Source organism: Puntigrus tetrazona, chromosome 5 (genome assembly GCF_018831695.1).
Source record: "Puntigrus tetrazona isolate hp1 chromosome 5, ASM1883169v1, whole genome shotgun sequence".
In the NCBI taxonomy this organism is placed as follows: Eukaryota; Metazoa; Chordata; class Actinopteri; order Cypriniformes; family Cyprinidae; genus Puntigrus; species Puntigrus tetrazona.
In genome coordinates, this window is record NC_056703.1 from 13,252,692 (window position 1) to 13,323,404 (window position 70,713).

General features: G+C 37.9%; 1 protein-coding gene and 1 long non-coding RNA gene across 2 annotated transcripts; one reads left to right on the forward strand and one right to left on the reverse strand.

Annotated features, from left to right (window-relative positions):
- Positions 1–17,710: 17,710 nt before the first annotated feature.
- efnb1 (ephrin-B1) lies at positions 17,711–51,005 on the reverse strand. Its single transcript, XM_043239540.1, has 5 exons — positions 49,957–51,005; positions 34,644–34,921; positions 23,609–23,701; positions 23,095–23,238; positions 17,711–21,639 (listed from the first exon to the last, which is right to left on the reverse strand). The coding sequence occupies exons 1-5, from the start codon at positions 50,073–50,075 to the stop codon at positions 21,254–21,256; spliced, it is 1,020 nt and encodes a 339-aa protein (XP_043095475.1). The 5' UTR covers positions 50,076–51,005; the 3' UTR covers positions 17,711–21,253.
- Positions 47,064–59,961, forward strand: LOC122345423. Its single transcript, XR_006251001.1, has 3 exons — positions 47,064–47,142; positions 57,269–57,384; positions 58,919–59,961. It is a non-coding gene; the product is annotated as an uncharacterized LOC122345423 (long non-coding RNA).
- The last annotated feature ends 10,752 nt before the right edge of the window (positions 59,962–70,713 follow it).

Sequence of the window (70,713 nt, forward strand, 5' to 3'; positions counted from 1 at the left end):
CCTCCGAGCCACTTTTAAGAACAGGTGCAAAGACTCAGTCAATTACTTTCTCACTGTGTATGTGTGCGATGGTAATCTTCGGATACGGAAGCAGGATTTCTGTCATTTTTCCAAACAGCTGAAATCATTAAATCTGTCGATGTCCTTTTTCATTTAGCTAAAAAGTTTTTTAGATTTAAAACAGATCTGATCAATACGCTTTTTCTAGTATTTATTTAGTTGGCTAAATTGATTTAGAGTTAGTGCAAACAGATCCGCAGACAGAATGACAGCACAACCGCACTTGCTCCTCCGAATAGAGAAAAGAACAAAAGACAAATAAAAGTGAACAAAAACAGACAGACTTAAAAGAAAAATAGGAAAAAGAAAGAAATGTTCTTTCAGAGAACAAAGTTCCTGTAATAAAAGCCTGCTTCACATATTCCGAAAGAGAGAAAGTGTGTGTGTGTGTGTGTGTGTGTGTGTTTGACTGCCACGTTCATAAAAGAAAAAGCAATGGTTCGTGAATAACTCGCTGCACACACAGGTTTTTCATTCAGGAGGTGTCTCCATGTCATTAACGCTGCTTAAACATGAAACCCCATTAGCAAAATAAAGCATTAAAATAAAAGGTAAAATTACAGCTGAACCATAATCTCTGAGAGCTAAATTTCATCCACCTACGTGCGTACACACACACACAGACACACACACACACACATGCGTACCTCTACTCGTTTCCAGAGGTTTATGAGGTGCCAACCTGACCTGGCACAATGCCACTCTAACAGTTTAAACTCGCCTCACCGCAGACCTGAAAGGCTTTCCGCGATCCTGATCTGCGTTCACCGAATCCCATCCAAAAAAACAAAGGAGATAAACAGCATGTGTGTGTTCTCTTATCTAAGTGCAGGATGTGTTTTGTTATATAAATAGGGTAACAATACTCTTAGTGATGTGCTGCCCTCTGGATCCATTTAACTGTTAATCAGACCAATCATCCCACACTTCCCCCCTCGTTCTCCTGTAGCTGAGCCCAGATTTTACCCTGCAGAGGTGTATGTGTGAGTGTTCATTTTTGAAGTTGGATTACGGCCCGTGAGAAAGACACGGTGACTGCGTGTTCCCTTTAGATATGATCCAGATTTTCTCCCCCAAAATCACCCCCACCCTACCACCCCCCCCAAAAAAAAAGCACAGCGAGCTAAAGCAGTTCAACAGTTTTAACAGTAGAGTAACAATAACCTCAACACGCGGTGCACGACCCAAAGCAATATCGCTTGTACATCTGCATATTTGTCGGAAATTGCAAACGTCTGCGGGATGACATATGTTATCACCTTTTTTTCATTCCGCTTTGAGAAAGTGTGTAATGAGAGGTGTGTGTGTGTGTGTGTGTGTGTGTGTGTGTGTGTATATCCACTTATGAAGCAAGGGGAAGCCAAAGGAGCGTCGTTGTGGGGTTGCGGCAGGAGGTCAGCGTAATGGGAGTGATCTGTTTCTGAGCTTAAAGTATTTTCCGAGCGGAACGTCCTTTATCGTCTATACACTGTGAACGCGTATGGCAGAGCGATCTAGCATAAAGCACGCACGCTATCTCTGCTGCCGCTGCCGCTGAGACGTTGTGCTGTCTCAAGCGTTTTTCCCTCCCTCTCATCGTCCCAAAGCAGGCCGTAGATAGAGATGTACCAGAACAAACTCCAGTAGGCTCCTCTCCATCATAAAGCCCCACTTCCGTCTAACCATCACATCTCTGTGATCATTTCCATATGCGCTTTCTTTCTTTCTCTCTCTCTCGCTCTACTGTGAATTCATTTTTTCACATGATAGCTTTACAGAAGCAAACATAAATCTGTGACATTTAGCATAGTTAGCATGATTGATTTGAGAGAGGGGGGGAAGACGTGCAAATTAATAATCGATTTTTAAAAAAATAATACTTACTTGGCTCAAGTAAATTAAATTAGGAATTTCATTACTTTCCACATGGAAGTATTTTGTTTAAAAGTGAACATAAAAATACAAATTAAAGTCATTTATTTTTACATCAAATTAGCTAATTTTATTATAGCATATATATGGCATACTGTGGATTTTGGATCAGTCAGTCAACTTGATTTTCATCAAAACTACTTTTGTGAAATGTTTACATTGTTATGGAAAGAAATGGTTTTGACCGAACACATATATTTGAATAATTTGATCGTAAACACTACATCCTTATTTATTAAGTTTGCCTCATGAGTTATTCATATTTAAAATTAGGGATGCAACAGTATTAAGGGCAGATACCTAATTACTATTTAATTTAAATGAACAAAAATTTAAAAATCTTTAACCAGGACCAACAGAATTTTTACTGATGACCATTTTTAAGTTACTGTGTCGCAAAAACATGATTTCAAATATTTTGAATTAAAAAAAAAAAAAAAAAAAAGGTTTATTGCTCACAATTTCTGTGCTGCGTGGCTTGATGTGGTTTAACAGTTACAGTTGTTCAAAAATCCCAAAAAACTGACTGAAAGCTTGTTTGTAAATTGCGGTCGCAGAACCGACAGATTTTTTTTTTGATGATTTATCGTCCATGTTGGCAGTTGTTCTACTCAGTTTAAAGGATTGTGAAAGATACACTCCTCAGATTACAGGTTAGAACAGGAACAACCAGAGAAACATTTCACACCACACACACAAAGTTCTTCAGTTTTAAGTTAAAGGTGTTTCCCATTTTTAATTACTGAGACTAGACTATGCTCCGGGGCTTTGTGTGTGTGTGTGTGTGTGTGTGTGTGTGTGTGTGTGGTGGGGATGTGTGTTAGTTACAGAAGTAAGAGAAAATGTCCTCTGGGCTGAAATACTGATGAGAACTTAAGATTTTTTTTTTTTTTTTTGGAAAGCGCACAGAAGCAAACTTTTAATGCATACTTTGCTAATTAGCAGCTAAGCGTTACGCTCTTTAAATGTTTTGAAAAGTCACCTCTGAATGTCCTACTGTATATTGAGCTCGGGACTGATGCTCTAAACTGCTATGAGTTCAGAGTTTTTCCATTTGTATACAAGATGGTGACCTAAAACTGTACGTTTGAATTAATGTAATATCTGGAGGCTCACATGAGTTTGTGTTAGCGTCTTTGTTACGCACGGAGCCGCAGTCTAACTGTTCCAAATGGAAACTCGTATTTCACAAGTGTGTCAGCTTAAAAATAACATCAATAATTCTGACACAGGAATACTTTAAAAATTAATCGGAAACTGACAGCTGACACATTGTTTTTAATTATTTACATCTTCATTTAGATCCCCATGAAATTGCTCTTGTTTGTTTGATTGATTTTTTTTTTTTTTTGGTTTGTTTATTGTATTCATGTTTTTGTCTTTGTGTCTTTTGTCTGTGTACAGTGTTTATGAACAGCTCTGTTTACCTGGTCTCTCTTTAGTTGTGTGTTTATTCGAGTGTTAACAAGGTTTCTGGCATATGGTTTGTGAGTGTGAGATATACGGCTGCACACACGTGGGCTGGGTGAAGTTTCAGCAAATTTCCCCTGAAGAGTAGAAACCTGTGTGTTTGTGTGTGTGTGCACACACGCACGCACACGAGCAGCTTTTTTGTCCTTGGGGACAAAATTTCTGAAAATATATACCCAGAAGAGTAGCAGAATCTGACCTAACCACCTTGTGAGGCTGGCCCTGAGAGGGAAAAGAGTAAATCATGTCTTAATTAAAAATTTAAAATGCTAAAAATTACTGTTAGGGTTAGTCTGTAATAACTATAATTAGATTATAATTAATGACAGTAGATGTAATAGGAAGTCCATATGCGGATATACTGTAGAAGGATGTGTTACTTGTGTTTGTGTGTGCAGATACTTTTATGTGTGTGTCCAAAATAATAGTGATGTAATGCGTTATGTTTGCACTGTGATATCCGACTTCCATCTGTTACAAATATAGACCTTTAATTAAAGATACGCAGGCATTCATACGCATAAACAAACACATTGTGCACACACTCAGTCAAGAGTTCTTTTTCTTTTTCTATTTCCTCCACATGTACTTGCAAACTATTCATTTTGAATTGTAGGAAATCTTGAGTGAATTAAACTGAAAATTGGATAGCATGAGTATCTTTCTGCATTGATTGGCTGGGAAAATCCCTGTAACGTGTGTTTGTGTGTGTGTGTGTGTGTGTGTGTGTGTGATATCTGTACTGTCATGCCTGCTACTAATGTGAGTTCTGGTAAAGTCATCACTGCTGATACATGATATCACTTAATCTTAGCCACATGTGTGTGTGTGTGTGTGTGTGTGTGTGTGTGTGTGTGTGTGTCAGCAGACTCCATAAACTCGAGTCTAACGTGTGTATGTGTTTGTGTGTGTGTGTATATGTGTGTTTGAATGGACCACAGAGATTTATTAAAGTGTTCTTCCTTCTGTCTGAGCCTTAGATGCTCTTCTCTGGCGTTTGTGCTTTAGATTGTCCTGCAGAGAGGAACTACCTCTAATGAGGACACTCTGCCAGTGGGAAAAAAATACGGAATGGACCTGTGGTGCACATCCGCGAGACTATTCAAGGTTATGACTGAGGACTGCGAAAATAAATAAATGACCATAGATAGATACATGATACTTTTGATGAGGATTGTATAATCTTTAAATTATATAGGGCGGTATGACCAAATATTTATATCACAGTATTTTTCTAAATTCATCCGGTTTCACAGTATACAATGGTATTTTTATTTATTTTATTTTTTTTACGCATGACTGGGTGTTAACCACATTTTTTATTGATTAATAGACATACGTTAAAGAGCTATGGTTTTGGCTAAAACCATACTTTTTTTGTGTCATGCAGCGCACAGCCTGTGCCTGAGTAACAAAAAAAAGAAAAAAGTTCATAATATTAAAGAACGAATTAAGCTCATATGTTCATAATTCAAACAGTCAGTAAGCAACAGGTGCTTGGAAACGCTGTACTCATTTACTGACGAACCTGCAGCGGTACGGCTGCTTCTCTGGCGCTCGCTGCACAGAACAGACCCAGAGAGACAGAGTCATGACATCTTCCGACTGAACCATAGCTAAGGTTTGGGTTTTTTTCGTCGCTAGGTTTGTTAGTATGTATATGCTCTGAAAAAAGCCACTAAAAGGGTCTGAAAGTTGCTAAATCTGATGCTAAAGTGGCTCTCGTGTGTGTGAGAGACGCGGGAGCTGAAGAAAGGAGGCGGGGGATATTTGTGGCTGAGTTCACGTTATACTAGTTCTAGAGCTTCAGTTTCAAAACTTTCACGCTTAGTAATAGAGACCCCACCTCAAACGGTATGTTTCGCACTCCAAACATTGTTTAAATGACATACACCGGTATCACAGTATTTTAAAAATTCATATCATAAGGAAAATGATTGGCATTGTTATTGAAAATATATATCTTTAGTTGTACATCATCTATGCACAATTAAAATGTATTAAGCACAAAATTAGTTCTTCCAATTTACCAGACTTGAATTATACCAGATTGTAGGCTACTAAAAGTGCAATTGCAGGACATAAGTACATGAAGTACATAAACATGAAAATGTATTTGTAGTACATTGAGCATGGGAAATACTTTTAAGTATATGTAGTTTTCACTAGGGATGACCTCTCATGAAACATTAAATACATTATAAGGTCACACACACAACCTTGATACACGATAGCCTATTATCAGCCAGTCATTAGTCAGGTGACCTAGTCACACCGCTGATTTTCATTGCATTGACAAAAACATTCTTCAAAAGCATAATTTTTTATGTTCCATAGCAGAAAGAAAGTGACAGGTTTGAAGTGACTTGAGAGCGTGTAAAGGACTACAGAATTTTGAAGTAAATCAAAAAGAAAATACAGTAAAAATACAGTACGGGAAAATAATTACTTATATTTTCAGTTTATTTTTCCCAGTGTGGAGAAATGTTGTATGATCTTTAAAAAGATTATACAATATTATAGAAAAGATTGTTTTTTCTAAAAAAAACACAATTGAAATTTTTTATGAATTGAATAATCTAAATGAATAACATTATTCATAACGAAACCTACCTCAAAGTCCTTTGCCTTGTTTTGTAGCCCTCTCTTTATCCTTTGTAACTGTCCTATCCAGTAAAGGCAAAAATGAAACTTGAAAATATGCTAGGATGAACATAAATGAACACATTTAACAGATCGATCAGGTAGAAAAGTCTCCTTGAGATAATAATTGCAGGCTATCACTTTTTCCAGTATAGAAACATTGTGCGAGTTTGCAGCTACTGTAGCTAAAGAATGTGATGAAGTCAGTAAAGATGAAAATGTGGCTGGAAAAAATGAAATGGGTTAAGCTATAAATCAGATCCTACGTTTCATATCTCTGCGTCTCTCTGTCTTCCTTTCCATTCACAAACTTAATCTTGTTCTTTCTCTTTTGAAGCCTGTGAAGTCTGGACATCATCCATGCACCCATTCCCTCGCGCTCCCTACACATGTTCCCTTTTGGTTCTGATCTCTCGTATGTGTGCGTGTTTGTGTGTGCATGTGTTTGTAATTCATAAGGTCAGAGGGTAACCCATAAATTCGCAGTGTGACTTTGAAAGTGGATTAAGGCAGACTAGTTAAACCACTGTGAACTTTAAAACAGGACGACTGATTCATTTTAAAATTCCACACGTTCAGCTGCTGCAGATAAAAGATAAAGTCATAATGATCAACTTCTAACAATCTGAACTCTCGTAAAACTGTTGGTGTGTATAAATAACACCTGTTTATTACCAATTAGTTGCTGTATTGATGTGTTGATCTCTGCTACTCGGTTTTATTATTACTATTCAAGTGTATTGGTCATTGAACAGCTTCAACAACTGGTTAAAAATGATTCATTGGTTCTTGCATGTCATTGCATGTTCTCAGACATTTTTAGCACGTTTTTTAATTTCAATTCATTATTTCACTTGAGCTCGGAGTTGCCGGTTTCTAGTTAATTTAAAATCAGACATGACTCAAATATATATACAGCATGTTGATTTAGTAAGCTGACTCAAGATCTGCTTTGGCAAATTAGTCTAAAACTGTCCAAAAGGAGCCAAAAAGATGTTTATATTTAATGAACGAATGCACTGCACCGATGCTTAATAGGAACGTTTGATGGAAAGTAGTGTCTTATTTAGCAAGGGTACTCATCCTTATTTCAGGAATCAAGTTGATAAACTTTTTTGTTAGCCATTTTCAGCATGCCCTCTGAACCTGCTCTAAATGTTAGGTTCTTTGTTTCTTGGTTTTGATTTGAGTTTAATATTTTAAGTTGTGACATCACACCGCCACGCTTTATGAATGCTTGGTATCCATCCTCATATGTGCGCTTCATTTTCTTTTCTGCATGTTGACAAGCATTACCTAGATTAAATAAGGTTGCGTGTCAAACTGAAGTGATTTTCACCGAAAGGTGATATTAAAACAAACAAACAAACGTTTCTTGTGAAGAAATGAAACTCTGAGCTGCAGTCAACGAACACTGTCATTAAACCGCTATTAGTCTTACTCTGTATTGTCTAGTTCTTTTCTTTTATAGAGAAATAAACAAATTATTGAATGAAACTAATTAATCCCAATATCCACTAAAGACACATGCATAGCTCGGTTTTAAGAATATCAAAGCTCACGAACAGTTTATTTAAAAAAAAAAAACAGTTGAGGCAAAAACACTCAGCAGCAGTGCTTTTCTCTCCCATGGTGTTCGTGGACAGTTTAATTAAAGATGTCATTGTGATCAAATGCTCTGATGTCACATTTTCATGCCTGTTTGTCAACAAAATATTTATGCCTCTCTGCTCTCAGCAGGATTTGGGTTCCTCGGAGAGCATTTATCTTACCAGTGTTCCAGTGTTTATATTGTGCAATATTCTCCCTCACTGACTCATTTCTTTTAGTTTAAGTTTAGGTTTATACATCATCATTTCCAGATCATTTTTGTTGGCTAAATAAATAAGGCAGATGTTTATTTACACCAGCAGTAGTTTAGGGTCAGTGATTTTAGGACACGTATAAACCTCGACTGTCTCAGCTACATGGAAAATAAACCCTGCTCTTTAGACAGCAGCTGCCCATAGGAAAGGACAGATGGAGGGGAAATAGAAGGTGTTTGTGATTGATGCAAAAGGATGAGACACAAGTGACATTTCAGTCTCACAGCCATTCATGTCCTAGCCTGTGTGTGTGTGTGTGTGTGTGTGTGTGTGTGTGTCTGAGTGCACAAGGGTAAGGTATAATAAAAAGGACGAAACATACCGTACAGTAAGGTTCAAAAGTCCACATAAAAATATGGTATTTAGAATCTAATCAACTAAGTAAATAAGGTTTTAGAATGATTTAGGAATGATTTTCGAAGATAAAATGCTATGATGCATTCCGGCTTCTGCACTATTTCTAGGTCACTAATCAAATAAATATATTTGTGATGTGAACCATGTGACTAGAGACCACTGAAGCACAATAATCTCCTTCTCAAAACATGCTGGAGAACATGAACTAAAGGTTTAACTTCGTGCATTAAAGCAAAGGGGAAACATTTAACATTGACATTTCTAATTACGTTTTTCGTTTTGCTTTATAGAATTGTCATACTAGCAGTATAGTTTGTAATTAAATAATACAAATTTCCTTAAGTAGACTGTACATAAAGAGTGCTTTCATCTCTCTTATGCATTTTTTTTTCTTTTTCTGCGTTTGTTTTGGGGGCCAATTTGTCCTTTGTCGGGGCTATTTGGTTCTCATCAACAGCTTCAGCGGTATCAGAACTGACAACCCCAAATTTAACACCATATTCATGAGCAGGATATATATATTTGTATGTGCGAGGGGTGAGAAAGAGTCGTCTCTAGCTGTCATTGATATTATGTGACTGAGGGTGCTTAACAGAATAGAAAACAGGCTTTATCAGACCTCTCTGTGACCGCTTCGCATACAAGCAGCTAGCTCGCTAAAAGGCACAACATCCGTTCCAGTTCATTGCATGTGTCCTGGAAAGAAAAGTGGCAGAAGCGAGCATGTGTAAAGCCATCTACTATTCCTGTTTCTCCTTTCCAAATAACTATAAATTAAGGATGTCTATAATGCAGTAGCCTTCCCGTTCATCTCAATACCGAAATATGTCATGGACACAATTGTTGGACATTTACCTCAGTCGTTAATGCCATGTGACTGATCACAGTAACTGCAGGAAAACGCTGTCCCAGATCCATCACCAGAGCTTATTACTCTCTTAATTCATCTTAATGTGTGAAAAAGTTGTATTTTCTTGATGAAATTCTTTTTGCAATACAGCCCCAAATAATTATCCCGAGCTGTGGAAAAATTCAAGACCATTTCATGCTTAAGAAAAAAAAAAAAAAAGATTTTACTATAATAAAGTATTGGTGATAAACAAGCGAAAAAAACATTACTGTAAGTCTCTCTGTGTCCTTTTGTTTCCAGCAATCTCTTGCTCAGGTTTTACAGCCTGAAGGACTATGGCTGTTCCTAGATGCTGCTTTATAATTAGATCTTCTGTGTTCCTTACAGTCAGACTATTTTATAGATTTAAAGGCTTTATTTGTGATGCTCAGATTATTCCATGACATATAACAGACTTGTACTCTTGCAGTCTTATGTGATTCTACCCCTGGAGTTCATCAGGTCGCTGTGCTGTTAGTCACTAGACGTTTCGGTTGCTTGATGCCTTAACTTTATTAGTGAGCCGCTTCACTGGCCATAGCGTCTGAAATACTGAACATTAATGAGAAGTAATGCTGGGAAAAATAATATGTCATACTAATTAGATCAGGAAACAGTTTTCTTGCTGCTAAAAATGAACTGAGGAAAGTATAAAATTGCAGCAGCGCATAATATGTCATATCACGAACGACATGAATCAATGCATGACTCAAACTAACTCAGAATGTTGACAATTTATGACAGGTTTCCAGGCATAATTTTAATACCCTGCATATGATGTTTCTTTTTTTCCACAAAGATTCAAAGGTTTCTTTCTTTCTTTCTTTCTTCCTGTATATGGCAAATTGCTCTGATGCACAAATAAGAATTCAGGGCAAATGTCCTCTCAAAAACCAATTTTGTAACGTAAGTGATATTAATTACTATTATTATAAAAAAAAAAAATTACTTTTTTGTTGTTGTTTTCTTTTCCAAGTTTTGTTTACATTTTTAGTTTTTTTTAGTTTTTAAAGTGTATTTTACTAGTTTAACTAATTTATCCCATTTTTTTTATTCATGTTAATGTTTATTTAATGCCACATAATTGTTCTATTTTTAGCTTTAGTCGAGGATAACTCTGGACTATCTTCATGTGTCTTGCGTGTTGGGTTGAAATGCCACGTGTTTCCCGTAGCTTCACTGTAGGGCTGAGCAGCATGAGTACTCCGTGCTGTCTGAGGACACGCTAAAGATTAAATGTTAACGGTCAGATCAAAGTGGCCGAGCTGTATGGAACATGTACCGAGTCTAAATTACATGAAACAAAAGGATAAAAGGATCAGTCCAGGATTTCTAAATAAACGCTCATAACATGTGAGCAGCATTACGAGAGAGAAAGCATCATCTTTCTCGTGAGCAGCGGTTGTTTTACATTGCAGCCCATCAGGTCTCATGTTGTTTTCACAGCAGAGATGATTATAATGAGCAGAACTGCTTCGGTGTAGCAGATGACTATAGACTGAATTTCTATCAAACCCATCAAGAAGAGTGTCATACTTTTTTGTTCAGTCTCAGATCAGACACCTCAAGTTGAAATAACATGTGATTAGATTACCTCATTTTTTTTTATAAATAACATAACTATTTCTTCTTTTTTTTCATGAAAAGTGTTTTGTTTTGTTTCTCTGAGTTATTTATTTTTTCTTCTTGTTTAATTATTCTATTGTGTCTTAAAAGGAGTACGCTGCTTTAAAAAATTTTGGTAACACTTCAGCGACAAATTTGCACTATTAACTAGTTGCTTATAAGCATGCATCTTATCTAAACAATACCTACCTTATAAGTCATAAGAAAATATCTTTTTGTTATTTTAGCACTCTCCGTTAATGTCTCAAAAGAAAAAGATCTACTTTTACTTCTAATAACAAAAAAGTAACAATATTAAAATGGGAGGATAGAACAAAAATATCTATTACGCATATGGTTTATCTTTTAATATATAAATTAACACTTGAAAAAATGAAGTTACTTTTTGTGGAGGATTGTTTAGTTTTGTTGGTAACATTTTGGAATAGTTAACACTTGTTGATTGTTAACTACGACTTTTCCCTCAATAACTTCTTAATTTGCTGCTTATTAATAGTAAGTTAAGGTAGTTGTTAAGTTTAGATATTGGGTAGGATTAAGGATGTAGAATAAGGTAATGTGAAACAAGGCATTAATATGTGCTTAATTTGCACAAAAAATAGCTAATATTCTAGTAATAGGTCTAACTGTAAAATAAAGTGTTACCATTTTGTTTTTTTTCATTTTTTATTGTAAATTAACTTTTAACCTTGTGTCTTTTTTTATGTGTAAATTTAGGCCCATAACTCATGAAAAGTAGAGTGGAGAAAAATTGTGTATACCCAAAAAAAAACATATCAGAACAGAAAAATTGGCAGCGCTTTAGTAAACTTATCTCATTTGCTCCAGCAGTTTCCCTGGTTTTAAAGCACGTGTTAACAGCCGCCTAATATGAGAAACATAACATGTACCTCCTCACCCAATATATTCTGTTGGTAATACCTAAAAGTTACAGGCCAGAAAGCCGGTCAGTTAATGTCCTAGCGCCTTGACCTCTTATTACTGTTTTAAAGTTTATTGGCAGCCACTCCACCGCTGTACAACCTCTTACGACCTCCCATAACGTTCATGAGTGTTCTGAATTGAGCTCAAAAAATCATCTGCAGGACAGATGAGTACCTGAGTCCGACGATACAGCAACACATCAGCCAAGTTAGCATTAGCAGCACCCTGGCGAATTTGCCTTATCCTGAAACACAACTTTAATATGCTTGGCACATGCTAATGCTATTTATCTCCACAGATAGGACTAGCACACACGTACCATTCATCATCTTAATTGTGATTAATATTCAAATATCCTGCAGTGCTAAATGAGCTCCTTGGTGCTGCGTTTTCTCTTTAAATAAATTTCACAAGTTTGCCAATTAATATAATGCATAGGACGAAAATAGGGATAGAGGAAATGGATGAGGTTTGTTCTTGTCTGCAAGGAACTAAATTAGAACCTGACACAGAAGCAAAAGTAGAATTTCTGAAATATACAGTACGGCAAAAATCACCAAAGCCAAGATTGTGTATGCCATTTTTTTGCATTTGATGAGTTTTACTTAATGCATATTTTAATGCAGTAAACAGATGTGTGACGATTCAAACATGTTGCTTTCCATGTTGTCTTGTATTTACAGGAGAAAACGTACTTACGGTGGTTGTTTGGGCAAATGTAATTTCATATATCATCATTAGTTGCGCATATTCTTGGCGGATGCCTTCTAGACAAAACATCTTTCAAGAAAGGCCAAATGTTGTATTGCGATGATTTCATCAGCCGGTAGGAACGGATGAAATGGAAAGACTAAACCATAATGTGCTGATGAAAACCAATATGATTACTGTGCTCTCAGTGCATTAAGTGTCTGTTTCTTCTTGGCCAACTAGTCTGTTGTGGACAAAATCCCTCATGTTTTCTATCCTTCAGCGACTTTTGGCTGCATTCAGATACATGCAAAAAGGCCCTTTCTATCTGTCGAGTTCAACAATGGGGGAACGACGTGCTTAACTGTACGTTTCTTGTTTTATATATGAAGTAAATAATCAAATATTTGTTATTTGGGCTGATGAGTGTTCTGACATCAGTTTGTTGTTTTCACTTTCTCTTTATCTTTTGACGGGTGCATGGAAAAAGAGAAGTAGAGATTGTTTTAGTCAGAACAGATCAGTGTGGCAGTCCTAAGCTATTCCAGGAAAGCAAGAAATGCGATCAACTCGAACACAAACACATAGAAGTCAGGGAATGGCAAGAGATGTGTATTTTAAGAATATAATATCAGGTTTTTATAAACAAGATCAGGCATTGTCCAAATGAAATTTGCTGAAACAGTGATTCCACCCTGCTTGGTTCAGTTTTACACGCCAAGCCTGGCAGTCTGTGTGTGTGTGTGTGTGTGTGTGTGTGTTACACATGGACGTAACGTCGAGTTGGTTTATACAGTCATATAAATGATCTTATCTAACTTCATACACACACCTCATCAAAACTCTAAACACTCACGGTCTCCCAAGATGATACCAAGATGAGCTTATAAGTCTGGCTGTCAGCAGTGCCGCCTGGGTCTCGTATACAATGTATAACAGCATTAACATAAATGGACTGATGATTGGTGAATTTCTGCTGAGAATTTGGTCCTTGGGTGCTGATTTGTCAAAAGGTTTCCACAGAAAACAGGATGCAGTGGCGGTTCATGAACTCATCTGTTTTAGGGCACAATTTCAGAAATGAAATCTAAATGACTACAGTTCATCTGCCTTTGCTAATTTGAAGAAGTCCACTTCACAACATGGCAATAACAATAAAAGCCTTGACCCGTAGAGCACCTCTCTGTGAGATAGAGGGAGAAAAAAAAAATGATTCATATGGGTCAGGGCTCATTTGGAACAGGGTTTGGTCGTGTTTCACATCCTGAATAAATCTTGGGTTTTCCCAATAAGTTGCACAAATCTTGTTGATTTATAAGAAGCTCTTTCTTGCTTGTTTTCAGGTCTCTCTGAGTTTTTCCAGTTGCCTTGAACTTAAAAAAATGCACAACAACTCAATCTTTAGTCATAAAACCCTCGTTTATATATTCTTAATGTAATGTGAATTCCTGCTGCAGTGCATTTGCAAAGTAATCCCTGAATTAGAGTTTCTAGTTTGTTCACCACCATTATGAAATGCAGTGAGCAGAACGGCAGAGTCCAGCCAAGACTTTAGTCAGCCAGGCTCAGAGAAAATTACAAGTCATTTTGTTTCGGTCTTTTATTTTTGGATTATAAATGATAATATTTATGTGTGTTTATGCACATGCGCTTTTTAAGTATAAATGCTCTAATTATCAGGCACACCTTATTTTAACCTCAACAAATCCTTTTTGGAAGACATTCGAAATATGAACGCAGTCCATTCAGTTGTTGTTTCAATAAGACACACACATAAACTCTGTCATTAGAGAGATGCACTGGACGGTCTGTGACCTCTCATCTATTTTATATGCTGTTGGATATGTTGTGTGTGTCGGCCGAGGGGCGAGCAGGCAGTATTTGCTGTGGACGTGTGTGTGTGTGTGTGTGTGTGTGTGTGAGAGAGAGAGAGAGACTCTGTGAGCATGTGGTGTGGTATTTAGGTCACATTTCCAGCAGGCTGGTTTTCCAGCGTCAGACAGAATTTAAGAGCGAGGTTCAGCGAGTTCTGGACAAGCGTTTCAAACTCTGAGTTAGGAAGTAAAGCAGGTTCCTCATCTTTGCTATCATGTCCATGCGGCTTCATCATAAATACATTAAGATTTAATAGACAGTAGAGCCGGCCGCTTTCAGATGAACCTCTGTGACTACGGCCCCACTTTTCTCACAGGCACACACACTCAAAAAATATGACTGCCTTGTGCGAGTTTGTGTCTGTGAATTTCAGTTTCTAAGAGTCTCACACGCTTTAGACAATTAATGATTTACAGTTTGTGCACTTGTGTAGATTTAAGAAAGACATGATATATTGCAGCTAAAAAAAAGTTTTGTTTTTTTGTATATATATAGTATATGCTGTTTGTGTGTGTCTTATATGCTATATAAGACACACAGTTACTATATATGTGTGTTACAATTTTAAAGTGGTTTATGAGGACACTGCCAATATCCTCATAATTCAAAAGACTTCAAAAGCATACTAAATGGTGTTTTTTTGAAAATCTAAAAATGCATAAAGTCTCCTGTAAGGGGTAGGTTTAGGTGTAGGGTTGGTGCAGGCCAATGGCACATACAGTTTGTACAGTTGAAAAATGATTATGCCTATGGAGGGTCCTCATAAACCACAAGTGTGTGTGTGTGTGTGTGTGTGTGTGTCTGTGTGCAAAGTTTCCAAAGTTTTCAGGTATTCAAAAAAAAAAAAAAAAAAAAGAGAGAGGGAATAGCTATTCTTCTGACATAGACAAATGAGAGGACATGAATGAAACCACCCTGAAACTTCCCCCCTACAGATCACTGGGAATTAGAGTGAGTTAGGGGGCAGAAAGAGCAGAGAGACAGTGAGAGAAAGAGTTCTCCTGCTGGGATCCCTGTTAAAAGTGTCCTACGCAGAGAAGGGAGAGAGGAGAGAGTGGAGGAAACAGTGATTTAGAGGAGGAAAGACTTGTTTCTACAGAGCTCGTTAAAAAATAATTAACAATTAAACCAAGTAAAATAGAGGAAGAGAATGAAATAACTGTATAATCCCTCAACCTCCATCTCTGTCTGTCTCTCACTCTCCAGGCATCAATCTCTCCTTCTCTGCTTTGCAAGGTAGCAGACGTTATAGTTCAATATTTATGTTACTCCCCGACTGCGGCTCTCTGAACTCTTACAGAGCCACATATGAAGCGTTCTCCGCATCACGAGTGTACACAAACACACCCAGAGAGACCAATGGCAGACAAAACACAAGTTTGTGTGTGTGAGTCTGTTTATTTGCGAGGGTTTAAGCTATATTTGGAGGGGGGGGAATTGTCTTGAGACGTTAGAAAAATAGGGCAAAGTTCTGAAATGGAATTATATTCTTAATCTGCATATATTCTATACTACATTGATTGAAATATCTGTAAAAATAAGAATATTTTAAAACAAGATTGCAATTTAAAATAAATGTTTTAGTATATTTTAAAATGATTTATTCCTGTGAATTTCCAGAAGCCACTGGAGTCAGTGTCAAGTGATCCTTCAGAAATCATTAAAATATGCTGGTTTGCAGCTCAAGAAACTTTTCTTGGTAAAACATTTGCAAACTGCTTAATAGTTTTGTGAAACGCATTTATTATATCAAACAGGAATCTAATCGCTTTTGATCAATAGAATATATCCTTGCAGAAAAAAAATATGAAATAAAAAAAATCATACTGATTAAAATCTTTTGAACATATGTTATTTTATATCATATCTAATACGTGATTAATATATAAGGAACGCATGCACATTTTGTTGTTAGGCCTGCTTATTTACATTTCAATTTTTTCAAATGCAACTGAAATAACCTCTGTTTTAATATTTTGAAGTTATGAGGATACAGGATGTTTGCGTGCCTGGAAACAGAAGGACACCATTTCTTAGGATAATAATCAAGTGTGATCTGATGGCAGCTGCAGGGAGCAGTTCAGTGTTCGAGTCTGATTGGATTACTGACGAGACGAGAGATCTCAGCCTTGATTGTTCTCTTCCATCTAGTGCTGCATCATCAAACAGATGATAAAATAAAATCAATCTTTCACAGAATTACGTACATCTTCCCTTCGCTTTCTTTCTCTGTGTTCAAGTCTTTGCAGTGATGTCTAACTTCACCCGTCGATCTCACTCCTCCTGTTCTCTCTGTAGAATCTCTCTCTCCCTCCCTCTGGGGGCTGTAATAGTAGCAGATAGGAGCTTGCAGGGCCCACGGCATTTACCCAGAATGCACTAGGGGTGAGTGGGCAGTAAATCTAATATCAGTCTTGTACAGATTGATCACCTGTCACATGACTTGCCTAATACTCTCTAAGTCTCTCCTTGTGTCTCTGTCTCGCACCCACTAAACTTGAGTTATATATTAGTGAATATAGTAAATTGTATATAATTCCTAAATATAATTATATATTTGCTGCTCAACTACTTTGTCATCATTACATCTGTAAGAACTTCTCAGACCTTCAAAAATAGCTGTATGGCGCATTTTGTATCATAGTTCAAAAGGTACCAGTGTCTACCAAAATTTTTGTACATTTTTTGGAGGATTTCTAGTTTTTCACATTAATTATGACAGGGTCAGGGTGTTGATTAATAAACTTTGATTGTTACTACAATATTATGTTATGACCTCAAAAAGCTTATACCATAGCGTGTGATGCATTTTGATGTCTGCATCTTTGATGCCAGCAAGACTTGAAGCAAAATAAAATCAGTTTTTATCTTAGTTTTGCTTTTTTAAACGCTATCAGTTTGGTTCAGACAAAAATGAAATTGCATTATAGATCAGAAATGGTCCAACGTCTTTTTATATATATATATATATATAATGCTAACCCAGATCACAATATCAGACAACAGAAGACAGACATTTTCCACAAATGCCGACAAACATGAGACAGAATGCTTTCTGTACTCCAGCCACTGACTGACTATAGACTCACTGAAAGTTTAATGCACTGAAGTCAAACAAGAGTGTTTGTGTGCGAGTCTTGAGTGGCCAGGGACAGATACCCAGAGGCATTATGAAATATTTGTGACACAGCGAGCGTCACTCGCCGAGACAGCTTGTTGTGTTTGAAATAGCAGCACAGTTTGCGTTTGTGCGTATTCGAAATAGAAAAACTGACATATAGCATGAGTACATTGAACAGAAAGCAACTGCTGCTAACACACATGAACAGTCGAATTTCATTCATTCTCTCTTATTGTCTTTCACGCAGACAAGCAGTCAGAAACACAAGAGACAAGCGTCTTCCATAGGAAAAAACTTTATTTATCCTTTTAAAACGCTTTCTGAGGGCTGAGACTTGGCTTTAGTGTCATATATCGGGGAACTCTGAGGACACTGTGTGAATTCTACCAAAACAAGAAAACGCTGTCGCCACAGGGGCATCAGCACTGCCAACACATACATCAAAACTTAAATCAATAATACTGAAATCTGCAACAAAATCTTAGTAAAAGAAAATTATAACAATAATAATGTAGTTCACTGAATAATAATAATAAAAAACAAAAAAAATCAGCAACAGCAGGAGGAAACATTGTGCAGCACAAGCTTTTTTTTTTTTTTTTGTGAAGGTTTTTTTTTTTTTGTGGGAGTCGCGGTTGGCCTAAGGCATCAGCACTGCATTGACCCGCTCTATGAACAAGTAAATTTTGAGAGTAAGTGAATGAACTGTGTGTGATAGGATGGATCTAGGCCAGAGAAAAGGTTTTCTCATTAGATTTGTCTCTCTCATAATATTGTGATAATCCTTAAAGGGTCAAAAGTCACCACCAATCTGTCTCTTTGCCTGAGGGGGAGTGTGTGTACGAGTGTGTGTGTGTGTGTGTGTGCGCGTCTGTTTGTGTGAATGCTTGGGTTTTAAGTAAGTTCTCCTCAAATAAGTCAACCTCAATGGGAGAAATGTTATTAACAGATGTCAGTGAGATCCACACAATGTCACAGGTGTCTGACCGCAGCATTAGAGAGGAAAGCCTCAAGTCTAATCTGATAAACAAGATGGCTGACTCTTTTTTTTTCACCTTATTGTTATGATACAGACGATCATCAAAGGAAGCATATACCTTACAGCTGTTAAGAGTGCTGCAAACCAAATGTGTAAGCTAAGCTGCAAAAAGCCTGCAGCAAAAGACAGTCAGTGACTGAATAAGATCCCACTACAGCGGTGCAGATCCATAAAACTACACAAAATATTCACAGCTTTTCCTGTTAAACATGTACAGAGAAAGCTACTGTTTATGGTAAAATTGGGGTCAACATTTGTTAATACGCTGCTAAAAAAAGCATTTTTCCAGTTAAGTATCTAAATATGTAGGACTGTATTTCGTTATTTAAGCATAGATCTCACCAAAGACTCTTGGATTTCTTGTTTAGGAGATACTTAGATACTTGTACTGGAGAACAAGACAAAATTACTATGCAAGAAAATGATTTTGTTGCAGTGTGATACCGCGACTGATCCACTTTAATAAGCTGACTGGTACGGTCAGTGCACCCATGTGCATTTCTATGGGTAAAAAAAAAAAAAAACAAAGCCATGAATTAAAAAAAAAAAGTGCTCTTCTAAGGTCAATCCTAAAGACCTGAACTGCCTTAAACAGCTCAGACACACATAAATTATTAGTTTAGTTGCACAAGCTGTTGCTGGTTTAGTTTTGTTAAAGAAGTTTGCTGGTGCTTGCCCTGTGTCTGATAGTGTATATATGTGTATCTATATTGTGTGCTATAGGAACGACTGCTGGGTCAGTCAGTAAGAGTAAGTGTGTGTAGGTATTTATGCATTTCTTGAGTAATAACTCTCTCTCTCTCCTTTTTTCCTCCTTTATGAACTATGTCATGGAATATTTGACCTGGTTCCATCACAGCATTTGTAAAAAACTAAACAAAACAAAATAAAAATACCAACATCCCCTCGTAAAACAGGGAGGATAAAGTGTGTGTCAGTGTGTATGTATGTGAAGGGGCTTGTTGTATGTGTTTTTGCTGCTTTAGGCTGACCTTTTAAAACCCGTTGTACAGGGACCTCTAAGTCTCCTTTATCAAAAACCAACTGAAACAGGGAGGGAAAAAAAGGAAAATAAAAAGAAGAAACCATGAGACAGGAAACATTTTACTTACAAAATGTCTTTTTCCAAAAAAGACTATTTACAAAAGCTTTTGCATTTTCAAAAATCCTAATTATATTTTCATTAACAGGGTCTCTAATAAAATGGAACTTTATATCAACACTTTTTCCCAACATACATTATTTACATAATCTCGGGCCTTAGAAACTAAATTAAGAAGAAACGACAACAAAAAAAAAAACAACAACAATAAACCCTAATCGAAATATCATTTTAAAAATCTATTTTACGAGAAAGCTACAGAGAAATATTGGGCTTCCTCTGATTGGCTGCGCTGGAGGCCAGATGCAAATGCTGCTAATTTGAAATTAGCATAGGCGTAAACACACCTGCCGCCACTGTTTGCTGTTTATCATTTCACGTGCAATCCATATAAAAATAGATCTAGCACTAGATTTTCCAGGATGATATGGTGAGCTTGTTTTGATTCTCTGATTCGTGGATGGGGTTTTTTTTCTGTGTGTTTGTATGCAAACAGGGATAATTTATGTGCATATCTGAAAGGAGGGAGAGGTGAAGGCATAATTTCACATGTTCTGTATGTCGATGGATTTTTGGCTTCTGCATGGGACTCCACATACACACGGTCATACTGTTAGAGCCCATGTCTACATCCAAACAGACGAAAAAAAAAAAAAGACATGTTAGTGAACTAAATTATGCAAAGATACGCGTTAGCATGTCTGTGACTGAAAAGAGGTCATAGGCTCATGGTGTAGAGGCAAATCCCTAAAGATGTTTTTGACCTACAAACCTTTGGGAGATAGAATAAGAAAAAAAATTATGACAAGATACAAATATTATTCAGCACTTCACGCATCACTGACAACAGATAGCAAATAACTACTTGTGTTCGGCTGAGAGGAGAGAGAATTTCAACTGAAACGATTCTCAAATGAACAAAAAGCAGACCGGGAGTTCTGGAAGGTCTGACACTGGTGTTTACGTATTAAATTCCCTATTTCACTCGCGCGCTTTTCCACCGAGAAGCTGTTTGTTACTGACCTGTGAACACCGAAGTGTGTACGAGTGCGAGTGCGTGTTTTTGTTCAATTGCCTCTACAGCATGTAAAATGAATGAGTGTCTGGAGAGACGCAAGGAAATGAGAGGACATACTGAGTGTGTGAGGAAGAGAGAGGCATTCGTAACAGTGTTTAAGACATTTTCTCTGAGCGAGACACTGTGAAAGCTGCAAGAATCGAGTTGATGCTGATAAAAACAAAACACTGTGATGGATTGAGAGATGTAAAACAGACAAAAAAAAACTAAGCGAAGAGTCGCAACGGTACAAAAGAAACACAAACGAGAGCTTCCTGCTTTGTGATGTCACTCTAGCGTCCCTCTGTGATTGGTTGTCGGCTGTTCTTCAGCAGTGAAGTCCGTGCCTGAGTGCCACGCAATTTGGGGAGGTTTTTCTGTGCCGTTTCACACACATCGAGAGCGACCGGCACACACACGTACACACAGTGTAGTGTTCGGAAAAGGGACGGAGGGAAGGAAATCTGAGAGGAATGTCATCCGTGTAGTCCTTTTCATTCCTCTTTTCCACTTCTCCCTCTCAATCCTCTTGCACACGGAGCAGACAGGGTTAGGTAATGAAAAAAAGATTCAGGATACCTTACAAAAACGAGTTCTTATTGCGGTTACTTCGCTCGCTTTCCCTCAGACTTTGTAGTAGATATTGGCGGGGCTCTGGGGTGGCATTTCCTGCACTATGTAGACGGGGTGCCCATAGTCTCCGCTCACTTTTTCATAGTGTGGACAGTAGTTATTCTCTGTTGTCCGCAGGGGGATGATGATGTCACTCGGCTCTGAGCCGGCCTGGGCGGCTCCTTTGGGCGTGGCCAGAGTGCTGAGTGACAGGGCAGTCCCGCCCCTGGGCTGTGAGTGCTTGCGGGTTCTCTTGCGAAGCTTGAGGAGCAAGACGATGAGGATGATGATGATGAGGAGGAAGATGACACAGCCAGCTCCGATGGCAGCGAAGAGGGCCGGTTTAGAGCCGAAAATTCCTTCCACTGACCCGGGACTGTTATCCTGGTTTCTCGTGTCTGAAAGGAAAAGAAGAACGACGTTATGAGTGACGCTCACTCGTTTGCTCTTTCATTGTGAACTATCAGTAAGAATGATGTTAGCAACACACACTCATTATCAGTGTTTAGAGTCGCGCTCTGTTGTCTGAGGCAAAGATAACTGAGGATAGCTGTAGAAACAAACTTCTGAGTTTGTTAGCATTGGCACCGAGCTACTTTTAAAGTAAATAAAACCGTTGCTGCGTTTATTGTTACGCTGCCAGCTGAAACAGCTACCGATGACTCCTGCTGCTAAATAGGCATTACGAATACACATTTTCCTTGACAATAAAATCCATGTTGTCAAGTATATTTAACGGCAGTACGAAGCTAAACAACACACACCCAGATTGAAATAATCCTTTCAAATGGTAGTCCAGCATTAAACAATGCAAAGGTGCATTTCAATGGCATACATAACATTTGAGCAGCATAGCATTGTAGTTTAAAGGTCAACTAATCATCAGATAGTTGATTAGTGAGGTTTACTATCGACACTACCATAGATTTTTTGTTTTGTTTTGTTTTTGAAAAATGTCTCTTAGGCTCATCAAAAATGCATTTAAATATAATTTGTTCCTGTGGCGGCAAGCTGGTTTTTCCAGCTTTTAGCGTCTCATGATCCTTTAGAAATCATGCTAAGATCAATGCTGAAAAGAGTTGCTCTGCTTAATATTTTTCAATTTTAAAATAAATTTTACTAACCCCAAACTTTGGAACGGTAGTGTAGTTTGTATTTCAGCATTTTGTATTTTTATTTTGTTGCATGCCTTTCAATAGCACTGCTTTAGTGTCACAGCTTGCATGGTAAAACACTCAAAAAAGCTTAACTTTATTTGATATTTTTATTTGCAAGCTTGTGGTCGAAAGTGGCGGGATGTAAGCGGACTAAATAACTGAAGAATGTCCAAATGAAATCACGTGATCCAGAACCGAACTTAATTAGAATTAGCCGACGAGTCATTCATATAACCCACCGACTAACCAATTTTGAGAAGATGCAATAGCAGTTAATGTCAGAGTGTAATGCGTCCTCTCATAGCAGAAGAATCTGACCTCAAGAATCTGTGCAGTGTGATCACTGCATCTCGAGTCGCTCTGTTCTTTCCTAATGATTCTGTCTTTCTGTTTCTCTCTTTCTTTCTCTCCTAATGAAGTTTAGACCTCCCGTAGGTTAATGGCTGCTGGGACGTGATAAAGACATGCTACATTAACTCCTGCCTCTCTCTTGCACACACGCAGCTGCCTGAGGGAGGCAGTAGCTCTGCATTGCTGCATTTCCAATGCTGGCTTTCTTAATGAATTTTACTGTGGTAGATCTTGACTGCTGAACTCTGATCAGTTTGTCCTCTGAAAACCAATGCCATGTATAGGAAAACACCATCATCGTCCCAAACCAGCTGGTGTAAACACAGATGATATGCGTTTCCTCACCTCTGCCGGGCATTATAGATCCGTTCCCATCTGCGTCTCTGCCTCGGTCTATCTTGCGGGAAGGGCTGGTTGTGGGGTCCTTGATCTCATTGTCCCGGTCCTGGTCTGGGAGGTCTGTTAAATCTGGATCTGGTGCATTTGGATCTGAAACATACAATCGCATACATAACTAATTAGGAACAAAAAACATTCAAGGAAATTAATTTCAGTACAGCATATGTTTGAATGTATTCGTTTAGATTTTGGTGTCAGGATCCTTTTATGTCTAACTTCCTGTTTCTGCTTATGAGTCAGAGTACAAAATCTAAGAGCATAAACTTTATGGTTTTCTGTGTGAAAGAATATGAAGTGTGGATGGTATGAAGTCATGCTAACTTGGATAATGTTTAACTAAAATCTAATTGCTGTTAATGAGTCAGCTGACTTTATCATCCACCAAATGGGGCTTAAATGACTTTACCTTTGGACATGCTGAAGATAAAAAGGTGTGTGTGTGTGTGTGTGTGTAACTCACCTTGGCCCACTTTCATGATGATCTTCATAGATCTCGTGCTACAAACCCCACCTTCTCTGTTTTCCAACCCTTCCTGTGTTCCATTAGAAGTTGCTGTAGAGAGAGAGAGAGAGAGAGAGGGAGAGAGAGAAAGAGAGGCATGGTGATTGTCGTGGTGAATTAGGTTTAGATTTATAGGACTTTTGATTGGAGTTCTTGCTGCAAACCAAAGCAGGAAAAGGAAACCCTAATTTACCTCTATAAATCAGACGCAAAACACAAGCACATGCAAACACACACATATACACACAGTCTCTGGCTAAGGACATTCTCATTTAGCCCTTAAATCAGACATTGCAACCTAATATTACCTTAGAAACATCCAAAAACAAACTAACGTTTGTGTGTGTGTCTCGGAATATGGACAAGATGAAAAAAGCTCCAGTGTATTCTCCTGTTACTAGTCCCTATGATAGTAATCTGATCCCATGGGAATGCACAAACACACACGCACACACGCCAACCATGCAGTAAGAAAAGCCATGTGTATGAATTTTCTTGCGTAGGCCCAGAAGCCTCAATGTTTCCTACATAATGATCCCTGTGAGTTTGAGAGATTGGAGACACAAACAGACCTAAAAATATGCCACAATGTACCATGTTGCATCTCTGCTATGTGTCTGAAAAAGACATAAGTGTGAGAAAACGAGCTTGCTCTGAATCGGTGACACACACACACACACACACACACACAGATATGTATATAAAACACACAAACACACACTCCCATTATGTAGTTAAATAAACCGATATTGTCACAGCAGGTGATCCACCATCATTCAATTTAACTCCCAATTACACTCACACAAGTTCACGCGCTCACACATGCGCTTTATTAGTTTCCATTAGTTCGTGCTCATTAAGAGGTGTGATTGAGAAGTGTGTGTATGTGTGTGTAAGCACTAATGAACTATAGAACAGGTAAGATAAGAAAATAAAACACACAAAAAAGTCCGCACTAGATATGACACTTACAGAAGAGTGTCAACCACATACAAAAATATAATTTGGCTTTTTTTCAGCTAAATTTAATCGGTTCAAAAAATATTTTGCACACTAATGCATTCTGCAGCGTTAATGTATTTTCCATATCGGAGGCATAGTGCATTGTGGGGACTCGCTTACTTGTTTAAATAACACGATAACTCTAACAACATATTATGCAAAATGTCAAAAAATTGTCAAAATGTTTTTCTTATTTTACGCTTTCAACTATTTTAAATATAGATTCTACTGGTCAAAAATCACATTTTGTGTCAACATCTGAGAGCAAACACACGACTAATAAACTGGTTTGTTTTAATAACTAAGTGGCAACAAATCTTAAACCTGCTTGGGAATAAGCAGACTGAATCAGAATCACTGGTTCTGAGTGAATCTGAGGAATGCACATACATGTGTCATGATGGAGACTGACACAAAAGAAATGAAATCGCTCAATAAAGTTTTTTCTTTGTGCACAAAAAGCTCTCGGATTTCATCAAAAATATCTTCATTTGTGTTCAGAAGAACAAAAGTGTTACGGGTTTGGAAGGACATGAGGGCGAGTAATTAATGACAGAATTTCCATTTTTGGGTGAACTATCCCTTTAAACATTAGTTAGGTCTGAGTTGAAATAAACCATTAACCATAAGTACAAGATTTTTTATAACAGAGTTTTGCAGATGTTAGGACCATTATCAACACAACATTTGACTTTTTTGTATAGGCAGGGCCATTCTTAAGAAACAGTGTGACATTTAAATAAAGCAATCACAATAAGGATCACTTTCAATGACAGAATCTTTATGAGTCTGTAATTTGGCAGCTAAAAAAGTCATTTAGCTCTTAAATATTTCAGTATCCCCCAAAATTATTATTTTTTTGTCTGGCGCCCAGCAAAAATACAACACCGGTTTTCCCCATCCCTTTCAGTGTTACCTTAACTCGAAGAGGAAGGTCTTTACTTTCTACTAGTTATCTACTACTAGTTACTGCTTTGACCAGTATTGGAAACTTTATAGCGGGAGTATGGATCTGTGCTCAGAAAGACTCCAGTGAGGGAGAAAGGCCAGGGCACCGTGCTTGTGAATGGCCCTTTGTGGGCGTGTATGGGGGAGGGGTGATGTGTGTGGTTGCTAGGAGCTGATATGATGTCATGCAGATTGAGATGTATGGCAGTAGGCAGAGTGCCAGTCTCCTTACGGTAGCACCATGCCAACCTGTCACCGATCCAACCATGGAATAGCATCACACGGTGCTGCTCCACACACACACACACACACACACACACACCCCATCCTGACTCCAGGCTAAAACACAACACACATTCCAGACAGGCAGGGTAATCCCACCCTGTGTACTGTTAGCAATAGGATGGATTTGCTATGAAGCATTTTTGCGGCCACATTCTGTTGTTACTACATCACTGCTAGATTTTAGCTGGTCAGAACATTTCGGTCTTAATAGTTTCCTGCCCCTGTGCAAAAAACAAAAAAAAAAAAATTTGCTGCATGGATGGAATTAGACTATTCATTTCTAGTCAGACTCATGTCGAACTGAATTCCAAGAAGAGTAAAGTCATTACAGAGTACAAAGCAGTTATTTCTGAAAAAGAATATAGCGTAAACACACAAATACACAAATCCCCAAAGACCACGCTGGGAGATTAACATGATTTAGATTTAAAACAAGGTGTAAACACACATTAGAAAAATGTGAAGGGGCTGGGGATTTACCATCTGCCTCTACGTGTGTGTGTGTGTGTGTGCGTGTGTGTAAGTGAGAGAGTAAGAGAAAGACAAAGAATGAAATATTCAGTCTTGTCACAATAAATATAGTGTTGCCCCAGTTAGCATCTCTTATTGACTGACATATAGTGTGTGTTTTTGTGTGTGTGTGTGTGTGTGTGTGTGATCAGCATTTGTTTGTAGCTGCACTCTCATTCTTTTACCACCATGGAGCCATCTCATGCCGGCCTCATATTTTATCAAACACACACATACAAATGTAGACTTGTATATAAACACACACACAATCCCTGAAGTAGAAAAACTGTATTATTACTGTATTTTTGGGGCAGTATTTTCACAAACAGTGACAGGAAAATATAGTTATAGATCAACCTTTTAGTGTAATTAAATGGCCATTATGTGAATAATGCAATTTAATGACAGCATATAATATAGGTTAGCTGATTTTATAAATAAATAAAATAAATAAAATAATGTAATCTACTCTTCTGTGGATCCTGACCAAGTATAAATAATAATAATTGTAATAACTAATAACACTTTGTTTAGCACTTTTCACACACACACACACACACACACACACACACACACACACACATATATATGTGAAATAATAGTTAAAATAATAAAATAAGCCACATAAAAAAACAGTAACTAGCACCAAGAGCCAAAAAATAAATGAAATTGAATACATAGTAAAACACAAAGTAATTAATTAAAAGTCACTGTACGTAATTAATGTTAGTAACAAAAACTACAATAATGATATATTACTACTCATTATAAAAATAATCATATTTGGAAAATATTTGGAATATTACAGCAATACTATGAAAAGTCAGCGTATAAAATTATATATTTATTGAATTAAGAGATTTGGGGTATTACAGTCATAATATGAACGTTCCTTTATTCCAAATATTAAAGACTCTAACATCAAGGACCGAAGAATAGTTGAGATTTGAAGCAAGCGTTGAATATTCAGCTGCACGGCTCAGGTTTTGTTCCATATTTTCAACTATAATCATGCAGCTGTTAAATCAACATGACAGGCCCTGATTGAGCTGAAGTTCTCCCATCACGTCTCACAGAATGAGAGAATCCAAACCTCAATGAACGCACATCAAATGTTCACAACCACAGCTGAGTCAGACTTTCGAAACGAATATTTTTGACAACTGTAACATTTACTTTTCAGTCGGCAGAGCCCGGTGCTGTTTCCCTCGAGTCTCTGACTGATGAGTAACTGAAACAAAGAGCGGAAGAAAAAGACGCTTCGCTGAGCGAGTTAGCCACAGTAGCCAACAGCGCCGGTCTGAGCCTTCAGGGAAAACACAACTGTAGTCGCAAAAAGATCTGAAAAACAGCTTTGTGAGAGACGAATAATGTAGCTGCTAAAGGTTTTCTGTCTTTCGGTGGGTGAGCATGTGTGTTTGTCTGTGAGATTTGGGTCAGTGTTCATTCTAATGCAGTCGACATAACACAGAGAGCCAGTGACAGGTCACTCACACACACACACACACACACACATGTACACAACTCATCAGATCAGACACAGCTAGATTAGATCTTCTTTTGCTTCCAGAAGCTCATCCAATCAGATCGCTGCACTGGTCCAGCAGTCGCATAACGGCCGACCTTTAAATCCGCAGGAAGAGCAGCTCAATGGGAGTGCGTGTGTGCATGTGTGTGTGTGTGTGTGTGTGTGTGTGTTGTGGAAGAAAATTAAAATGCAATAACCATCCAGCCTCACTGACTCCCCTGTAATTCTACATCCAAGTACAGACAGAACCTAACGTGAATACCAAAAACGAAAATTTGTCTTCTCTGCCAACAGATTCAGAGCAAGTATGATCGTCATAATGGATTTGTGTGTGTGTGTGTCTGTGTGTTTTAGGGGTGATTGTTTGTTATCTTCAACAAAGCTTATATTGTTTCAGTAGAAAATCCTTCAAAATGAAGCAACACTCATGAGGTCTGACGAAGGGAGGAATGAAACAAGAGGAGACTCGGCCTGCTGTTCCTCTCTCTCTTTCTCTTTCTCTGCATGGATCAGTGGACTGATGGAATTCAACACTTCTATCATGTAACCACTCACTCCTTTCTAGCAGTTAGATTGTTTTTTCCCTTTCTTTCTGTTTGTTTTTGTTTGTTTGATTCCTTTTTTTGTTTGTTTATTCCTTTTTTTATTTTCTTGGCTTCTTTGCATTTCTTGGTTTTCTTTTTTCCTGTCCATTTTTCTTTCTTCCTTATCTTTTTCTCTTTTTCTTAACTTTTTTGTCTTTACTTCCCTGTCTTTTATGGCTCTTTATTTCTCTTGATTTTCTCTTTCTTTCTTGCTAGCTTTAGTTTCCTTCTGTCCTTCTTTCTTTCTTGCCTTCTTTCATCCTTTGTTCATTGTTCTTTTCTTTGTTTCCTTCTTTTCTCTTTCTTTATTCACTTCTGTTCCTTTAGTAAACACTACCACCCATTCTCTCAAATTACCTGTAAGTGAAGAAAATGACCAGCACATTCTGTTACCGATCGTAGATGGCTATCTGTGTTCTCGCAAATTAGACCATTTTAAAACAACAGCACAGACCATTATGCCTATTATATTCGGACCATATTAACAGCATTTCTAGGTAAAGCGTTTTGTGATTAATGAAGCAGAGGGGAAAGCAGTGTGTGTGTGTGTGTGTGTGTGTGTGTCTGTGTGTGTGTTCTCAACGGCAGTAATCCAGATCTCCCAGAATTCAACATGTACGGGAGCATGTTTCTTTCGGATCCTAACTTTGAAGACCTGCTTGCCCATGCCATATTTTTTACCTATGCATGTTAGAGAGAAAACACAGACAGCGCACAATGGGAATGTAATTAAACGTCAATTAGTCTCTGTTCTGATGTCTCTCTAACACACACACACACAGACAAACACTCATTACATGCATTAGCTCCATGGGTAGTGTGACCCATCATGCATCACTGACCTTCATCGCCTACTGGGACATCTGCATGGGCATCACTACAGCAACAGTGACCATTACTACAGCAACCACATCCATACACACAGTGATCGTAAGGCAAAATGACACACACACACACACACACACACACAGCAGAAATCTTGCTCGGTTTGGTGCACCTGGTGCTCAACGTCCCATAAGACAAAGAAAGATGAACTCCCCGCTTTATATTGCTTTCTTTCCCTGTCTCTTTCCTTCTCTCTCTTGTTCGCTTGTGCCTCAAAGGGGAGAAAAAGTTGTTTAGCTGACTATGTCTTTTTGTGCTAGTACTTGCCAAAGAGGTCAGATACACCACAAACACAGAACTGAAATATTCAGCCAGTGTTTGTCTGCAAAGCACAACAGATCCGCAGCGTGTGTTTGAGTCTCGTTCTTGTATATAAAGTATTCGGAACGAATGTTTACAATAAGTGCTCACTGTAATTTCAAAAACGCAGCTTAGTTTTCACTTGACTTCACATTTGCACATCAACAGTGCCTATTCAGAGTTTAGAAACTTGGCCCACTCAGGCACAGTGAGGTAACATAGAGGAAGCAAGATAGATACTATTATTCCAAACACCAGAATAACTAATGATAAGAGTTAAATGCTGGAAAGTCTGCCAAACTCTGTGCTATTCCTGGCTGCATGTAACACCCGCCATTCTGCGTACCCATCGGATTTCAAGAAACAGGCACCTGAAGTGCCTGTTAAAAATTCTATTAAAAAAAAAAATAACAACAACTATATTGGACAAAGACGCAACCCAACAGCTTCCAAAAAAGAAGTCTTAAGGACTCACAATAGGAAATAAATTGAAAAACGGAAAGACAAAAGGCAACACTGCAACTATTTTTTTTAAGATTATAATTGATATTTGTTCATATTGTTTGATTTGTCTAAAAAAAATAACTTTAAACACAGCAAAAAAACAACACTATTAAACTATTTTACCGTGACAAACATCACTGTAACCTTGTAAAATAACTTATTATCAACAAAATGTTCTTTACAGGATACTTTGCTTGCAGTGGCGGGTTAAACGTTTCAGAGAGCTGAAGATATCAGACTGACTGGATATTGGATTGCAATTCAATAGCCATTTGCAATTGGAGCCAAATTCTTCTTACATTACAAAGCGGCTAAACCCAACCGTTTGCTCTTAGTTTTTGTGCATGTTAAAGGGGTAGTTTAAATCAGGCGTCTAACGCACACAGCTCGATGTGATATTTGACCTCTCTCACCCCAGAGCGACCACAGTGAAATGAAGCCACTCATTTTCATACTTCAGCTGTGGCCTGAGAGACAGTTATGGTGAGAGGTTACACAAAGACCCACACACACACACAACACACACACTCATCATTCTGGTGCAGCGGTTTGGTCAGAATTACTTCAAAGCTGGACTGTCTGAAATCAGAATCATATGTTGCTGACACAGCCTTAACACAAAAATACTCACAGAATTGAACACACACACTCGACACAGTCACACGGAAGAGAAGCTGACCCTAAACAACCCTTAATTTAGCCCTTTTTAACTCCCTTAATCCTGAAAACATTGCATAAACCATTAGAGCCTTTCTAGCAGCCGCACACTCCTCCTCATCTGGTCATTACGTGCATTTCATGCAGTGATAATCGCAAAATCTTGTGACTGCTCGCTATTTTTTATTTTTTTTTACTTTCCATCCCTGGCTTTTTTCTCTTTCCATCATTTTTAGCACTCCCTTGACTGTATGACGGTACTGTTTCCATTGTCATGCTTTTCAAATCAACTTCTCAAACACATGTACATACACACATCTTTTTTGACAATTTGATATCTTTCAACAAGATTGGTTTATGGAGCTAAACTTTTGATGGATGAGTAAATGGCTGGTGGTTTGGTTTCTAAATCAATAAAAAAAAAAAACGGCAGGGTTAGAGCTGATCTTTGTCAAAGCAAATATCACAATCTGGTCACCATGCAGAACGTTTCTAAAGACGATGGCTTAATCACGAGAGCTCAAATCACTTTCATCCAACTGGTTCTGAATTAAAACCCGCACTCACACAATGACCCCAGCATTCATTTCAAACCTGAACTGCTTCACAACTCTACAAAAGAGCGACATGATCAACCCAATGTCTTTGCTGGAACACATGCTGGAATTAAATCAGGCCATAAAAGACAGTGAATTCTCAGAATCTCTCTTCACAATTAGAAACAGACACAGAATCTGACCAAGCACAGACTTACTGACCCCAGTCCAGACATAGAAAAATACCCAAGCAATAAAAACACACATAGCTTAACGCATGAATGACAGCGATGTCAAAAAGGACTGCATATTTCTGTATTTATGCCTAAATGAATTTGATTACAAAAGAGCCTATAAAATAAGAAATACATACAAGATAGAAATCGTGAATTTGTTAGTTTACACCAAGAATTCTGAAGTAATATACAAATATAACATTTTTACATTACAGGCATTGCATATATATTATTAATCTGAAAACAAAAATATTTGAGATTGGAGAAACATTCTTTTAAGGCTTTAAAGAATTTATTCTTTAAGCATAAACCATTTTGTTAGATGTATGCTTATGTGATGTGATATTTATATAAAAATGCCAATGGGGTAAAGGGAAATAAAATGAATGCAAGATGCATTCTCCAAAAACCAGTATTATAAATTTACATGCTTTTTAAAATTTAATGTTGTTTAAAGGACGGATATTTTAACTGAAAAACAAGACAAAAATGAAATCATAAAATGTATTATTTTAGTGCGTCTGGAGCACTTGAGCTAACTGTTGCGGCACAGCTCGACGGGAGAAAGCTAACATGCATGGCTTGGAGGCTGAGACAGAGAGACGGGAGAACAGATCCGGCCTGGTTCAAAGAACTTCTGCAGACAGACTGGAGACGATTTGACAAATAGTTACACGGATAAGGAAAAGAGCGGGGAGATTTCAGACGCTGGGTTGGCCTTTGGTAGGGACTACATATTGACTTGAGTATCCTGGGATGTGGACAACAATCATTTTAATGAATTAAATCACAGAGATTAGATTTAAACTTAAACGTTCTAATACGTACTGATATCGATATAAAGAGAGACTCAAAGAATAAAAGAGTGGTTTTAGGGTACGATGCGGGTGGCATGATGATATGGTGAGCGTTGAGCTCTGCAAAATCAGGAAACGTTGTCAGCATCACAGAAATCAACATACTGAGGCTACAGGAAAGGCATAGAGGCTGAGAGAAAGAAACTCGACACCAAGCCAAAAGAGGCAAATATAGTGACAGGAGAAACAGCAGATTCTCGTGGATGGATAAAAAGCACCTGGAGTGACACTGTAGCAACTGAAAAAGCCTGACAGACACGCTCAAGGCGGGTGGGCAGAGCGACGAGCGATGATTTGTCAGTGTTAGTGAGGTCTGCAGCAGCATGTATCTGCTCAGACACGATCAGAACAAGCTAAATGGTAGCTATTCATTATCAAACCACAAGACAACATTTCATTAACGTGGAGAGCTAACAAAAATATAATAAATGTGATAATTAAAAGACGCTATAAACTTTAACCACAAGAAATGGCAGGACACACTATCCGGGTTACAGTGTACACAGTAAAATGCTTTTTTACTTGGGAATTTTGAGAGCGTAATTAGTTCAGCATGCTTCCCTGAGATTGTGCGCGTTTCAAAAAAGTTCTAGTTAGTGGTCAGTTTAGATGTCTGGAAACATCTTGCTTACATTTAACACACACAAGGGGAGGTTTATATTAAAAAGCATCTATACTGATGCCAGACTACAATCAGTTCAGGGACTCACTGCATGTAAACAATGTAAATGTGACATACCAATAGCGCACACTGTAGAAACCCTACTCAAGAGGCTTTTTATGAAAAGCGAACGGATGCGTGTGAAACTGTCACGCTCTAAAGTCTCTCGCTGAGTTATTAACTCGGCTGACCAGTGAAAACAAGATGACCAGACAGCAAAAACCACTGAACCCATAACACAAACACATTTCAGCAAAATTATTTTAACCAGACTCATCCTGTTTACCAGAGCAAGATAAAGGAAACTGGTTGCTAGGGAGTCTGTATGTGTGAGAGAGAGAGAGAGAGAGAGAGAGAGTGTTTTACTGGATCTAATAGCAGCCCTGCTGCTTGCTGGGGGTGTAGTTGTGGTGATGGGTCAGTAGAGGTGAAGTGGATTATGGGACATGTCTGGGCATCATGGCCAAAAGACCAAAAACTCAGTGAGGCACGGCAACCAATGAGACATGCCTGACTGAAAGTGTCTCTCCCTCCCTCTTACCCACCATCCTTGGGGAAAGAGTTAAAAAAAGACAGTGGGGTAAAGAGGGTGGGCACACTGAGCCATAGAGAAAAAGGGGACAGAAAGAGCGTGTTACATTTACCATGCTCTTCCCTGCTGTTTTTATCTCGTATACGCTAAGGGTTTAGCATGAATTATGCTGAACGTGTTGGAAATCTTTAATTCGGAATGAATGATTAATCAGCGCTTCAGTACAACTGTTGCGTGCTGTTTGTGGCTGGAAAATTCTCCCTTCACTGAAAACCTCATTCACAAATGCTTGGCTGTGCTATTTACAGATTTACTCAAATACATTACTATAGAAGCCTCTTCCTGCCTTTCTGACTTTATTTGTCATAACCGTGACTGTAATTCTTTGTAATCGCAACTTCATTTCCCAAAACAGTGACTTTATGTGTCACACTATAACTTTGCTTCATTTTTCTAAATGGTATCTCTCATTTTAGGTGTTATTTCAACTCATTCTACGGCAGAAATTGGCAAACACATACCTTGTAATGAATTCAGTTGTTTTTCTACCCCAAACCATCACATAGACCACGGTTTATGTTAAATAACAATAAAGACCTTTGGTCCATGCGTTGTGATTTCTGATTTTACTGTTCTTTTGGGGAAATTTGGAAACCATATGGTAGACTAAACCTGACCCAAACACATATAAAATTGGATTTCTAAGTTCTACTGTATTTAAAACACAATGGATACTACAATAGACTTTAGGTAGTTTTAGTATTCAACATAAACACTCTCAAAAAAAAGAGGGGGGCAGCTTGTCAGGATTTATGCTATTTGTAACTTTTTAAAAGTAGCACCTTACATGCTAATATAATATCCTCTATAAGGTTACAGTTTCACAATTTGACATTACTACAACTTTTGCAAATATGTGAAAAATATATGAAAAATTAGTTCCCAAGAGTAAAACTGGAGTTACTTACAGGTGATGTAATAGTTTGTCAAGCGTTTGAATTCAAGTCCCATGTAGTTTGGACTGAACTCCTGGAACTTGATGGTGAATTTGATGTCTTTCTCTGGTTTGTTGCAGGTCACCAGAACATTGGGGTCCAGTATGGTGCTGCACGACTCAGCCTGCTCTTTCTTCACCAGGTAGAGTTTATAAAACTCATACGGTCTCCCCATTTCCCCTTTGGGGCAGATAATGTCCAGTTTGTCACCGATTTCCGGGTAGATCACCAAGCCCTTCCCAGACACAAACCTGCAACACAAAGCATGCAAAGTTACAATAAATCACGAACACATTTATACACTCTTCTGACTCTCAGTACAATCTGCATCTCTGCGGACTTCATGATCATGAGAGGAAAAACTTGGGTTCAAATAGCCCTCCAGACTGCCAAGATCCTCCACAAAATGCTCCAGAGGGACTATCGCCGTTCCTTTTTTTCCTTTTAATAACATATTTCAAAATATAAAACAATTCCAAATATTAAAGAAAGAGAGCAACAGCAGAGCAGAGTCAGAAATGAGCTGTATCTGCTGACTGTGATTTATTGGACAGGGAAAGTGGAGCATCTGACTTAATTTATTAGAGTTTCTAATTTATTGTTCATATGCTGATCAACACTGCTTGCACATTCAAGGATTACATGATTCATTGTGTGTGTGTGTGTGTGTGTGTGTAAAGGGAGATGATTGCAACACAGTCCTTTACACATTTTACTGCTAACCGCACACAAACACACACAGACATGCCCTAAAACTACATACACATACGCACTAAAACACAAAAATCTCCTAAAACTACTCGCACACACCCTCTAATCAAAAAGACATGGACACATACTAAATAATGGCAAGTAAATATACAAAGCCTTTGAATAAAAACACAGCAGTGGAGTTTAGTAGAACTCGCATTGCCCTGATATATGGCCCCGATCAAATCCAAATATTGTCTCTGTATAATTTGATTCTGCCGCTTATTTCTGCACTCATGCACACACTCTTCGCTGCAGGCTGTTCGCTGGTTTAACACACATAAGAGCGTATGAAACATCTTCACAGACGGATTAACAACAAAACCTTTTACTGGGGCACAGGCTTCCGTCTATTCACAAAACATGCTGTATGTGTGTTCACGTGCATGCGTCTGTGTCTGAGGTGTGTACAGGATTGTGAAATCCAATTACGACTGAGTGATTACAGCCATTGAGAAGCACAATTATGTTCTCAACGAGAAGAAGGGAAACAATGGGAACACAAGAATACAAACACTGCAGTTATGATAGCTTACAGTTTTTCACTTAAAAGAGCAGAGAGGAAGCACATCAATAACTAAAAAATGTAAATGAAAAACAAACCAAAGCAAACAGTAAGTGCCATATTATTTCAGAATAGCGAGTCAATAGGGATGCACGACATATACCGCATCAGTTATCAACCAACAAAGATGCATTAAGCTGACATTTCAAAGATTTACATTTCAAATTGAACTTTCAAAGAATTATTTTACATATTACAGTACATGCTATCAAAAGATTCACCGATATCAATCGCAATCCAAAATAAATGTTTTTGATTACGTGTGTTAATGTGTGTGTGTACTGTGTATATATATATTATGTATATATAAAGGCACACCCATACAGCGTATATTTTGAAAATATTCATATGCATATATTTATATTCATATAAATTATATAATATATAAATATATTTAATACATAAATGTAACCGTTTTCTTAAATATACACACATGCATCTGTGTGTATTACATAATAATCATAAACAACAAAAAATTGATCCCAATTAATCTTTTGACAGCATTAATATATTTTACATTTTTTTAAATTAACAATTTTAAATAAAAAAATTATGGTGAGCATAAACAATAATTTTACCACAAACATTTAGAAATAGTTTTTATTTTTTTATATATATTTTTTTTCCATTATTGACCAGATTGACACCAAAGGGAGTCTGGCAAGACCCAATAATGATAATCTGGCGTATTAAATTGTGACATGCATACATATTCTTTATCACATTATGAGGTGGAAAGCAGCCCAGGGATTAATGTTTAATGTGTAACACTTCATAAAAGCAGATATCTGAATCGGTGACACGCAGAACTAGAGAATATCTGTGTGCACGTGAGAGAATAAGAGATTTGCATGACTGAAGGAGTTTTGCAGGGTTAAACTCTTTGTGTGACATTTGCCTCCTCTGTCTGCGGCCTCTTCTCTGTTCCTGTCTATCCCTTTCTTTTATCCCTCTGTTTCTAGATCTCTTTTCATCCCTCTCTTTTTTCCCCATCAATGAAGATGTCAAACTCGTGCCCTTCCTCTGACGGCCGGCTATGACTGAACAAATCAGAAACAGAAAGAGAAAGCGAGCGAGGAGGAGGAGGAATCTGACCTCCTCAACTCTGAAGAAAAGACTTCATCACTTCCTGTCAAATCAGCAGCTGCTGCAGACTGAGAATTTCAGAAGCAGGACCTGAGAGGGATTGTTTGCGAATGTATGTATGTGTGTGTGTGTGTGTGTGTGTCAAAGAAGTCCATAATAGACAGTGCACTCCCTAAACACACAGCGCTGATTCTGATCTTACCAGCAAATTTAGAAACATTTAGGAAACCCTTCCTTGTTCCTACAGGAAGTTAAGGAGTTTGTTTGCCTGTATGTGTGAATGTGCCATGCGTTTGTGGGATTTTTGTTTATTTTATTCACACTTTACTTTGTGGTAACACTGTGAAACTTTCTTAATGCTGTGAAATTCAAATGTCTGTGTTGACGTGATACAAGTTTGTACTGTGTATATGTATATGAAAAATAATGCTGTTAAATGATTAATCGCAAATAATCGCATACAAAATAAACTTTTTGGTTTACATACTATATGCATGTGTGCTGTAATTATTATGAATATATATAGATACAGACATGCATGTATATATTAAAAAAATATATGTTGTTTATATATTAAATATACTTATTTATAAATTAAAATATAAATATAGACATGTAAATACAAATACTTTCAAAATATATACTGTATGTGTATTTATACATAATAAATATATACAGAACACAAACATATTGTGCAAAAAAAATATTTTGGATGCAACAGCACTAATGTAAATATAAAACATAACATAAATGTATATATTTAAGAAATGTGTGTGTGTGTCAAAGAAAATGTTGAATATTTATATTTTTAAATATAGACATGTATATGTAAATATACACAACACACATTTATACATAAACTTATTTTGGATATGATTAATTGTGATTAATCGACTTGACAGCACTAATGTTAAAAAGTAAAGGATATCTTTTAGAATGTACATAAATTAATAATCTGTATAGAATTATATAACAAAGAAAAAAAAATGTAATATTACCGATGAAAGTTACTCAAGTGTTTCATTGTTGTGGAAATCGTGTAAATATAAACAAAAACTATACTGAAAATGAATATTTAGTCAGAAAAACATTTTTTTTTTAAAAAGATAGCTAATAAACAAATGCCATTTCCTGCTTAAAATTGAATTAAATCTGTAGCACAATAAAGAGTGGGGGAGATGTCTTAATTCAAATTGTAAATGTAATTATCCACAGATGCACTTCAGTTTCTGTTCACTGTGTGAAACAGAGTTAGAACCACAAGCTTGCACACACACACTCACTCTATCTCTCTCACTCTCTCTCACACACACACACACACACACACACACACTCAATAAGAGGCCTCCTCGCTTTTTAAACAAGTGAACACGGGATTAGACCAGGACTGAATGGCACCAATTAAATACTGAATACAGCAGCCATGCAAATCAGCCTCATTCAAGAGGGAGGGGGAGAGAGAGAGAGAGACATAGACACAGACACCTCTTAACACACAAGCGACTACATTCTGAGAAGGGGCTGTAATCACATGTCTTGGCATTAAGTCTAAACTCCACAAAGGACCAACATCGGCAGCTCATATACAAAACGCACATACCTTATTTTAAAATTTAAAGACTGAAAAGTTCACTTTTATTTTTGGTGTTTAACATATCCAACTGGAAAATGTAGTCACCTATATCTCATTAAACAGAGACACACACACACACACACACACACACACACACTCAGCGTGGCGAGACGCCGGGTGTATGTATAGAGTGTGGTGGTCATGTGATTGTCCACTCTCAAGGCAGAGCTCCTACAAGTGGCTCTTTGTCTGAGAGAGAGAGAGAGAGAGAGAGAGAGAGAGAGAGAGAGAGAGCGACAGCTTACACATATCCCACTCACAATAACAACTGCACACAAACTCACACACTCAAAAAACACACAGAGCCTTGGGCATCTTGTTGAGAATGGGAGAAATGAGTGAATGGAGTCTAAGAGAGATGAGGAATCTCCATAGCAGAACCCCCTCCCCATCCTCATTAATTCTCTCTCTCTCACACACACACACACACACACACTTTGAATAAACTTTTTGCATTTTTAGAATTTAAAAAAAAAGAAGATTTACTTCATTTCTAAACTCAAATTGAGTTTATGTCAGATTAAGATCACTCCTGGAGACAAATTAGCCCTCAAAGTACAGCTAAACATACCATTCCAACAAGAAAAAAAGTTTCGTTTTACTTTTTCATTTAATTAAAAACAGTATTTATTTAATCTATGAACCGGTTACTTTTACAAAGCTAAATGTTTTATTGAAGGTTCATATCCTGCATGAAATCCTAATCTAAATATATAGGCTAATCCTTTCATATCCTATCTGATAGAAACACAGAATGCAAGCAATGGGGATTTCTGGGATTTTTAGTCAAAGGTCAAATCAGCCCTGGAGCAATATGATAACCCTCCATCACAGAATCGGACAAAAGTATATTCTTCACTTGATTAGTTTCCTGCTGCCCACCTCTGTGTCTTTAGCTGCTATTTTTTTCCACTCGTATTACTTTTGAACAGTTCAAAGAGGCCAGAACTATCAAGATCTGAAAATACAACAGAATTCACAAGAACTCTTCAACTTTATTGTTTACCGGGGTCAGAACAATTCCATGATCCCCGTGTAGGACTGCTGCTGGCGGTATGGGTGGAAATCACCTGGGATTCCACAAAAGAATAACATTTTATATTTTAATATATATAAGAGTAACTATTTTTGGTTAGCGATGCAGTGCATTCTGCAGTTTTGGTTGTGATGACAATACCCTTGAAATAATGTGACTACTTCAAATTTTTCTTTATCGGACTGCTGTACGAGTGACATTTGATAGTTTCACATCAAGCTTACAGGAAGACATCTGTATGACAGGTCTTCCCGTAGTGCAAGAAGATATCTTACATCTGTTCAGCTCTGAAACAATGACTTGAGCCACTGTAGAAATGTCTTACTTCAAACTCACATGAAAATGAAATTCATTGCACAATTTTACCGACTTTACAGAGCCTGTTCTTTCTACACAAATACATAATAAAAACAAATACGCAGCTGTTAAATATTAGTACAAACAGTTTAGTGCTATACTAAATTACTTAACGGGTAATTAAGTAAAATCAAAAACACTAGAAATTTTACAACAGCATTTTAAGTAAGCATTCAATAAACGGGGTGTTTTGTGTACATTTAGGTTCCTTTGAGCAACCCTCCTGATTTTCTGAAACAAATGATCTAGTCTGACATCATTTAAATGTACTTTCTTTCCTTTAAATTACTTAAGCTTTTTGCATCTTGATTGTAGTTCAAACAAAGCTACAGTTTCATACAATTTTCCAACACTAATTGGTGCATAAAAGGTGTTAAAATTTTTGTGAGGATGGCAACACCTCAGTCTTGCTAAATAACCACTGAATACTAATAATGCTGTTATTTATAACAGAAAATGAGCATTCATTAAATTAGTAATAACCAACTTTACGAGTCTCAGAATGCAACGACATGGTGGTTACAGTTGCTATGGCAGACAGTATATATATATATATATATATATATATATATATATATATATATATATATATATATATATATATATATATTTAGGTGCAAGGGAAAAAACTGCCAGAAATGCTCATATTTACTCTGTCTCTCCTCTTTCTGTCAAAGTCTGTCTCTCTCGTCTCGTCTTCTCTCTCTTTCTCACACACACACACACACTCACACACATATTTGCTCTCCCACTCACTGTCAGGAGTATTGTGTTTGTCTGAGTGTGAGATGAAAGGTATGAATTCCTCTAGAGCTCCTCCAGGATACCACCGTTAAAAACACACACACACACACACACACTGAGTATAATATCTATGCTTTTAATGTGTGTATGGGTGTGTGTGCGAGTCACAGGTCACAGTGATGCAGAAAGAGTTTCAGTGTCTATGTGTGTTTCTTTCTCACACGATCTCACATTACAGAGCAATTAAAGCAAATGCAAACACACACACACACACAAACAGGTTATACTTGGCTGACAGCTCACTCTGAAATGCCTGGGAGAAAACAGCAGAAGAAATCAAACACACACACAGGGAAGACATTGTCATTTTACTAATAGCAACACACGTGCATCTGTGACCGCATTACTGATTGATATTTACACCTCCGAGAAATAGAATAGGAGTGATAGAGAGACTCTTGGGAACCAAAACTAACAAGAGAACAATGACAAGTTGTCATTACACACTAAATAACTCCATCGTCACATTTTATGTGTGTTTCAGCTTGCCTGTCATGGTACTACATTACTAGAATAAGAGTACATAGCTTCTCCCCTCATCTTGCGCAGGAACTAAACTGTTGGTTTCACTACATTATTGGTATGTTTTTTTAGCGATATTTTGCTTAACACAATCATTTTTTATTTTGATTTCTTTTAAACAGAAATTTAAACTTTCATCTAACGATACATTTTTAAGGATGAAATTACTTAATAACAGCTTTTTTTATTTCCAAAATACTCCCATTAGTTTTTTGCGTAATATTTTCCATTTCAACTTTATTAACGTTTTTGAAAAATGACTCACCAAGGCTGCATTATTTTATTAACAATACAGCGCAGCAGTAATATTGTGAAACATTACTACAATAGGAACTATTTTAGCACATCTTTATTACTGTGATGGCATAGCTGAATTTTTAGCAAGTGCCATATGATCCTTCAGAAAGCATTCTAATATGCTGATTTAATACTGAAGAAACATTACTATGAATGTTAAAAGCAGTTATTATTTTTGTGGAATCTCGATACTTGAGATATCTCGAGGGATTCCACGATGAAAAGAAACTTTAAAAGAAAAGCATTGATGAAATAGCATTTTTTTTGTACATGCTTTACTGTCGTATCTTACAAAAAGATATAATACAAATATAATACAAACTTTTAAACAGTATAGAATTGTCCGTTTATCGGTTATTGGTCATGACTTTATTTACAGATTTTACATAAAACATGATTTATGAGCCTTTGGAATAAGTCAGGGTCACTTTTTAACAGGTTTCACTGCGTTTGTGAGGGCATTTCCAAACTAGGCCTCACAAGCGCAGCCAAACCTGTAAACACACACAGATGAACAAACTCTCTTTTTTGCTCATGTTTTATGAATTAGCCGCGTAGTTGTGTGTGTGTCGAGTGTGTTTTCGGCATTGTTTTATAATTAGATTTTCCATTTGTTCTGTCCAGCTGCAGGCGGAGATCACTGTCTCACCAATAATGGCACTAAACTCCTTCTCCCCTCCATTTTAAATAATAATGAGCCTTTAAAATGGCTGATTCAGACGTATCCCTAAAAGCTGCTTTCCACAGCTCCCAGACCAGTAAACAGCTTTCAGCCTGATCTATCTGTGGGGGCGTCCTGAGCCCGATATTTGTGTGTTTTCAACCAAACCTAAGATCAGTGACTAGAGTTTGAGCTCCCGGTGTGCGTTCAGGAGCAAGTCTTCTAATGGCAGGTAACCCTAAGCAGCTTAAAAGCGCCGCGTGAGAGATCTGTTCTCGGGTCAGCCAGAGCTAATAAAGGTTATTGTGATTTGAAACTGCAAGCGGAGAGCGCTGAGCTCAGATCAGCTGGAGATGAAAGCAGGCTGGAGACTCCAGCTTCTCTGATGCTTTATAGCAGCATTTAGCTGACTGAAAGCGTGACCATTTCTCCGGACACACACTCACACACGCCGGCAAGGAATGATGGGTTTAGTGAGTGTGATGGTCTGAGCTGTCGACTGGAAAGTGGATAAAAAGGATGGAGGAGCTTTGAACTCTAAAAGGGTGTGACTGATGGCCCGCTGCGTGTGTGTGTTTGTGTGTGTGTGTGTGTGTGTGTGCGTGCATGCGCGCGTTTGTGTGCGAGTATACGTAGCAGAATTTAAGCAGGTTTGGAGTAGAGAGACTTGCGTTGACTCTCTTTGTTTACATGCGAGAATACATGTGTTAAGGGTAGATATATATACCCGTAATCCACCGGTGTGTATTGTCTCGCAAAGTCAAAAGAGAAAGCAAACTTGAGAGTGTGAATGTGCACACGGAGAAGGAAAGGAACCAACAGATCGCAAACCTCTTCTTACGGAACGCTAATCATTTCCCACCTCACACGCTTAACGTTTGTTGTGTGTGTGTGTGTGTGTGTGTGTGTTTGTGTATGTGTGTGACAGGCTCTCTGAATTTCCAAAGTCACTTTGCGAGGAAGGTTGCAGCTGTTGTACAAAAGGAAGTGTGTATGTGTGCTGTTAAGGAGAGACACATTATGGTCAGATCTTTCAAGAGATGGTTTAATCGTGATGATATTGCGCTCTATTAACTCTTTAAAAAGAAAGACAGGGAAACCGGTGTTTAGCGTCTCGGGTTATCATGACGTTTACGAGTCTAGGTATTTGCATAATGGTTGATCAGAAGAAAGAGAGAGGAAACAGTTTGCTACAGACAGAAATCCGGCCCTACTATAATAATACATACGAGCATCCACCCTAAACCACAGGACTGTAGTGATTTTATCCTGCAACCTAAATGTGACTTGTCACGTTCTAAGCAAACTTTAGGTACTATCGTGTTTGAACGAGGTAAATATTTCACTGCAGTTTAAAATAAAGTTAAATGAACTTTTTTATAGTATAGAAAACTTCATCCGCAATCATTTTTATACAAAAAAACAGAACTCATAAAAGTGCATTTGACTCATGCGCTACATCCCACACGACAGGGACAAAGGGACAAAGACAATTATTAGTTCTAAAAGCTTATTTAAGTTCAAAAAACCTGCTTTGGCTTCAGGCATGACACTTTGAATGGTTAATTGTGTAAAGGATATTTAAGTGCTCTGATGGAGGGGGGCATTTTCAGCAAAAACGGACTTAAATTTCAGTCCGTTCCTCACACAAAGCTATCATATTGCTTCAGAAATATAGAGTATGCGTAAAAAAAGGACTAACTTTACTATACTTTTATTGGTTTTTTTGCCCATACAGGAGCCTCACAGTAAAAAATAAGTGTTTGCTTTCATTCTGGGATAGAAAAATAATACAGAAAATCGGAAATAATACCGAATGCGGAAAATCTAACAAGTCTGGAAGGACAAGAAGTGAGTAAATGATGTCTGAATTCTAGTAACTCTAGAAGTTAAGGCCTTGGGTAAAGTAATGATATCCTCTGAACCGGGCTGAGATGGCACAGTAGTGTGATTTTGGTGGTACATGATGAATACAGGACAAAAGGAGAAAGAATAGTGGGACTGTTTACAAAACGTTTTGGCTGTTTACAAAACATACCATGATATAGCAATCTTATCAGATGCTATTACTATGAAACTCTGATTTATATCAGCAAGCGGAATGTTCGGCATATTCATGAACCCACGGAAACCACCTTAAAGCGATAGTTCAACCAAAACTAAAAGTTCTGTCATCATTTACTCAACCTCATGCTGTAAGTTTTGGTTACAGTTTAGTTAAATGAGAGGAAAATAAAATGTAGACATTTTTCTAAATATATCTTACGTTGCACGAAAAAAAGTCAGTTTGGGAATGGCATAGGGGTGAGTAAATTATGATTTTTTTTTTTTATTTTTGGGTCAACTGTTCTTTGAAATAATCAGCAGGCGTCACTGAATTCCCCTTAAAAGCCTGTGTTTACATCTCTACCTAGTTTTCTAAATGTGGACATTCCGGCACAGACTCCTACTGTTTATAAATAAACCTAATTATAATTACAACAAGCTAACCATAACCTAGAACTCTAATAGAAACAGTTTAGCCTCTTTTTTTTTTACATTTTCTACATAATTGACTTAATTTATGAATGATTTTGACCTCTTAGGATATCCGGGGGCCTCCCCAAAGGGAGGTTTTGTCAAAATGTAGCTAACTTCTGGGGACAATTTTGTCCCCGAAGTATAGCTAAGTAAACCCACCCCCCAGCAGCTGCCACCGCTCCTCTTCCGTCGTGTGCTCCAACAGACCCTACAACTACAAACATTACAGTCCTTAAAACAACACGGGCGCTGGGCTCGGAGCGCGTCTGTGCGTGTGAGAGCCGTTTGAGGAGGCTGTGAGAGCCCAGCGGTCATGCTTGGTCAGGGACAGACAATGTGCGTTTGTTACTTAAGCACTGTTGTTAATGAAGCCCTCACCATGCACACACACACACGGATGTACAATAAAAATGAGGTTTCACGCCAACCCCTCTCGCTTTCTCTCTCCTTGTTATATAACGACTACAGAAATACGGTTTTAAGTTGCAAACTGAATCCCCGTTAAAACGCACGCGCTTTATAGACGTCGCATAGTTAGACTTAGGATATAACATTTATAGAACGCAACTCGCGCACGCACGCACACACACGCACGCTGACAAACATCCACAACACCGTGAAATGCTATCAACGGTGGAACAAAAGCCACTTCACACACACTTCAGAGAGGAACAGGTCTGTTGTGGAAATGCCGGCTGAGACAGAGGGGCGTGTGTGTGTGTGAGTCTGCGTGAGTCCTCTCTTGCTGTTCAACATATTGAAACTCTGACAGAGTTAATCTCCTCACTGTCAACTCCTATTATAACACCACTGATCATGACATACACACACACTAACTCATGCATACACAAACACACACACACACATTCACCCGTACACACTCGTAAACGCGCACAGACCCATGATTGAAAGTAACGCAACTCTGAGAATAATTATTACTGCCGTGGATGACTGAATATATGCCCAAACATGTCCTAAATGTTCCCGAACAGTCACACAGGCATCTGTGGAAATCCATAACTTTGATCACAGTTGAGACCAACATGATCCCCTAGCAGGTCAAAGGTCATTATGTCTTTTCATGTAGTCATAATCAGATTCTTCAGTCCCAAAAACTGCCTTTGGAAACTTCTGCTTTAGCGAGGCGCCGCAAATCAGAGCGTGTTTTTGCAACAGGTTTGAGCCTCTCAGAGGGATGCAGGTTTAAGTCTGGCCTACATAAACAGGCTTATTTTATACTTTCCTGGAATTCCCCTTTACTCCTTACTAATTTCTTAAAAATCCGAATTCAATTGTTCGAACATTCTTTCATTATTTACTCCTACTCATTTTCAAGCTTTATGAATTTCTTTAATCTGTGAAACATTAATGATCTTTCAAAAAGCTCTGTCAGTGGGGTCCAAAACAATACTTTTTTCGGAATAGTTTCGGCAGAAAGAAATTTATTGTCATTTTTATTTATTTTTTATCTTATGCTAGCTCGCTCAACTCGTGTTCATCCGATGGTTTAGACGGTTATATGTGCACATAGAAGTTGCTGATTAAGACTAATCGTGCACCACAGAGTGTTGGGTAAATGAACAAACTTGTACGCTTGAATACACACTCACACACACATAAGTAAAGTACTTCAGTAGCATTTTTGAGCTAATGAGAGACAGATTTCCAATTAGCTCCTCATCTCCTCCCTTAGCGCTGGAATATTGCCAAAACACACAGGCACATTCATACATATATCATGGATTCCCTTTTACTTTGTTCTTTTAAAAATCCGAAAGCCAAAAGAAATGTAGCTAATTTGCAGTCGTTCGGCAGAAAATTGTTTCTAAACAGCTAGAGCGTTTTCTTGATAAGCGAGTGGCTGCCAAGAACTTGAATGTAGTGAAATGATATTAATTTGTGACTAGAAGAATTCGATGACGTATGTGAGAAGTAAAGCGAGTCTTCATTTTGTTGTTTGTGTGTGCGCCTGATTGGGTGCGTAGCGTGTGACACATAAAGGGAATAAGATATAACCTGAAATCTCTGCCTCAATGTGATAATTGTCCCAATGATTAGCTACTTTATTCTCTCTGTCTGTCGCTCTCTCTCTCTCTCCATTCCCAGCAGACTCCACTTCTCTTTTCTTCCCTCAAGGCAAGAGGAAGGGAGGGGAGGGGTGTCGCTTTTACATTTTTCTCAGTCCAAATTATAGCTGTGAACCATGCAGATAGGAACAGAATTATACATCTGAAACCAGCGGTAAGTCTGTGCGTGAGCGCGTATGTGTAGTTGTGTCTAGAAGTAATTAAATTTACATAATTGTGTCAACAGAATAAATCAGTGAAGCTCTTGTTCCACCAAATGTTTCTTCTAGAGGAAACGCAGCGGTAGCTTTAGCGTTTGGTAAACTTTGCGTTTTGCTGATATAAATATCAGAGTGCTGATGGGTGGAGAACGCAGCCAGAGTTTTTCTAATTTTACAGTCCTTCAATTATATTTTGCATTCAGTCTGAGAGAAGTCTGACCTAAAACACAAATGGCACATTATTATGGGTAAGAGAGTTGTGTGTGCGAGTGTGTGTGTACGATGGTCTCACTGCTGAGAGTCTGGTTAAGAGGTTTAAAGGGTGGCTTGGACTTAGTGGTGGTGGACGCTCCCATATGTCCATTGCAGAGATAGAGCGCAAAGAGCGTGTTTGCCCGAGGCCCATATGTCTTTATGAGAGCGCTTAGGATAATCTTTGCGTTCAACGACCAGTTCATCCTGGTGCATCGATTTGTTACAGTTTTAATGATATCGAGATGTGCCTCTTGTTAAACTCGAGAGAGAGAGAGTTCACTAACAAATTATTTGGATTATTATTTTTCTCGATTTTACTTTACACGCGGTTTTTAAATTCTCTTCCTCTTAATGTTCAGTCAGGGTCCCTGAACCTGTGACTAAGCAACACACACACATACATTCATGCACAGGTGCACACACACACACACACATAAACAGTTTGTAAGTAAATAAACATTAAGCACTTAAAACAACATGCAGCAACTGTGGTAAAACAGACCAGGCCAGTTTGCGCATCTGCTGTGCCGTGGAGCTCAAAGCTGTTTCAACGAGTAAAACAATCCACACACAGAGGGGGCTCCAGCGACTGATATGATTTTTTTTTTTTCTCGCAGAACGAGAAGCTCAAATGTTGCTGATTTTGAAGACCTCTAATAGGTTACACATTTTTTTTAATATTAAATACATATATATAAATATAAACTCAAAACATACGTTTTACATACTTTGAATCTTAAGGGCCCAAGTGGTTTGCATGCAGGAAAATGGGTTATTTTTCAACATTAACAAAAATCATTAACTTGCAAAGATTAAAAGTTATGAATGGAAAAAAATATGGATATAAAATGTCTAAATTAAGGGGCGGCATTAAATTAATTTTAGTAAAACTTTCATGAAGTAATTTTAAAAAGTCATTAAAAACTTCATACGGTGCTTACAATGTATCAGTGTTTTTAATACATAAATGTTTCTTAAAATGTCTGAGCGTAAATTAAGCATTATGCTATGTTAAGCATTATATAATCTAATAATGTAAAAACTATATTTAACTGTATAGGAACTATATATTTTAAAGTTGTAAAGTGTTGCCCAATTTCTCAACAGCTATTTCATTTTTCTCGTCTTTCCTTGCTTGCTCAGTTTAAGCATGAGAGCAATACAAAAGAAAAACAAAAAAAACAAAATAAACTTATGTTCATTTGTAATTTACGATGCGGGTTTAGTTTTAAAAGCACGATTTTATGTTTTCGCGTCACCCCTCGGGGTCTCACATGCTAAGTTTTCAAGTTTTTTGCTCATCTTTTACAAGGCCGACCGACAGACTCCTTAATTAAAATATTCCCCCCGAGATGAAAAACACATGTGCACTATTCCTGTCCCCCTGTTTACGCTCATAACTCAGCGGCTGTGACTCAAACCCTTTCGAGCTGCCTACCAAGACGAGCCTATGGTGCCCAAAATGCTGTCTAGGTGCCGAAGAAAATGCTGTCAGGGTAGGCAGCTCATTAGGTTTTGAGAACCGGCCAGTATCACACACACAAAACGCTCCCCACAAAGTGCAAAACGAGACACATCATCAAGTTAGTCAACTAGCAAGGCAATCTAAAAACCTGCTTTTGGTTACGATATACATTGTTTTTATAAAAAAAATAAAAAAAAACACATTATGACTTCTTTTGAGAATGTGGAATGAAACAATGCGCTTTCTTTATTATTCTGTTGAGTCAAGCTTCAGTGGCGTCTCGAGCCATTATTCAGGTTAAGTAAACATGTTGGACGCTCCCTTGAACGTTTTATGAGCAGCAATCAGGGAGATTTTATGAGCGTCTAGGAAACCCCCGCTTAAAAACCTATTAACTCCGTACACAACTCTGATTTGATCAATATGACAGGCGCAAAAAGCCACCGGGCCGCCGGGATTTTAGGGCAGGCCGGTGGCGGATACTCGGTTCGCCTCTCAAGGGAAAAAAAAGAATAGATGGACTCGCCGAGAGAGAAAGACAGAGAGGTTCTTGCTAAAAACATCGAGTAGCAGTAGCAGTTCTACCTATTTCTGTTTTTTTTAAAGTGTGTAACGGAGAATTAGGCCCCCGTCAAGGCCACACGTTAAATTTATGTATCCCAAATCGCAGTTAAGAAACCCAAAGAGATTGTTAAAAATTACGATATATCGCATAAACATTTAACGAAGTTGTACTAGCGCGAAAGTGTTGTCGAATAACGCCTCAACAAGGGATTTTGTGAGTTGATGAAAAGCGGCGGTGGAGTATGACAGCTGTGCGTTATATCCCCGGGAGAGCGCGCGCTTGCACGGTCACTTCAGGCTCGAGCTCAGCGCGAGCTTCGTGTCATCATACCGGAGAGCGAGCCGTGATACGAGTAGCGGAGGTTTGCAGATCGGATTCTTTTAGGAACAATACCAGTCCAACTACTGATATCGCTAATCTAAGACCGTAGGCTACGTTTCACGCTCTTTCTGTGGGATTTTAAACACGCGCTCGTGCACTTACTTGGGATTTTGTGAATTCCACACGACAGACTCCAGTGATTTGGCTGCGGGTAACGCGTATCTGCACATGGCTGTCAGAATCCAGAGGTAATATTTCCACGAGCCGTCACTTCCAGCCATCTTACACTGTTCTCGGAGAGACACGAGCCAGCAAGAAGATTAGATCCTTTCGATCGACTGTACTCCCGGTTACCGAACCACATGCAACAGAGGAGGTTAGGCGTCCAGGCGGAGGGGCTCCATGGCTCAACTTCCAAATCCAAATTTTCTAGCGTTGCCTGGAGGAAAAAAGGTGTCGCACTACGTTGCACAGGCGGCTTCTGGGCCAACGTTTCTCTGTTACCAAAATCGCTGCTACCTTGCACTTAGGTAGACGGCAGCGCCTGACTCTTTTATTGTACTCATCTATTAGTTGAGCTAGTAGCCTAGTAAAAGGTCAGATCACGCTAGATAGGGGGTGAGTGACATGCACACAGGTATAAGGACCATCAATCCCGCGTTGGGGTTCGGGTTGGTGCACAAATCCGGTCCTGCTCATGTGTCAGATTTAAAATTAGACTCCTTTCGCTTTTGATCCCAGATCATAGAGATGCGCTTTAGATATGCAACAGTTCTCGTCCGAAATTTATCGCCCTATATCCATGTTCAAAGTGTCCAACTGTCAGTCACAGGACTGCCAAAAATGTCTGTCCAATTCCATTTGGATTCTCTTTCGAAAAGGACCACGAAAAGTAAACTCCCGAGACTTGCTGCTTCCGATATTGTACGATCTGGCCGTTTTAGTGCATGTTGATAGACGGGATATCAGCTACTGTCCGCTCCCGGCTCGCGTGCAGAAAGGGGCGCACAGTTTCGTCTCAAGGATATAAACAGATCGGGAAACTCCAGCAGTTCGGCGCTTCCCTCGCGAGTCAGTGACGCGTCTTTTAGCCTCGGATCTTGTTTGGAGTTGTTCGGCGCTCAACCGTGGATCCGGTGCGTCCGCAGTCAGTCCCGCACACCGTTCACAGCGCAGTGGCTCGCGATCCATCACCTCCACTCCCACTGAGCCGCTAAACCCCGCCCTGGTTCCGAAACGGACCAATCGGAGCGCGCGTTTGGGGAACGTCGCAACATGGTGTCCCTCTCTATACAGCGAGTTTCAGAGAACTTCAGCTGCGAGACTGATGCCTTTACGAAAACGGAGAGCGAGTCTGGTCTTTCTCCTTAAAGATAAGGCGCTTAAAAGTGTTTGAGTTTAAGATACTGAGCTTTTTAATTTTTTTTTGCAAACTAATGTGCCGCAAATTAATATTTTCCGTCTAGCAAAGCTGACCACTCGTTACTATGGTTACTCCGTGCGTTTATCTCTAATGTTGTATTTTCGTTTCCCCTCTCGGTTAGTTTATAATTTCATGGAATCGTTTGAGTAAGTCTGTTTTATATTCACATCATATCACGGCTTACAGCTGAAAATACGGGTCTTCACCGCAAATGTGTTTAATAACAGATTTAGGATCATTATCCCAAAGACATCCAAGAGAGTGACACTAATGATATTTGATGGTCAAACAAAGATAACGCTAATCCTTTTAGTAGTCAATACCGCCCCCTATCGGCTATAAAAATAATTTGAATATTTCGAACTGTAAATGATCGATTTAAGCTTATGTTTAGCTTTTATTTGTTGTTGTTTTAGCACAGCCCTACTACGATATACTGTATAGCAAACTGACTAACACATAAGAAAATATGACTTGAATCAAAATTTATTTAGTTCATATATCAATAATTTCGGTTGCCCATGACTGATGGCAAATCTGTGTGTATGGCCCGTGACTGATTTGTATGTCTTCCTCCCTGAGTAAGATGTGATTCTGAGTGACATATGGTGTCCTGTCAATCTACTATACAACCAATCTCTGTGTGTGTGTGTGTGTGTGTGTGGTTCGGCAGAGGGCCATATGTCTCGAGAAGAGTTAGTCCTCCAGCGTGTGTTTAGATAACACGAGTGTGGTGTAGCTTTTACTCTTTGAGCTCTTGTGTGTGTGAAATGTCAGTTTATTCATTACCTACATTTAGATCAGGTCTAAAAGGCCAGCCACACATTTAGAAATGATATATGTGCAGTCTTGTGATCTGTTTAAGGCTGAACGTCATCAGCTCTGGCAGAAAGAGCGGTTTGTGTTCTAAGATAGATGGCTTTTAGTTAGCAGAGGCTCCTTTTGGTGTTTTCTGCGTGATTCTTTCTGTGATTTTGCGTGTAATGTTTACATATCCTTTTGCATACGTACAAATATCTGACCTTTTATTTCACCAGTACTCGGAGCTAAATATAGCCCCTCCACCTTAGCCTGAGTGTTAAGACCTTTCAGCCAGTCATACGCCCTCTTTTTCCTCTCCTCTTTTCTTTAATCTGCTCTTTCTGTATCTGAGACGATCTGACATTTAGTACCTCGAGCCTGAACTGAAAATATTCGTTGCAACAAGCTCGAAGAGAACAAAACCACACACACACACACACACACCCAAGAAGAAATTACTGGAGTGCATTTGTCAGCAGCTATTCACTAATATGTCCATACTGCGGTCTACACACAGTTACTAATAAACCAAAAGCACACACAGACCTACATATACTCTAGAACTTTGAACTTTAAAAGTCGATGAAAAGCATGGACATACATAAATAATTTCAAAAGTTTGAGGTTTGTAAGTTTTGGGGTTTATTTAAAGTAGTCTTACCCTTTATTATTTTGCAATGTGTTTTTTATTGCTCAAAAATAAAGTAAAATCCATAATAATATTTAGCATTTTTTATCATCTATTAAATACATTTCTAAATGTCATTTATTCTTGTGAGGCAAAGCTTACTTTTAAGCAGTCACCACTCTAGTCTTCAGAAATAATTTTACTATGCTGATTTGGTGTTAAAATACATTTCTTATTATCATATATTGAAAACAGTTGTGATTCTCCACGTGACATTTTTTGTAGTTTGGTGAATAGAAAATTCAGAAGAATAGCATTCATTTGAAAAAGAAATTTTGTAACATTATAGTTTGTTTTTTGATCAGTGCATCCCTCCTGAATATCAGTATACCTTTCTTAAAAAAACGGACCACAGACTTTTTAATATAGTTATATATTATTTATTTTCCAGTTCTTGTAATATTTTATGATCATTTAGATCACATACATACATAGACGATCTATATACACCCAGTTTTCCTGTTCACACATGCTTGAGTGTTAATGTCTGAGCATTTGTTACCAGGCAGCCCAAAGCCCAGATAAAGTCGACTGGGTGGTGATGTTGGCTTAACATGGCTCTGCCCTAATGAACTCTTCCGTTTCCTTCTTATTTGTGTCTAGAATTACTAATTGACATCATTGTTGGTTAAGCTAAGTTAGCATTAATGTCTGCATGTGCATTAAGGCGCATATGTTTGTGCACGTATGTGTGGGCGAAGGCCTTGCATTGTGTAATGCTGGATTTGGTTTTGGTCCAAAATACAGTAGATCATTTAAATAATGTTTTGGAATAGTTTCACCCAAGAAGGTGAATTTGTGTGTGTGTGTGTGTGAGACAAGGAGGTGGAATGACTGTAATGGAGGAACTCAGGAGGGTGTTGATGGAATATTCAAGCAGATAATAGACCAATTTCACACACACCCCCCGCTCCAGCACACACACTTCTCTCTCTTTTTCTCTCTCTCCCACACTCAGTCAGTAGGGAATCATGAATGACAATCCAATACTGCCCCACCCAGAAAGCCCCCCAACCCCCGATAGACCCAGCTCAGCACACTGAGAACACAGTGTTACAACAACAACTTTTGCTTGGACCAAAAAGAGACGCACACCTACACATGCGCATACAGCCCAGTTTAAAAAAAAAACACACAAAAAAACTAGCCACCTACATGTGCACATGGACAGCATGCAGTGTGCCAGTCTTCTATAAGTATGTGTATCTGGGAATGCAGCCATAGGCAGATGATCTGGTTGTCACGGTGAGCAATGGGCTCAGAAAACTTCTGTGTGTCACTATGCGTGAATAAGTGTGTGCGTGAGTGCGTGCGTGCGTGTCTGAACCGGTAAACTTGGCGTGAAATTGTGGTGGCGACTGTGACGGATCTTCATTTCCACTCTGACAGTGGTGCTCACACACACACATTGCCACCTTTGTTCTTATACAACAGGTTGGAGAAAAAGAAAAATGTGTGTGCGCATCGGTGTGCTCGCATGTATCAAGCACTAAATAAAAGTCATGTTAAGTGCCCTTAATGATTGTTTAAGAAACCCATTATGTTCAGCAAATGGATCTAGTATTGATTTCATGTCATTGTACTAGTATCTGGGTCTCAGGTTTGACCATCTTTCCTGACTCTTAAATAATGTATTTCTAATGGACTCCACACTGCACTTACATACTCCATTTAAATGTGACAGGATTCCAATCAATCGCCAATCAATAACCTTTAACCTCGGTGTACAGGTTGCTCTTAACCACTGATCTGCATTCTGTTCAGACACGGAGCCGGCTGGGTAGTTGTTTTACGTCTCAGCGGGGAGATTTTTGTTGCATTGTGTCATGGCTAAACTTGCATGCAGAACTTCCAGTCATTCTGTCCTCAGTTTCGGTATAATTAGCTTTATTTGTGGTTTCTTTTGAAATGTTGTCGGCAAAAAAATCTGTCAAGATCGGGTTTTGGCGTATAAGGGGATGTTTTAGGCTGTATTAATCCTACTAAAATATTTACACAGAGGAAAAAATAGCAAATGATAAATAAAAGAAATGTTAAGGGATTGAATCTGATTGAATTACATTAACAATAACAGTATAGTTTCCATATGAGTGGTATAAATGCTGTGCCAATTTAATAAGGTTTAAAAAAAGTACAGCAAGAACTTTTAGTTTAGAACTTGACTAAACTACAAAATGAAATATATACTTTTGTTAACACTTTATTTTAAGGTAACACCTATTAGCTGCTTATTAGCATGCAACTTACTAGAATATTAGCCATTTATTAGTGCTAATGAAGCACATGTTAATGCCTTTTTCTACATGACCTTCTTCTATATCCCTAATCCTACCCAACACCTAAACTTAACAACTACCTTGCTAAATATTAAGAAAATTTTGCAGAAAATTAAGCATTTATCGAGGGAGAAGTCATAGTTAACAAGTGTTACCTTTTCTAAAGTGTTACCATAGGCTCCTTTTTTAAAATGAATTTTCTATAACTGTTTACAGAACATATAAGTTTGTTACACACAACCCTATAACTTTGTTATTTTAAAGTTAAACTGAAAATGAAAACTAAAAAGTAGGATTGTTTTAGCAGTTGTTATGCTAAGAATTATATACATATAATTCTATACCCAAATATAATGTAAAAACGTAGTCAGGTTCAATACAGACTTAAATATTATCTTAAATGTATTTTCTTAATTAATCAAAAATGCCGTGTATATCGTGAAACGGGCAGAATATAATTTTTTTGTACTCTCTTGATTTACTGAACATATGTGTGATTCATTTGTTTACTTAAGCTATTTCCACTCATATCTACATTTCTATCTAGAGAAATGCAAGAATAAGATAGATGAGCATGTGTTTCATGCTTAATGAGAGTTCATGATGAAATGCTCTTCACTGATCATTATAAATCTATTAGTTTTATAGCTGCTCAAACCACAGCAGACGGACTGCACTGTTCATGAATAAACAAATGCATACACTCGCACTCACACAGAGGGCAGAAAGCGGAACACTGCTCTCAACACACAATTATCCAGCATTCCTTTGTAATTTAATATATTTCTCTGTCTCTCTCTAGCTTTTTGTCCCTTTTGCTCTTTGCAATGAGAAAAAAGTAGGAACATTTCGTGTGTGTCATTTTGTACTGGTTTTACAGATGGTCACACATCAGCCGGCAGATATTAGTTTAGACGTCTGATGTAATTACGCTGTAACTGTGTGTGTGAGTGTATCTGGTTGTATACAGACCAATAAGTTGGCACTGAGATGTCCGGTCACAGATATCAGTCTTTTCTCTTTCTGATCTGGTTTTTTTTTTGGTGTTGCCTGCAGCTAAAGTCCGTGATAGATAAGATATTATCACGAAAGTATCTGATGTGATTGCGAACGGCTGTTTTGAGGGGAGTCTTGTGAATTACATCACCCTCTCTTTTCACATTACAGATAACTGTGATGTTTTATGTGTGTTCTACGCAATGCCTTCACTGGAGACGATTTCACAGCGTGTGTAAAAGAATATCTTTCGGTGTGCATGCGTGCGTGTTCGTGTACATGTTTTAATGAGTGTATGATTTTGAGTGCGTGTCTGTACAAATGAGCATGTGTGTGTCTTCTGTAACTTGAGCTCTAACGACTGTCCTGTTTCTTTAGCACCTGTCATTCATTTTTGACCCCGCCATACCGGCCGTGAACTCCTCAAATGGTTTTTTTTGTGTGTGTGCACACATGACGATACAAGATGACAGTGAACAAAACTCCCATATCCAAAAGAACAGACTAACATCACTCACTCAACGTCTGCGCGCGCGGTCGTGTTTTGAAAGTGCACCCCTTACCGAAAGATTTGGTTAGGTTAAAAATAAACCCTGCATCTCCTTTTCAGCAAAGCCGTGTTTTCTAATGTCTGAAATAATATTGAAAATGTCAACATGAAACGTACAGAAATACACTTAACCTTATTTAGAAACGTCTAGACTCTTTGACTACATTGTGTGAAATTAAATTTCTGTAAAACACAACTTTCAAGAATCAGCTTTGAATTTTGTGAGTGCACTAAAGTCGTATTGTGTCTGAGATTTCTGTTCTAACGAGGCTGAAATACAATACAAGCCAATTATGTTCACAAGCTTAAAGGTGCCAAGCAAGCAAAGGACCCTGTCGTTCATTAACCCCACTCTGTTCGTGGTGGTGTGTGTGTGTGTGTGTGTGTGTGTGTGTGTGAGCCTGTATGTGTTCATTAGTGGGTGCAGTAAAGCGTGTCTAAGTGGCACAGTGTGTAAGTAAATGGAGCTGAACTGCCTCTCAGCTGTGGATTTAGGTGCGTGTGTGTGTGTGAGCGTATGTTTTTTTGTGAGAAAGGGTGAAAAAAGTAGTTCGCCTTTTCAAAGCGAACTGCTTTGAGGGTGTAATTTTGCCATGAGATGTGTGTGCGTAACCGGCGAAGAAGCTCCTCAGCCACATTTCTGCGTTTTAACACAAGTTACTCCCCAAACGACCGTTTAAGAAAAAAACTGAATGTGTATATTTCGGACTGTGCCTGTGTGTTTTTCTCTTGTTCTTCAGAAGTACTGGACAGATGTCACCGATTGAGCCGGCCCCCCTCCCACTGCCCCGCCTCTTCCCCTCCCTATCAAAGGCCTGGGAGTGCCGGAGCACACATCAATCATTCTGAGTGACAGGTAGGAGTGTGTGTGACATTGTGGGAACATGTATAGTGTGTGTTAGTGTGTGTTCAAACACAAGAATTCCTCTGTCCAGATAAAGGCACTTTATCTGCTGCTGTCTGCCTGGTCAGACATTATTTACTACTGCCCATCCCCACACACACTCTCCTTCTTTTAAAGAGTGCCCTTCTTTCTCCCTCATTCTTTTTTAAAGTGCCATCCGTTCCACTTTTTTCCTTACCTGTATATCTTGTTTTTTGAGATCTACGTTAAAATGCACGTTTGCTTGGCAAATGCTCTCTTGTCAAGGGTTGCTATGTTTTGAATTCAACAATACCTCATTCATTTGCGAATGATGAAATTAGTCATACATGTTGATAATTTCACAAAGTTCAGAATTTTTAGGTTGTGAATGCTTTTTATCTGAAAAGCCGTAAGTTTGTCACGTGCCTAACTGACAAAATGAAGCAATTTTTCATTTTTTTATGTAAAGTATACAGTTTAGCAGTCTTCCGCAGATTAAAAGCTATTACATATGAATGTCATGTAAACATATTTTGAGCAAGAGTCACTTTGAAGTCGTGTTAGTCTTTAAATAAAGTGCCTAGTGACTGCTGGGAGAGGTTAACAGACTGCCTCAGGCAACTGCTGATGTTAACAATCTGCTTTAAGTAATGCCAGTTAGCAAAGAGACAATATGAAAATGTCATTTCTCATAGATGTCATAAAATGTTTTGCTGTCAGTATTTTTGACATTTTAGCTTTCATCTTCCCATTTAAGACATGTTGGATGGTGTATTTGACCTGCAAAGGGCGACTCTAAGGACATATGGGTATTTATATCCATCCAATCAATGGCAGCGGAAAGTTAAAGGAAAGCAGCAATCTGACTGCTTTCCTTCCCATGAAGGAGCCATTATTGGAGCCAGATTTCTTTCAGAGGGATTTATTATAGTGGATTCATTATCTTTAGCTTAGTATTTAATTTAATATTTGTTGCACAGATATATTTAAGTTATATAGAGTTACATATACAGTACCATTTAGAAGTTTGTGGTCATAAGATTTCTTTTTTATATTTTCACATCTAAAGACAGCTTTTTTAGTCAGCAGTTCAGTAAAAACAGTAATATTGAGTATTTATTTGAATGCATCATTTATATATATAAAGGTTTTACGTTAATAAAAACCTTACCGTCTCCAGATGCTTAAACAGTAGGGAAGATTTATCTGAGATGCAATTTTGTGGATGTCTACAATGCCGCAGCGGATTATTTAATGTAGAGTCAAGTTTGTAAAGTAAAGTTAATAGTTAAATTAGTCACACCCATGTGGTTAATGTAGACTTATGTTTGTAATGTACAATGGTCAGCTGTCTTGTTAAAACGGCTGAGCTTCATTGACCTCCTGCCTCTAAAGCAAGTTTATCATCTTTTACTCTATGACTTTGTAATGTAATTATTAAGTCCGAGTAATGAATGTTGGGCGGTGCATGTAGGAGGATAGATTGAGGTTTGAATTATTATGCTCAGAATATACTTCTGTTCAGGTCAAACACACAGTGTCACGCCTCAGCGCTCACCAAGGACAGAGAGAGGGAGGGAAGGAGGGAGGAGGAGGATGTGGAAAGGTGGATCACTGAAATAGGAGGAGGACACCGGAGAAAAGGGAGTGAGAGGGTATGATATGGACCCACTCGTGACCTGTGGTATCTCACTCGACCTCACAGTGACAACTACAGTTGAATTAATCACCGGCCGTCTCTCGTTCTGTCTCTGTCTGGACAGATGTATTACCGATGTGGACTGTAACTCATAGTAAAGGCTTTGTTTTTGGCCTATTGAGAAGCTTTAGTTAGTAGGTTTTAGTTACTCACAGGGCTAAGATGTGGATATGGTAAATCAGACTCTCACTGATGAGCAATTTGCATGCTATTCTATATGGCAGACAAGATTAGGATTAGAACATCCTAGACTATATAATTTTAGGATTAATATTACCCGAAACCATTTGTACAAAAAATAGAAAAAAGTAATAATGCATTTGAATGTAATGAATGTAGCTACATGCTAACACGAACATGTAAACATTGTCAACAGTTTGACAAGAGGTTGGTTTTTACTGCTTACTAAAACGATGTACTTTCCTTTATCATTCTTAGTGAAGAATGTACCCTTAGTGTAAAGTGGAATAGTGTGAATTGGCATTCAACCTCTGACTGGCTCCTCTACACTGGTGTGTTTGTGAGAGAGAAAGAGAGAGTGAAGTGAATGGAGTTAGTAAGCTTAATGATGTTGCAGTGCTAAGCTGTTTCTCTCATTACTCTGACTGACATTTGAATGCTAATCCTGAATTAGCTGGTAAACTATCTAAGTGTTTGAGTGATGACTTCATCAAACTTCACTCCATTTGTGTGTGCTTGACAGTGATAGATAAGAACTGTGCTTGCATTGTTGTATTTTTGTAATTGGGAAAACATCTGGGCCTTTTTTTTCTTGGTGTAGGCATCAAGTAGCGGTGGGGTTTTGTTGTAAACAAAAATAAGTCTTGTCCTTTTAGTTTTTATGTGTGCTTGTGTGTGTTTATCAAATGTTTGGGGTCAGTAAGATTTTTTTAGAGAAATTAATGCTTATGTATTTTTGTCATTTGTTACAGAAATATTTCTAATAAAAATAAATTTGTTAAGCAAACCTGAAAATATATCGGTTTCCGAACAAAAATATTGATTTTGACCTTATGGAATAATAAATATAATAAAATGTATTTAAAATACATTTATTTAAAGTATGCTGCAAAAACAAGTGTACTTTTGGTATACTACACTGGTATAGTTGAAGTCTACTAAATTGAAACAACATTAGATAGATACGCTGAAGTATATTTGATTGCTAAAATTTAACTTTTGCAAGTAAACTTCACTACACTATAAAAATGTAGCATTTCAAGACCGATATTATTCAAAGATCATAGAGTTTTCACCAATAGTGATAATAAAATACATTTTAGGCTTATTAATAAGAAGGTAGTACTCTAAATAAAGTTTAATTCTAATTATATTTCTCAAATCATATATCACAAAATATGTTAATATATTTGAACTTTAATTAGAATTAAATAAATTTATTTGAAATATATGACCTAGTAGGGGATTAATGGATGCTGATGTAAAAAAAAATAAATAAATAGAAAATTGGACATAGAAAATAGAAAGCAATAATTTGAAATTGTATTAATATTTATGTTTTTACTGTATTTTTGATCAAATAAATGCAGCCTTGTTGAGACCTGATGAAAATAAAAGGTTTACGCATAAGAATTAGTTCAACTATGCATAAAGAAAAAAAATCTGAAGCTGATATATTGAGCATAACTAGAACAATGAGCTGAGTATAACAAGAACAATTTATTTTTATTTTTCCGGGTCTTGAAATCACGAGTTGTCCATGACCGTGGGAACCGTGAGGTTAAAAAGTGTTTTTGTGAAGCTGGTCATATCTGCCTAACATGCTGACACAAAAGTGCAGTGTAGCTAATGTCAAGCAGCCAAACAGAGAAAAATAAAACATCCTGAGATCTGTATCCTGCCTTCTTGGGAGTGTGTGTGTATAATTGTGTCAGCATAGGTGAGTGTGTGTGTGTGTGTGTGTGTGTGTGTGTGTGTGTGTGTGTGTGTGTGTGTGTGTGTTTGTAAGAGCCATTAGACTTTCTGTTATTAAAGTCTTGTAGAGGAAGGACAATGTCCAGACATCCAAATTTAGCCTTGAAGGTCATGGAAAAGGTTAGCATGCCTGAAAAAAAGACCCCAAAATTCTTGTGTATGTGTGTGGATATTTGTGTGTGTTTGTTCAGGTGTGAGCGTGTGTGGATGAGCGCAGATGCGTTTGAGTGGAGTTACAGTAGTCTAAAGGCTAAATCGCACACAATGCGGTTTAATCGCACTCACTCTTAAGTGTTTACCGCTAATTGAGTGCAGCGGATTCTGGCATGGCTGTTGTCACTTGGCTGTTCAGTGGAAACGTATGACCTCCATTATGTCATTATGTCATTATGCCATTATAAACTGATTTAAAATCAGAACACAAATGCACATTGAAAAAAAACATACCAAGGTCATTTCACAGCTGCAGCGTGATGAACCTCAAAAATATCCCGTAACTTCAATCCATCTATCGCTCCCAGCAGGGCAAGTCTATGTACCGCATGTGTTGCAAGAGATGTGGGAATAATTACGTTAGTGTCGAGCTTCTGAAATTATATCTACGCTGAACGTGTAATTTTAGTTTGCCTTGTAATGTAATTTAAGTGGTTAACTGCAAACATTCCAGATGTGAATGTGTGTGTATGTATATAGGCAAGTGACAGGTTTTCTCTGTTTACAGCTATCTTTATCAAAACACATTCCTCTGTTTCACGCACACACACACACACACACACACACACACCCTGCTGTGTCAAAGACAACAGCTCTATACAAACTGCACCTGTCTGGCTCGTCTTACTCAGAGTAGGGTCTCACCTGTCCATGACCTGACTCCTAAATCATACATACATGCACACATGTACACATTCTCAGCTCACTAAATCAGCACAGCTTTATAAATATGCAGCCGTTACACACACACAAGATTACACACAAAGTGAAACACGAGTTTAAACTCTTCTAACCTTCTTGTAGCCCCACGGTCCCCCCCAGAGCACTGGCATGCACACGGGCACTTTGGACAGGGTGCTTTCTGACAGGTGACTATAAACAAAGCCTATTTGTGGCTTTGTAGCATAACAGACATGGCTCTTCCCTCTGTTTTTCCTTGCCATTGTCACTCTTTTTGAACTGATTTTAGACTATTGGTATTGTTAAAATGGTAAACAGGTGAAGCTGAAATCTGTGTCATCACACCACCCTAGAATTGCCTCCAGATTGTATGGCGTTTTAATGATTAAAAATGCAGATATGTGTTTTACGGTCATATAATCTACTGCTTTTGACTTTTGAGAGACCCCTTTATCGTAGTGATTAATCCCGTACCATATTGATATGAACTGGCCATGAACATGCAAATGGGATACTTTATTATTAAAATAATCATTCTAAAGTCTTAGGGTTACTTCAAGAATATTTATTAGAGAAAGAGGTTCAGATGATAGAAAAGTTTGGGAATGACAGCATTACAAAAAGATTTATGTGCATTTTAATTTGTAGGAAAGACAAAAGCCTTCCAAAGATGTAGTAGTAATAATAATAATAATAATAAAAAATTATATATATATATATATATATAGCACATACTCCATCTCTCCTGCTCTCTCAGAGTCGCACACACATTAACATACACGCTAGTGATGTTAGCACTACACTGTTGACTTTACCTGTTCCATCATCTTGGCTTCTCACAAGTGAACTTAAATTTGTACTCTTTCAGCCAAACACTTTTGTGAGATGCACAGACTCAGAGGTAATTCACATGCTCTCTCTCTCTCTCGCTCTCTCTCACACATACACACACTCATAACTTTATTAAATTTATTAAAAAAATGTTATTAAATTTATTAAAAGTTAATGCAGTGTTTAAACACTTAAATTTAACCGCAAATAATTTTTGTAAATACAGAAGTAATTGTAGTCTGATTATGAGTATTTTAAAAGGTCAATTCATTTAATTACATTTTTTTAAATTTAATTACATAACCCAGACAGCACAACTGGGATTACTTATTAGGGAATTACAATTGGTATTACAATTACTTGTACAGTGTTCACTGATACAAAAAAATTGTTTATTGGAAGTAGAGTATTAGTAGTAGTATTTTTTTTGTTACATCATAAATGTTTTGACTTTTACTTTTTGCTTTTTTCAAAACAAAAAAAAAATAATTTGGTAACACTTTAGAATAGGTAACACTTGTTAGCTATTAACTATGAATTCTCCCTAAATAAATTAATATATTTAATTTAATTTTCTTATTAATAGGAAGTTATTAATAGTAGTTATTAATTTTTTTAGTATTGGGTAGGATTAGGGATGCTGAATAAGTTCATGTAGAAATGTGTAAGCATTAAAATTGTGTTTAATTAGCACTAATAAATGACTAATATTTTTTGTAATATTAGCATAAACAACTAATAGGTGTAACCATAAAATGAAAACGACCCCAGACATTAGAAAAGTAGTGTAAAAATTATTTATACAAAAAGAAATACAGGAAATCCTATACAATTAAAATGGTTTATGATTATTTCATTCTTTGTTTAGATCATGGCATTATGGCTTCAAATTAATTTTTGAATGACATTTCACAGAAAACAGTATAATCTACTTTCATTTTAAAAATTAGGTCTTTTTGTATCCCATGGACAAAGTTACCAGGTCTCGCTAGAAAAAGCTAGCGACCTAGTCTGACAAAACAAGCCCAAAATAAGCCACTGGCCTCACTAAAAGAAGCCAAAATAAGCGGCTCCTAGACCTCCTAGCAAAAATGCTTGAAACACACGCACACACACACACACACACACACACACACACACACACACACACATACTTGAATGCCTTCCACCTCACTAAAAGACCTCATTCAACTAGACAGGCCAACACCAATTACTTTTCATATATATGTAACAAGAATGATGTTTGGTGCAGGATAAATGTTGCTAGAGAGATGTTTCCTAATTAGAGTGTGTGGAATTTGTTCAGTTATTTCTAGTAAAAATGCGAATAAGTAGTCATTTTCCAAGTTTTCTGTGAATATCCTGTTTAATAAAGGCCTCAACATGACATGGCCTGTGAAAACTGACTTCATTATCATGCACATAGCTCCTGACAAAGCATCCATCAATTAAACAAGCCCATCCCCCCACCCCTCCTCTAGTCCCACCCCCCCACTGAGAGCTCCCAGCATGCTCTCTGAGAAGCATTCTTCCTTTTCTTTCCTTATGTTATCAGTGTTCTCTTCTTCTATTTGTTCCTTTAGCTTTTGCAATTGCCGGGTCCCTGTGTTTTTAGCGGGAGCTGCGAGCGCTGATGTTTCATATTTTATGAGAGGTTTCAAATTCAGTTAAATCCCAGCAGACCCTCTCTCCCGGTCTGTCTCCAGTTTATTAAGACGTTGAGGAGGGAGTGACAGTGATTAGAGCTTGTGTTCTATAGACAGCGCTGTAATGGGACAGTATTTCATAGCCCCCACACTGAATAGAGACGGTTTGTTTCTCATTTCCTGCACCAGTTCAGCTCTCAAGCCCAATTTCAGCTGTCATTTAGAAGAGGTACTTTGTCATCTCCTTATTTATCTGCTCAAGCGTCTGTCACAAGACATTGTAGTCCATCACGGCGGTGTCAAATTCGTCTTATGATTTATATATGTTGGATTTACTAACGCACCGAAAGTTCCTCTCCTGAATCTGTGATGATCTTATCTTAGTCGTGCTCCTCTGGAGAGTTCGTTTAATGTTGCAAAGCCTCACAAGCGCACAACTGAACACATGCAAACGCTCTCGTCCAAAAAATTTGAATAGCGGGATTATTACGAAAACCTGGCAGGAGATGAGAGAACAACCTGGCCGTGTGTGTTTAGGGGTGATGATGGGGGTGGGGGAGTGATATCAGCGAGGAGGAGACCCAAAAGCACGCAGCATGACTCTCCTCTCCAGAGGGGAAGAGAAACAGAGTGATATACACCTCGTCGGTCTGGGGTCATTGTGTGAGTTTAGGTTAGCTTTCATCACTGGAATGATAAACCGTCTGCAATATTCCATTTGTTCTGGAAGAGAGAGAGAGAAGAGCAGAACTTTGATCTATCTGCAGTAGATCAGTTCGGGAAGCTTTTCATTATTCTGCATTTAATCAGATACACTTTCGTTCTTTCTTTCTTTTTATATATTTAGTTTTCTTTTTTAATTGGCCTTATTTCTTATTATATTTTGATTTATCCTTCTCTTTTTTTTTAGGACTACGTGCCATTGTGTTTGGATCTGGTGTATTTAAATAATGTTCTTAGATTTCGTGACTTGACGAGACTCATTTTTAACAATCACATACGCAGTCTACATCTTAACCACCACCTGCGACACAGCAAATAAGCAACATGATCCGATTCATGTTCAGTGGTGAACTGCTGAATCCTGTAGTGTCTGCAGGCATTCCCAGCCACGTGAAAAAAAAGTTGAGAATTGTTTAACTTTACGTAAATGTTCAGGAATGACAGATAAGTGTGGCACCCGAGTTGAAGTGCGGGCAGCACAGGAAACATCAATTTTGGATTTTCAGGGAAACCGTTAGCTTTCCAGCAATATATATAATTTGTGATTGCATTTGTCTAGGCGTATAGTCTATCAATAACTTCAGAAATGTCCATTAACAGCTTCACAGTACAGAGACTAGTGACAAAAGTAGCTGCTGGTGTCATTACCTTCTACTAACAGCACACGCACTCAAAATTGATATCTGCTGTATTAGCGCATAAAGCATCTCATAACCAATAGCATGTGTATGCTTAATCTGTGTAATGTAATGTAATATGATCTTCGCTTTTAAATTTATTTGTAACTGTTATCAGAGCAAATGAGCTTTGATTTATAACTGAACATTAGAGAGATGGATAAAGAGAGGGCGGGAGACAGAGGAGAGAGATAAAAAAGATCCTTTTTGTTGCCAAATTCTTCCTGTCTTTAATCATGTTTTCAAAAATCAACAATCTTTTTCCACATAGACAGCAACATTTGCTTTTGGACCAGCTCATTATGTGCGAAAACAGTAAATACCGCAAGTTCTGCGGCTCGCACACATCTGTCTGGCTCTGTGCTGTTTAAGTTGGACGTTTTCTGCATTTTAGAGTCTCTGACGTAATGTGAAGACTTAAATAACGCAGTGGGACGGCGGATGTGATTGGAGGGATGTTGAGAGATAGATAGAACGCGAGCGTTCCCTGTGTGAAAGGTGCAGAAGTAGATTAAGATCCTGAGGGTGGAAGCTTATCATGGTATGAAGCGTTACTGATTAACTAACCTCAGCATGCATAAAAACACATGAATACAAAAGACACACACAAACACGCACGCACATGTGCAGACTTGCCTCGTTCTGCTTCTGTAAGCCGTTATCCATTTGATTTGGCTTGATTACGGAGTTTTGTGTCTGATATACAAATAAATAAACATCTGAAAGGCGGCAGTGGAATAAATGTCTCATAAGAGTTAAACCCAACTGGTAAACTAGGATAAACAACTTGATTTATCCAGCGCCTGGGAAAAATCAGTGCTCTTCAACCTTTCCGTGGCAGGACTTCAGGGAAAGTTTGAGGGTTTCGTGTGTAATTTGTTTCCCACCTGTAATGTTCTTTCTTTCCGGAGCCGAGTTGCAGCGCAAGCAAACGATGCCGCGTTTATGGCACGTGCCATTCGTCGTGACATAAGTTTGACACAGCCAGGCCTGTGTCGTTTCCTGATCCCATTTCCTTCCAGCTTTCCTTCTGCTTTTCTGCCTGTTTCCTGTTCTGCCCATTTAAGACTTAAAATGTACATAAATAAAAACAGGTTCGGTAGCGGTCCAGCAGCTGTGTATCCCATCAGACGTCAGCGACACCGGGCACAGCTGCTGGTCAGACTGATGCCACTCTCAAGGGTTTATGTTTATAATACATCACAAATTATACGTAGCATATGTATTTATACGTAGCGTTGAGTGTTTCCCACAAAAGTTTATTGTTTTGTTTTGTATAAAAAAGGTTGTATAGAGTTCGCATTTAGCATTTATCCATTCTCTCTACATTAATAGTGCGCTTGCTCAGTATATTTCATATGCATTATACTCTTACTAAATTATGAGGGCAACTCTCCAAACACTACAGTTCAAAGCCAGATATCATGAGAAGGGCTAATTCATCTGACACTAACTACTAAGAAGCGAGCCAATAGGACGCACTGGCATGTGAAGTGGAACTCACACACATCTGGAATCAAAATGCGTTTTTAATCAAAATAGATCATATTTAGCAGAAAAACAGACATGTTTTTCTGTCTGAAATATGACTGGTGTTGGCACACTGATTAAATTCTCATGCAGTTCAGGTTCCTCCGCTGTTTACTTTAAAAACATATTTATATATACATAATTCAAGGACTTCCAGATCTTTTGGCTGGAGAAAGGTTTTAGTATATACAATATATGCCTAAATGAATTTGATCAGAGATAACTCCTCATTCGTTCTTCAGGATCCATATCATTTCAGTAGATGTGATGATAGCAATCTATAGACTATGAAAGTTATTGGGGAATAAGAAGTAACACAGAACTTTTCATTGTTTCTGTGAAACCGCTAAAACCTTTGTTTTCTCTTTAGGGTCTGGGAGATCCCTATGGGGCCTTTTAATAGCACAAAAATACACTTACCATTGAAGTATCAGGTTGAGATTTAATGCTTTTTTTCCAGCCTTATGAGAACTGATTATACACTAAATTTCAACTTGGTAACATCCTTAATAAAAATGTCTCTGGAGCCTTAAAGACCATATAAAAAGATGAAGTAACTGTGATCATTTTTCCCATGCTCAGATTTTTCGATTGTCGCACGCGATGTAAAAGCACACTCTTTCCAGTGCTTGGCTGCGATGTGTTTCATTGTATTCTTCAACAAGCTGTCACTGTGGTATATGTTGATTTTTCAGAATAATACATTTTGCAGTAAACAGTAGAGATTACAGTACGGTTTATTGATGTTCAGTGTTTTTTATCAGCAATATGACACATAAACAACAATTTGTTACCTGCGTATTCATTTGTGGTTTCAGCTATTAACTTTTGACATCTGCTCCATCTGTATCTACAAAGATTTGTTCATTCAAATGAGAGTGAACATCAGGCCATGTACAAACAGGCAGACAGAGGTTTATATCAAGAGAGGGAAGGCAGTGAAGTTCATCTCATGTGATCGTAAATTTCCCTTGTAGTCCTACCCACCTCGAATTAGTTTTGACTTAACTGTCTTGAGACATAACGTACTCTTATGATCTCACTCAGATAAAACTTTCAGTGGAATTTGCTGCGTTACGAAATGTTGTCGGTCACATGTATGCAGCAATTTATGCACTTCGACGAGTGATGAGGCACTGATAAGACAGATGAGGTAATGGAGAGGCGGCTTTAGTGTCACATTCATGAAAAATAAGTATTTCAGGGAGTTTGGTGTACCTTTAAATGGATAGCTATGTTTTATCTTCCTATATTTTTATCTTAGTATAAATTGCTATGACAACTAACATATGAGAGCTTAAAGGAACAGTTTACCCAAAAATTAAAATGACCCTATATTTTACTCATATATTATATATAATTTATATATTCTATATATATTCCTTTAAGTAGTAAAAAAATAAATAAAAAAATTACTATGATATATAAAGACAATTGTTTAGTCTTTGATCACTGATGGTGGAATATGAACTTTTTGAGAGAGAAGACATCCCACTGGCCATATGGTCTTTAATGGCAGTATGGACCCTGATACAGATGACAAAGATGAACACAAATGAAATCGCAGCGTTTGAAAGTCAACAGCAGAGCACTTTTCATTCCATTGTAAAAGGTGGTCCTTCGTTTGATTCACTTTTAGACCATTTTCTCTTAGCATGAGAGCACAGTCATGCTGAGACTAAGTACAATTTTGAACATTTTTCCTCTTATTTCCTCAAGTTTCTGCTTGCTTTTGTGGCTTTTGAAAGTTCTGAAGCGATTCTTTGTAAATGAAATGGCACCTCAGACCCATAGGCTTTTCAAACGTCGTTGCATTTGTGTGTCTTTTTTTCTGTCCGCTGTGCAGGAGAATCAGAAAGCAGCAGACACTCTTTGGATAAAATTAGAAATATGCTACCATTCAACATTTGGGGTCAGTAAGATTTTTTTAAATGTAAAAAGTAACATTTATAATGATCTAAAAGTTTCAAATAAACACTGTTCTTTTGAAAATCAGCACATTTGAATGATTTCTGAAGGATAATGTGACACTGAAGACTAGAGTAATGACTGCTGAATATTCAGCTTTGCCATGTACATTATATTTTAATATATAATTCAACGAAAAAATAGATATTGTAAACTGTAATAACATTTCACAATATTAAAGACTTGTTTTAAACAATCTTTTAAACAGTAATGTTGTGTTAGATACTGTTTCACGTTGACTAGAGTATTCTGTATCTAAAAACTGTACACATTGTTATGGCTATAGTGTTTTACAAAATATGGCATATGTCATATTAGGAATTCTACTCGGAAAATAAACAAGCCACTCGATTTGTTCGTCTGATTACAAGAACTGACCACTCTGTTATTGCCTTTCAGTCTCTCTGAAACCCCAGAATTAGAGTGCGTGACCAAATGTCTGTTTGCATGTAGTGTATCAACATGATACGTGTTTTATTTTGACACTTTCAGCATTTGCATGATCAGGATCCCATGTTTTCCTTTGACTTGTTTAGTGAAGGTAACCAGGCAAATAAATGCAAATTTCTCATTGCACAAAAGATTGATTTCAGGGTTGCAGGAGAAGAAAGGGCCGGATAGATTTTCTTCTCCGTTTTCAGAGCTAAGTGGCTCTGAGACAAGAGCAGCGCGCACACCGAGCATCTCATATAACCGCGCACACACACACACACACACACACTGCACTCATTTCTAAATGCTCTCTCTTTATCATGGCCGATGAAATCATATTTCAGACCTTCATTAAGAGAGCTGGGATGAAATAGATCATTTAGAAAGAAAACACATTGCTGGACATTTCCTTCATCTGGTGGTTTTTCTCAGTTCTTTCATCAAAGGAGCAACATACACATTTTCATTCTTTGCATCTCTCATATTCTCAGAGTAAGTAAGTGTGTGTGTGTGTGTGTGTGTGTGTGTGCACCTTTATTCCTCTGTTCATATTGAGAGGATACAGCTGCTCCTTTAGATTTCCCAAACATCCCAAAACCAACCTTTTTATTTATCCAAGAGTGTGAATTACAAACAGCTGCATGCAGTACAGCATGACGTGTGTGTGTGTGTGTGTGTGTGTGTGTGTGTGTGTAAGCGTCGCCTGACCCCTTCATTTCCTGTGTCTGTGTAAAAGTTCCCGCTGATTGTTCCTTGGGATTGGAATCAGAGACACAACCCAGCGGCCAACCACTTCCGGGAAAGACTCACACGCCCTTCTCCTGTCTCTTTAGCTGGAGCTTCGCACAAGAGGGAGAGAAACGGGGAAAGAAAAACAGCTTGTTTGTGTGAATCTAAATAACCGCAAAAAAGGATAGCTTTCTATTTATTTCAAATCATTTTACAGTTGAGCGAACAGCGAAAAGGCACACAAAAAGGCCTTCAA

Coding starts and splice junctions, on each gene's coding strand:
- efnb1 (XM_043239540.1), bottom strand. CDS start 50,075: ATGGCTGGAAGTGACGGCTCGTGGAAATATTACCTCTGGATTCTGACA. Junction 34,922..49,956: donor TGGAATTCACAAAATCCCAA/GTAAGTGCACGA, acceptor TTTGTGTTGCAG/GTTTGTGTCTGGGAAGGGCT. Junction 21,640..23,094: donor ATCTATAATGCCCGGCAGAG/GTGAGGAAACGC, acceptor TTTTCCTTTCAG/ACACGAGAAACCAGGATAAC.